This window comes from Podarcis pityusensis, assembly GCF_964106645.2.
Source record: "Podarcis pityusensis genome assembly, chromosome: W".
Lineage (NCBI taxonomy): Eukaryota > Metazoa > Chordata > Lepidosauria > Squamata > Lacertidae > Podarcis > Podarcis pityusensis.
Genome location: NC_138045.1, coordinates 8,069,566 through 8,141,474, shown reverse-complemented (window position 1 = coordinate 8,141,474; position 71,909 = coordinate 8,069,566). Strand labels below are relative to the sequence as shown.

The 71,909-nt window shown below is 45.4% G+C and overlaps 1 pseudogene across 1 annotated transcript; it reads left to right on the top strand.

Moving 5' to 3' along the window:
* The first annotated feature begins 28,699 nt into the window (after nucleotides 1-28,699).
* LOC308467622 (inositol polyphosphate 5-phosphatase OCRL-like) lies at nucleotides 28,700-67,025 on the top strand (annotated as a pseudogene). Its single transcript has 15 exons — nucleotides 28,700-28,707; nucleotides 35,154-35,272; nucleotides 35,946-36,032; nucleotides 36,148-36,398; nucleotides 37,838-37,891; nucleotides 46,487-46,596; nucleotides 50,750-50,885; nucleotides 51,381-51,491; nucleotides 51,954-52,119; nucleotides 61,309-61,517; nucleotides 64,346-64,476; nucleotides 65,000-65,084; nucleotides 65,786-65,913; nucleotides 66,715-66,826; nucleotides 66,910-67,025. The product of its transcript is annotated as an inositol polyphosphate 5-phosphatase OCRL-like (transcript).
* The last annotated feature ends 4,884 nt before the right edge of the window (nucleotides 67,026-71,909 follow it).

The window sequence follows — 71,909 nt, the reverse complement described above, 5'->3', positions numbered from 1 at the left end:
AGTCAGGGGTGAAGAGCTGGCAAGATCCCCTGTACTGAGCAGAAAAGCAAACTCTTTGGCCTCCGAGATCTCTCCCAACTCTCAGCAGCCCTCACTGTGAGCCGTACTAGAGGAATTTTGTCCTGCTTTTGCTGAGCTACAACACAGGAGCGCACCCCCAGCTGGCCATGATGTGGTAACCCTGGCGAAGCATTGCAGAGCAACTGAGAAAGCAGAATGATGTTTGCGTGGACAGTCCATTAGAAAGCTGCACTATTAAAAGGACTTAGAAATATGGTCAAATTTGAAGTTATCACTGTTAGGCTGAATTGCTGTGATAAAAATGAACGTATTGCCAAGGATGCTGTTTTTGTTCCAAACATTGCAAATCTTGGACAAAATGGATTGTTTCAAGAAATGGCAGAGAGATATCTCTAGATTCGTCTGGCAGGGCAAGAAGCCTCAAATAAAATTTAAGATATTAACTGATGCTAAAGAAAGAGGTGGATTTGCCCTGCCAGACCTTAAACTTTATTATGAATCAGCCGCTTTTTGCTGGCTGAGAGAGTGGCTGCTTCTTGAAAACACTGATATGCTGGACTTAGAAGGTTTTAACAATGTATTTGGTTGGCATGCATATTTGTGGTATGACAAGGTTAAAGCACATAAAGCGTTTAAAAACCATATTGTTAGAAAAGCATTGTTTAATGTCTGGATAAGATATAAGGACTTGTTAGAAAATAAAACCCCAAGATGGTTGTCACCAATGGAAGCGAAGGCTCAGAAAAAACTCAATATGGAGGCCAAATGGCCGAAATATTGGGAAATTTTGGAACAAGAGGGAGACAGAATAAAACTGCAGAGCTTTGAAAAATTAAAAAACAAAGTGCGAGACTGGCTCCATTATTACCAAATAATGGAGGCATATAATTTGGATAAAAAACTTGGCTTCCAGGTGGAAAAATCAAAATTGGAAACAGAATTGTTAGACCCCAAAATTAAGAATTTATCAAAAATGTATAACTTGCTGTTGAAATGGAACACTCAGGATGAAACGGTGAAATCATCTATGATTAAATGGGCACAAGATGTTGGACACAATATCATGATGGCTGACTGGGAACAGTTATGGACCACAGGTATGACGTTTACGGCATGTAATGCCTTAAGAGAGAATTTAATGAAAAAAATTGTAAAAATTAATGAATGTTAGAAGGATGCTGGAATGAAGTTTATATATATAACATTTAGCAGAAATGTTATAAAGAATTAAGTAAAAATAGACTGTTAATGGGCTAAAGGGGAAAAAAATAAGGTTAGATAGTGTTAAGATAAATTATGGGACAAAAACTGAGAAAGATGTTGGCACCTAAGGCTAGAAAAGTGGAAATCTGCCCAAAGACCTGCTCTGACCATAATGGAGTAAAGATGGACATGACACTGTTACCAACCGGCTCTTTTAGATGGAAGATGAATGACAACCTGTTTAGAGATCAGGAGATTACCAAGAAGGCCCAAAAAGCCCTGAAGGACTATTTTGAGATAAATATGAACACCACGGTGGAAAAAAGAATCGTCTGGGACGCAAGCAAAGCCGTTATGAGGGGATTCTTGATACAACAGAATGCAGTAAAGAAAAGGACACAAAAGGAGAGAAAAGACAAGATTTTGGACAAAATAAAAGAATTAGAGAAGAAATTAAGATTAAATCCGAAGTCACAGCCAACTCTGAGAGAAATTAAACTCTACCAAGCACAATATTCTAAATTGATAAACCAGGAAATAGAGTGGAAGGTTAAATTAATGAAACAAAAAACGTTTGAGTCGGCGAATAAATGTGGAAAACTGCTAGCATGGCAGTTGAAGAGAAGACAAAGATTAAACACAGTTACAAATTTAGAGATTGAAGGAAGAAATATTCAGAATCCTGTGGACATTAGAAAGTGTTTCCAGAGATATTTTAAAAAATTATACACTCAAGGGCCACAAGACGAGGCTGAGATTAAACAATTTTTGGGAAAAAATGGACTACCAAAATTGTCACAAGAAAATAGGACAATCCTGAATTGTAAAATAACACGACAAGAGATTGAACAGGCCATTCAGAACATGCAATTGGGCAAATCTCCAGGGCCAGATGGGCTGACCTCCAAGTACTATAAGACATTAAAAGATTATTTGATACAACCTTTGATGGAGGTCAGCAATGAAATTTTGGAAGGGAAGAGGGCGCCGGAGTCGTGGAAGGAAGCGTTTATCACATTGATACCAAAGTCGGAAGCTGAAAAGACACAACTCAAGAACTACCGTCCCATCTCTCTTCTAAATGTGGATTACAAAATATTTGCAGACATTTTGGCAAGTAGACTTAAAAAAGTTTTAAATGAAGTAATCCACAAGGACCAGGCAGGCTTTCTCCCAGGCAGACATTTGTTTGCCAACACAAGGAATATTATCGACATTTTGGAACTTTTGCAAACAGATATAAACACAAAAGCAGTTTTAATTTTTATAGATGCGGAGAAGGCCTTTGACAACATTTCCTGGAAATTTATGAAGGGAAATTTAAAAGAAATGGGAGTGGGACGGGGTTTTGAGAATGGGATTGAGGCGATATATTCAGAGCAGAAAGCTAAACTGATAGTTAATAATGTGGTTACAGAAGAGTTTAAAATTGAAAAAGGAACATGACAGGGCTGCCCTATTTCCCCTTTATTATTTATTTCGGTTCTGGAAGTGCTCCTGAATATGATCAGAGGGGACCGGTTGGTGGAAGGAATTCAGGTCGGAGAGAAACAATACAAGCTTAAAGCTTTTGCAGATGACTTGGTTTTGACCCTGCAGGAGCCAGAGTCTAGTACGAAAAGAGTATTACAACTGATTCATGACTTTGGTCGGGTGGCGGGATTTAAATTAAATAAACAGAAAACTAAGGTTTTGGGAAAAAACTTGACAGATACAGAGTCAGAACGGTTTCAGAGAGAGACAGAACTAAATGTGGTTAAAAAAGTAAAGTACCTAGGGGTAAACATAACAGCAAAAAATCTGAGTCTATTTAAGGATAACTATGAAAAATGTTGGTCAGAAATTAAGAGAGACTTAGACAGCTGGACAAAACTGAAACTTTCTTTGTTAGGCCGAATTGCCGCTATCAAGATGAATGTATTGCCAAAGATGTTGTTTTTGTTTCAAACACTTCAGGTTGTGGATAAGACGGAGTGTTTTCAGAAGTGGCAGAGAGATATCTCTAAGTTTGTCTGGCAGGGCAAAAAGCCCAGAATTAAGTTTAAGATATTAACTGATGCAAAAGAAAGAGGGGTCTTTGCCCTGCCAGACTTAAAGTTGTATTATGAGGCCGCAGCTTTCTGCTGGCTAAAAGACTGGCTACTTCTCGAAGACACTGACGTGTTGGACTTGGAAGGGTTTAATAATACTTTTGGATGGCATGCATACTTATGGTACGACAAGGTTAAAATCAATAAGGCCTTTAAGAACCATATTGTCAGAAAATCACTGTTTAATGTCTGGACAAAATATAAAGACTTGCTGGAAAATAAAACTCCAAGGTGGCTTTCACCTTTGGAAGCTAAGGCCCGAAAAAGACCCAATATGGAGGCCAAATGGCCAAAATACTGGGAAATACTAGAAAAAGATGGAGACAACTGAAAATTGCAGAGTTTGGAGAAAATGAAGGATAAAGTGCGAGACTGGTTACACTATGCTCAGATTAAAGAAGTTTTTAAAAATGACAAGAAACTAGGGTTCCAGGTGGAGAAATCGAAACTAGAAACAGAATTGTTAGAACCAAAGATTAAGGTACTTTCAAGAATGTATAACTTGCTGTTAAAATGGAATACACAAGATGAAATGGTTAAATCGGCTATGATAAGGTGGGCGCAGGACATTGGGCATAATATCATGTTTGAGGACTGGGAAAGGTTGTGGAGTACTGGGTTGAACTTTACTGCATGCAATGCTTTGAAAGAAAATGTAATGAAAATGATATATAGATGGTATATGACCCCAGTCAAACTTGCAAAAATATACCACCTGTCTGATAATAAGTGCTGGAAATGTAAAGAGAGTGAAGGAACATTCTTCCACCTCTGGTGGACCTGCCCTAAAGTGAAGGCGTTCTGGGAAATGATCTATAATGAACTGAAAAAGGTATTTAAGTATACCTTCACTAAGAAACCAGAGGCCTTTCTTTTGGGCATTGTCGGCCAAGGGGTGGTAAAGAAGGACCGGACATTTTTTATGTATGCAACAACAGCAGCAAGGATACTTCTTGCAAAGCATTGGAAAACTCAAGATTTACCCACACTGGAAGAATGGCAGATGCAACTGATGGACTATATGGAATTGGCTGAGATGACCGGCAGAATCCGAGACCTGGGAGAAGAGAGGATGGAGGAGGATTGGAAGAAATTCAAGATTTATCTACAAAAATATTGTAATTTGACTGAATGTTAAGCAGGATGCTAGATCATAAATAATTGAGCACCACTAAATTAGATGATTTAGGATGATAAGTGAGAATGAGAAAACATAAACTTTTTTGAGAATTATTAGACTATAAATAAAATAGATGGGATATAAATGCAAACAAGATGATAAACTGCTGAAAAAAATTTATTACGATGAAAGTGGGAGCGGGAGATGCGAGGGAGTCCAAAGAAGATGTGAAATTATGTTAAAACATATGTTATTTTGTTTATTATATCTATTTGTATTGTAAACCCTAATAAATATTTATAAAAAAAAAAAAAAAACTGAGAAAGATGGAAAGGATTTGCTGAAATAGCTAACTGAACTAGAATACAAAAAAGGGAAGTGTGAGGAGGTCGTCGAAACAAGTAAATGAAAGATAAGATATGGAAATATTGGATGCGTTTTTAATTGTTTTTGTTTTTGTTTTGTTAAGATAAGTAGTGTTTTCTGTTTTATATGTATTGTATTGTTTTGCTTTGTTTAACTTTTTTTCTTCTTTCTGTAATTTCTAAACTCTTAATAAACATTATTATTTTTTTTATAAAAAAAGAAAGCTGCACTATTATTGCATCGATAGCACAATGCAGAATACGGCCCCCCTCCAGGCAAAAACATCCGTCTGGAGGCACAGTAGCTTTCATTTCGGAGGTTGTGGCTTTACATCTTCGCATTTATTTATTTATTTGTTCAAAATTATTTATTTATTTCATAAAATTTATACACTACCAGATGCTAAGAAACATCAAAGCCGTTTACAAAAAGATAAAACCATAAAATCAGGAAAAACCTACAGTACATTAAACGCTGAAAAAGTGAATACCAGAACAGATCAGAACTCACTCCCAAGGTAAGGGGAAGAGACATGGCTAAGATGGCAGGACAGCTTACTCTATGGTGTTAACCCCTTCATGCACTAATTAGACTGAAGCATGTTGGTTATATGAGACTGGTTATCCCGCACAACATGCTCTCACGCAACCCATGCCCTCCAACTGAAAACCCATTTCCTGGACAATATCAACATTGTGTTTTGTGCCTGTGAACTGCACAGTGAATATTTTTATTAGAAAAGAAAACAGCCCGGTGTTTCAGCTTCTCAGAGTTGTTTTATTCAGTGCGCTGCTACAGCTTGTCACACCCAAATCCTCCAAAGGAATCTGCCAAAGTGCTTTTCCAGGCAAAAGGGGGCAGAGGGAGAGAAACCAAGAACCTCAAATTCACTAGACCAGGGATGGGGAATTCTGTGGCCCTCTAGATGTTGTTGGATTCCATCAACCCTGACCGTCGGCCATGCTGGCTGAGGCAGAAGGCCATTGGATCTGGCAATATCTGGGAGCCCACAAGATTCCCTGCCCCCGCCCTACACAAACAATCAGGCACTCAGCTGTGAGGCACGCCTCTTACCGGAGGGAGGGTCACTTTAGAGGCAGCTGTGGCATGAGGGTGCTGGATCATGCCTTTGTGGGCACACCTGAGGATTAAAGAGGACCCCCTAGGAAGCGTGCTTGGAGATCTTCCTTACCACGTGGCTCTCTGGCAAAAGCAGAACAGTACGAATGGCCATATGGAACCACACCTCAAAGCTGGATCAGACTTCCCAGATCCTGTAGCCTACATCAGGAGGAAGACTGGGGCAGAGGGGCCTAGAGTCGGAGTCAGAGCTGCTCTTAGGGCTGCATGTCTGAAGCATGGGCAGAAATCTTTGGGTGTGAGGTTGCATGGGGCTGTCTCTTTGTGTTTTGGTGGTGCCAAGCCACCAGCCAGCCAGAGGCAGGCAACCAACTGGCTTCAGAGGCAAGTTCCTTTGCAAAGCCAGTCTGACTTCACCAAATCCAATGACAGAGTGACCATTCGGCCCGTGTTCTGCTTCGCTGTGAAATGGCGTGTGTTCCTCAACCCAGAGAACCTCTTTTTCAACGTCAAGCTGGTCTAAGGAAGAAAAGCATAAGAGTTATTCTTGAATCCCCACACACATGTGCTGGGAGATGCCTGCACACCGCACATGGAAAGCACATCTCCTCCCACCCACACCCAAAAAGTCCTGGGAACAATGGTTTGTTAAGGGTGCTGGGAATCGTAGCACTCTGAAAGGAAAACTAAGGTTCTTAGGATGCTTTGGAGGGGGTGGAATGTTGAATACACAGTGGCCACATGGACGGACAGACACACCCACACCCACACATACCCCAGCATAGCTTCAACTTTTAGCACAAAAAGTCTTCAGCCAGATGTCATGCAACCCTTTGGCAGGGGCAACTTATCATTTTATTGGTTTTCCATAACAATTAAAAAGGCAGACAATCTTGCAAAGGAGTGTTGCCATTTAAACTGCTGGTGTGACGTAGGAACCTGAACAAAGAGAAGGAACCAACTACCCAGAGTCTGCTTCCAATTGCCCTTGTTCTCCACCTCCCTCTATGCTAATCAGCCGCAAACAAGAGTTCAGATTTGAAAGCCTTGTTATCACCTCATTCCCGTCAATTAGCCAGCTGCTCTGGCAGATGACATCAGTTCCTTCCCGCTCCCAATATTCCTGCTCCTAACCTGGTTAGCCATAGCCCGGAAGCTGAATCTCAGGGGAACGCCTTTGGGCTGGGAAGGGCTCATCTTTTCTGGGCCTCTTCTCCCCCTCAGGAAGGGGTGCTTGGCTCCTGGCCTGTGAAATGCGCTCAAAATGTCAAGATGCCTTCTTTCCAGGGAGCCAAGGAAGAAGGGTGGAATTTGTTATACTCCCAAACCTTCCCACGTCAGAGATGCAGGAGTTGCGTCACCTCCAACTTCCTCAGGGATGAAGCAGCTGCGAAAAATGAAACATCCCACCTGGGCATGGTTTCTGAGAGAGCAACAGCAGAAGACCCAGACTCTGGCAAGATGAGCATTTGCCCAGTGGATTCTGGCCGCTCCATGAGGGCAGACAGGGGATGGCTGTGGTGGCCGCCAGCCCCTTCCCACTCCATCTCAGATACAGAACGCATTTGCTCTGCCACTCCTTGGCTCTGGCGCCACCTACTGTTGGCCTCCTTGCCTTCCACCCTCCCAGTCCCAATGAGCACCATCCACCCCTGGTCCAGAGGCGCAGAGCAGTAGTTAGGTGATCTTGCGCCCCGGCAGAACTGTCTAGATTGCGCCCCCAGCCACGGACAAGTTAGCATTTCTTTCCTCCGCTCGTCCACCCCCCCCCACACCCATTCAATTCACTCTGGAAGTACAAGTATCAAAAAGTAAAATGTTAGAGGTTTCCCCCCACCCCATAGCAATATAATTGGATTCAGCTAGCTGGTCAGTCTGCTTCATTTCGATCTCTCTTGGAGATCAAAATGAAGCAGGGCAAAGGCTAATAGAGTTCTGTCAAGAGAACAAGCTGGTCATCACAAACACGCTTTTCCAACAACACAAGAGACGACACTACACATGGACATCACCAGATGGGCAACATCGAAATCAGATTGAATATATTCTCTGCAGCCAAAGATGGAGAAGCTCTATACAGTCAGCAAAAACAAGACCTGGAGCTGATTGTGGCTCAGATCATCAGCTTCTTATAGCAAAATTCAAGCTTAAACTGAAGAAAGTAGGTAAAACTACTGGGCCGGTAAGATACAATCTAAACCAAATCCCTTATGAATACACAGTGGAAGTGAGGAACAGCTTTAAGGATTTAGATTTGCTGGACAGAGTGCCTGAAGAACTATGGGTGGAGGCTCGCAACATTATACAGGAGGCAGCAACTAAAACCATCCCAATGAAAAAAAAAACGCAAGAAAGCAAAGTGGCTGTCCAACGAGGCCTTACAAATAGCAGGGGAGAGAAAGCAAGCAAAATGGGAGGGAGATAGTGAAAGATACAGGAAATTGATTGCAGATTTCCAAAGAATAGCAAGGAGAGACAAGAAGGCCTTCTTAAACGAGCAATGCAAAGAAATAGAGGAAAACAACAGAATGGGAAGAACCAGAGATCTGTTCAAGAAAATCGGAAATATGAAAGGAACATTTCGTACAAACATTACCATAATAAAGGACAAAAGTGGTAAGGACCTAACAGAAGCAGAAGACATCAAGAAGAGGTGGTAAGAATACACAGAGGAATTATGCCAGAAAGATATGGATGGCTCGTACACCCCAGGTAGTGTGGCTGCTGACCTTGAGCCAGACATCCTGGAGAGTGAAGTCAAATGGGCCTTAGAAAGCACTGCAAATAACAAGGCCAGTGGAAGTGATGGTATTCCAGCTGAACTATTTAAAATTTTAAAAGATGATGCTGTTAAGGTGCTACACTCAATATGCCAGCAAATTAGGAAAACTCAGCAGTGGCCAGAGGATTGGAGAAGATCAGTCTACATCCCAATTCCAAAGAAGGGCAGTGCCAAAGAATGCTCCAACTACCGCACAATTTCACTCATTTCACACGCTAGCAAGGTTATGCTTAAAATTCTACAAGGAAGGCTCAAGCAGTATGTGGACCGAGAACTCCCAGAAGTGCAAGCTGGATTTAGAAGAGGCAGAGGAGGACTTCCGGAGGTGGCGCCATCGGTTAATGGCGGATTTCCTCGGTCAGGAGGAAATCGCTCTGCGGAAAACAGGGTCGGATCCCGCTTCGGCGTAGCGGGGGACCCTAGAAATCACAGGCGGGGGAAGCCTGTGAACCTGGGACCCAGCGGGCACGTTTGGCGCCCCCTCCAACCCGTGAAAGAGCCCGGCAACGGGTTCGGAATCGGAGCGGGGGAAGGAGCGCTGTGCTGTGGGCTGTCTGCTTCTTCCGTGGAGTGAAGCCGCGAGCTGTGACCGGAGAGCGCTGCCTTTCTTTCTTGGAAATTTGGCTTGAAAATCTACGATCCGTGAGTAGGATTTTATGCAATTGGAACTGTACAAATTTAAAAGGAATTCGGCCGAAAGCGGAGAGGTATAAAAAGGAAGTCTGCCTCTCTCCGTTGTAGATAAAACAAAGCATTGAACTTGAAAGCGGAAGCTTAGAAAAAGACATTTAAACGGACTTTAATCCAATCATCTAACCAGGACTTTTCCTCCCTTAACTGGAGGGAAAAGGGGGGAAACTTGGAATGTTATTTCTTCAAGAAGAGGTGAGAAAAAGAAGATAAAAGCCATTGCTCAATCCCTCGGGAACGGATTCCCAGAGACAATTTAAAGTTGGAAAAAAGGTACTGTCTTTAAATATATTTTGACAGCTAGTCCTGCACTGGAAATACAATTTGGATACAATATTGTGGATAGATATCTCCTGGTCTTAAAGTAACTGTTTAAGATAGATTGTTATCTTCCTGATAAACTGGGGGGACTTAAAGAAGAAGTAAAGTATTTAAGAACTTTATGACTGTTACAGTGTCCCCCTAGTGGAACTTGGATTTGTTACAACTAGATACAATTGCAATTGCAGCTGGCCTGAGGATTTCCCCACACGGCCCTTTTGGAATTTTCCACTTCAAAACAATTTTGAACTTAACTGCGTGACTGACCTTGAGTTTTATCTAAAGGGGTATGGCAGATGGAAAAGAGAAATTAGAGTCGTTACAAGCAACAAGGTCAGGCAGAGTACTGCGAACAGAAGGTGGACTTCAAAGAAGAGCTTCGACCTCTGGTCCCTCTGGGGCTCCAATAGCAGCCTCATCGGCACAACCCAAAACTAAAGGTATGGCAAGTGATGAAACCTTTGCTCAAGTTTTGGCTAGAATTAATGAATCTTTGGATAGAATAAGTAGACAAGTAGCAGAGGCATCAGACAAGATTGATCAAAATACAACAAGTATTAATCAAAATACAACAAGTATTAATCAAAATACAGCAAGTTTAAATAATTTGGGCCAGAAAGTAAATACTAATACAGAGACTATTCAGAAATTATTAGAGGAATCGGCCTCAACACGTCAGATTGCCGAGGAGGCTAAAGAAATTGCTACAGCGTCTGTTACAGAGGTTAAAGAGGTTCAAGAGAAAATACCACCGTTACATAAACAATTGGAAGATCATAAGTTAACCCTGTCTATGATTGAGTTGAAAGAAAAACAAGTAAATCTAAGGGTCAGATCGGTACCTGAAGTGGAGAAGGACAATATGGCAGAATTTCTTATGCAGGAATTTTTAGACTTTTGGAATCCAGAATTGGTAAAGGACAGTTTTAAAATAGTGAACTCCTTTAGACTTGGAAAAAGAGGAGAAAAGAAGGTGAGAGACTGTTTGATCACTCTTCGAACAAAAGAAGAGAGGGATAAGATCCTGGGTTTGCATTTCCAGAAGACACTGGAAATACATCAGACAAGAGTGGAGATATTTAAGGACATTCCGAAACACCTTCTGGATCTCAGATCTAACTATAAAGACTTGGTTACTTTGCTGAAAAGTAATAGGATTAATTTCAGGTGGGAATTTCCTCAAGGCCTATCTTTTAGTTACAAAGGAAAGAAGAGGAAAATAAGATCGGAAGACGACCAAGACAAATTTTGGAGAGACCACGGAGAAGACCTACAAAAGAAAGTCACAGGAGAGTTAAGAACAACTGTAAGAGAAGCTTTAGAAACACCAGGACTATCTCTGGAACTAAAAGACCGCCTGAAAAACGTGATACCATCAACGGAACAGGAACAGGCACTAGGTGCCGTTGGAGGAGAACTAAAATAATTACATCATGGCCCTGCAACTACTAACCTGGAACTGTCATGGCCTGAATTCCCCTCAGAAAAGGAAATCAGTGTTTCATTTATTAAAAAAGGAACAATTGGATTTGATCTGTCTACAAGAAACACATATAACAAGATTACACAGGAAATTGTTGATAAATAAAAGACTTGGTCAGGAGTTTATTTCATCGGACAAAGTTAAAAAAAGAGGGGTTGTGATTTATGCAAAGGACAGATTATCACCGAAATTTGTTTTTAAAGATGACCAAGGAAGATTTGTGGCAATTGAAATTCAAACACAAGGAGAAAAAATTTTGATAGTAGGAATTTACGCACCAAATGATGGGAAATCTGAATTTTTTAAGAAGTTGCACGAGACCCTGATGGACCATATGGATTACAACATGATTCTGATGGGCGATATGAATGGAGTGGTATCTACATATATGGACAAGGCACAAAGACAGGTAGTCACTAAGGATGGTAGACTACCGAAAACCTTTTTTGACATGACAGACAACTTGGACTTAGTGGACATTTGGAGAATAAGAAACCCCATGGCCAAAGAGGGAACTTTCTTTTCTGAAGCCAAAATGACATGGACAAGAATTGACCAAATTTGGATAACTAGAGGAATGGCACCAAAGACAAGAAAGGTGGAAATCTGCCTGAAAATTTGCTCCGATCACAATGCTGTTAAGATGGAAATGAGACTAACACCAACTGGCTCCTTCAGATGGAAGATGAATGACACCTTATTTAGAGATGAAGAAGTATTAAAGAAGGCCCAAAAAACATTGAGAGACTATTTTGAGATAAATTTGAGCACTAATGTGGAGAAAAGAGTAATCTGGGACGCAAGTAAAGCGGTTATGAGAGGGTTCTTAATACAACAGAACGCAGTAAAGAAAAGAATTCAAAATGAGAAGAAGGACAAGATAATGGACAAAATAAAGGAAAGTGAAAAAAGATTGAGAGTAAATCCAAAATCTCAAGAGATTCTGAGAGAGTTAAAGTTACATCAAGTACAATATATGAAAATGATGAATCAGGAGATAGAATGGAAAATTAAACAAATGAGACAAAAGACATTTGAGTCGGCCAATAAATGTGGTAAACTGCTGGCATGGCAAATGAAAAAGAGACAAAAACTAAACACAATCACGAACTTAGAAGTGGAAGGAAGAAATATACAGAACCCTGCAGAGATTAGAAACTGTTTCCAGAGATACTTTAAACGATTATATACCCAAGGGCCATTGAAAGAAACAGACTTAGACCAATTTTTGAAAACAAATGGATTACAAAAAATATCTCAAGAAAATAAACTAATTTTGAATTATAAAATAACTGAACAGGAAATAGAAGGTGCCATTCAAAATATGCAATTGGGTAAATCTCCAGGACCAGATGGCTTGACTTCTAGATACTACAGATCTTTGAAAGACTGGTTAATTCAACCTTTGAAAGAGGTCTGCAATGAAATAATGGAGGGGAAAAGAGCACCAGAGTCATGGAAAGAAGCATATATTACACTTGTACCGAAAACAGAGACTGAAAAGACACAGCTTAAGAACTACCGCCCTATATCATTACTTAATGTGGATTACAAAATTTTTGCAGATATTTTGGCCAAGAGATTTAAAAAAGTGTTGATGGAAGAGATTCACAAAGACAAAGCGGGCTTTCTCCCAGGAAGACATTTGTCTGACAATTTGAGGAATATAATTGATATTTTGGAAAAACTAGAAGTGAACATAAACACTAAAGCAGTTTTGATATTTGTGGACGCGGAGAAAGCCTTTGACAACATTTCTTGGAACTTTATGAAGAAGAATCTACAGGGTATGGGGGTAGGCCAAGGTTTTGAGAATGGTATAAGTGCAATTTATTCAGAACAAAAGGCTAAGCTAATTGTAAATAATGTTGTGACGGAAGAACTTAAAATTGAAAAAGGGACACGACAAGGTTGCCCAATTTCCCCACTTCTTTTTATTTCGGTCCTGGAGGTTTTGCTGAATATGATTAGAAGGGACCAGTTGGTTAAAGGTATACAGGTCAGAACTAAACAGTACAAATTGAGAGCATTTGCAGATGACTTAGTATTGACGTTACAGGAGCCAGAATCTAGTACTAAAAGGGTTTTAGAACTGATTCAAGAATTTGGTCAAGTGGCAGGATTCAAATTGAACAAGTTAAAAACTAAGGTTTTAGAGAAAAATTTAACACCGATTGAAAGAGAGAGGTTTCAGAATGAGACAGGTTTAACTGTGGTTAAGAAAGTTAAATACCTGGGGATTAACATGACAGCAAAAAATGGGAATTTATTTACAGTGGTGCCCCGCAAGACGAATGCCTCGCAAGACGGAAAACCCGCTAGACGAAAGGGTTTTCCGTTTTGGAGGTGCTTCGCAAAACGAATTTCCTATGTGCTTGCTTCGCAAGACGAAAATGTCTTGCGAGCTCCTGCGGGTTTTTTTTCCTTCCCCCCCCCTTTTTCCCAAGCCGCTAAACCGCTTATCAGCTGATGGCTAAGCCGCTTAACAGCTGATGCTAAGCCGCTTATCAGCTGATCGTTAAGCCGCTTATCAGCTTATCGTTAAGCCGCTTATCAGCTGATCGTTAAGCCGCTTATCAGCTTATCGTTAAGCCGCTTATCAGCTGATCCACTAAGCCCGCTAAGCCGCTAATACTGTAGCACTAATCCGCTAATGGGCTTGCTTCGCAAGACGAAAAAACCCGCAAGACGAAGAGACTCGCGGAACGGATTCTTTTCGTCTTGCGAGGCACCACTGTAAAGACAATTATGAAAAATGTTGGGCTGAAGTCAAAAAAGATTTAGAAATTTGGTCAAATTTGAAGCTTTCACTGCTGGGCCGTATTGCTGCGATAAAAATGAATGTAATGCCTAGAATGTTGTTCTTGTTTCAAACTTTGCAAATTGTGGACAAAATGGACTGTTTCAAGAGGTGGCAGAAAGATATTTCTAGATTCATCTGGCAGGGCAAGAAGCCCAGAATAAAATTTAAAATACTAACAGATGCAAAGGAAGGAGGTGGATTTGCCCTGCCAGACCTCAAACTTTATTATGAATCAGCAGCTTTTTGCTGGTTGAAAAAATGGCTGCTTCTTGAAAACACTGACATTTTGGACCTAGAAGGTTTTAACAATGTATTTGGATGGCATGCTTATCTATGGTATGATAAGGTCAAAGCACATAAAGCATTTAAAAACCACATTGTCAGGAAAGCGTTGTTTAATGTATGGATAAGATACAAGGATTTATTAGAAAACAAAACCCCAAGGTGGCTGTCACCAATGGAAGCGAAAGCCTTGAAAAAGCTCAATATGGAGGTCAAATGGCCGAAATATTGGGAAATTTTGGAACAAGATGGAGATAGACTGAAATTGCAGAGTTTTGAAAAACTAAAAAACAAAGTGCGAGACTGGCTTCATTGTTTTCAGATAATGGAGGCATTTAAATTGGACAAGAAAATTGGCTTCCAGGTGGAAAAATCAAAATTAGAAACTGAACTCTTAGAACCCAAAACTAAGAATTTGTCAAGAATGTATAACTTGCTGCTGAAATGGAACACTCAGGATGAAACGGTAAAATCGGCTATGATTAAATGGGCACAAGACGTTGGACATAACATTATGTTCGCTGTCTGGGAACAGTTATGGACCACAGGTATGAAATTTACGGCATGTAATGCCTTAAGAGAGAATATTATGAAAATGATATACAGGTGGTACATAACTCCAGTCAAGCTTGCAAAAATCTATCATTTGCCCGATAATAAATGTTGGAAATGTAAAGAAACTGAAGGCACATTTTTTCACCTTTGGTGGACGTGCCCAAAGATTAAGGCTTTCTGGGAAATGATATATAATGAATTAAAAAAGGTATTCAAATATACCTTCCCCAAGAAACCAGAGGCCTTTCTCCTGGGCATAGTCGGCCAAATGGTGATAAAAAAGGATAGAACTTTCTTTATGTATGCAACAACAGCAGCAAGAATACTCATTGCAAAGTATTGGAAGACACAAGAGCTTCCCACACTGGAGGAATGGCAGATGAAACTGATGGACTATATGGAACTGGCGGAAATGACTGGTAGAATCCGTGACCAGGGAGAAGAGTCGGTGGAGGAAGATTGGAAGAAATTTAAAGACTATCTGCTGAAACATTGCAAAATTAAAGAATGTTAGAGTGATGTTGGATTGAAAATAAGTGGCTTCCAGCTGTACAGGATTTAAAGTTATGGATAGATTAAGATTAAGGATTAGGATTAAAAAAGTTTAAGGAAATGGAAATTTGGTCTTTAAAAGGTAAAATTTTAATGTTATATTATATTAAGAGTAAAGACTGGGATTAAAAAAGAGGGAAAGAAATTGCTGGACAAACAATTTGAACTGGAATACAAAAGAGGGAGGTACGAGGATGTCCAGAAAATAAGTAAATGTAAAAATGGAGATGAAAAGGTGATATTGTTTTTAATTGTTCTATTTTCTTTTTTGTCTTTTCTTTTTTTTTTGTTCCTTTTTTTCTTCTTTTGGATTATGTATTGTGTATTTTTGAATTGTGTATTTCTTTTTTATGTTTTATGTTTAATCTTTTATTGAAACTTTAATAAATATCATTTAAAAAAAAAAAAATAGAAGAGGCAGAGGAACCAGAGACCAAATTGCAAACATTCGCTGGATTATGGAGAAAGCTAGAGAGTTCCAGAAAGACATCTACTTCTGCTTCATTGACTATGCAAAAGCCTTTGACTGTGTCGACCACAGCAAACTATGGCAAGTTCTTAAAGAAATGGGAGTGCCTGATCACCTCATCTGTCTCCTGAGAAATCTCTATGTGGGACAAGAAGCTACAGTTAGAACTGGATATGGAACAACTGATTGGTTCAAAATTGGGAAAGGAGTACGACAAGGCTGTATATTGTCTCCCTGCTTATTTAACTTATATGCAGAATTCATCATGCGAAAGGCTGGGCTGGATGAATCCGAAGCCGGAATTAAGATTGCCGGAAGAAATATCAACAACCTCAGATATGCAGATGACACAACCTTGATGGCAGAAAGTGAGGAGGAATTAAAGAACCTTCCATTGAGGGTGAAAGAGGAGAGTGCAAAATATGGTCTGAAGCTCAACATTAAAAAAACGAAGATCATGGCCACTGGTCCCATCACCTTCTGGCAAATAGAAGGGGAAGAAATGGAGGCAGTAAGAGATTTTACTTTCTTGGGCTCCATGATCACTGCAGATGGTGACAGCAGAGACGAAATTAAAAGACGCCAGCTTCTTGGGAGAAAAGCAATGACAAACCTAGACAGCATCTTAAAAAGTAGAGACATCACCTTGCCAACAAAGGTCCGTATAGTAAAAGCTATGGTTTTCCCAGTAGTGATGTATGGAAGTGAGTGCTGGACCATAAAGAAGGCTGATCGCCGAAGAATTGATGCTTTTGAACTGTGGTGCTGGAGGAGACTCTTGAGAGTCCCATGGACTGCAAGAAGATCAAACCTATCCATTCTTAAGGAAATCAGCCCTGAGTGCTCACTGGAAGGACAGATTGTGAAGCTGAGGCTCAAAAACTTTGGCCACCTCATGAGAAGAGAAGACTTCCTGGAAAAGACCCTGATGTTGGGAAAGATGGAGGGCACAAGGAGAAGGGGACGACAGAGGATGAGATGGATGGATGGTGTTCTTGAAGCTACCAGCATGAGTTTGATCAAACTGCGGGAGGTAGTGGAGGACAGAAGTGCCTGGCGTGCTCCGGTCCATGGGGTCACGAAGAGTCGGACACGACTAAACGACTAAACAACAACAACAGCTGGTCAGTCTACTTTCGGTTTCACTCCTGTCTCCTTGTTAAATTAATACTGCATCAGAAAACTCCCAAGCAGATATCCAAAGTTCTTTGGCATTTCTCCAGTTGTTAATGAGATGTCTCTTCTAGTCCAGGGGAGTCTTTGGATCATCTTCCAGGAAACCAAGAGTCAAAAACCTTGATTTTCCTTTTTTCCCTTTTTCCAGTCATTTCCACACAGTCATTATCAGAGTTATTAAAACCTTATTATATCAACAAATGCATAATTTTTAGTCTCCCTTGCTTTCCTGCTGACCTTCAGCTTAAACACAAACTGCTCTGGAGTGAGAAAAATCCATCACACTCAAAAAGCCCAGCTGGAGGGACCTGGAAGTGTGCGGGGAAGAACAATTTTGTAGTGGCTTTGTTGCACACAGGAGCACCAAGTTCACTAACTGGCTGATTCAGAGTGAATCCCATTCAAAAAGAGTGCAATGGTGTGTGTTTCTGCCAGCCATCCGGCTGCTTGCAACTATTCCCTGGGTGCCACCACACTGTTCTGTCTGTGTGTTTGGAAGGGAATGGGAGCTATGCTCCCCGCCCCCCCCCCCGAGACACTCCACTCCTTCTTCCTTAGCCGTGTTGCTCAACAGTTGAGGCAACCTTCACAGTTCTGGGATGCCGAGGAAGCGAACCAATAGTCACGTTCATCTGTACTGGCTCAGTATGACCTATTCTGACAGGTGCTGCCTTTCATATTCACACCCAACGCCCAAGAGCCTTTCCGCTCCAGAGATCTGGGGCTGAACCCAGGATCTGCACGCCAAGGCTGGAGTAAGAAAGAGCCCTTGCCAGCTGGCCACGTTGGGCGCTTGCCTGGAGAGTGGAAGCCGGGGGTTGGAGGGACATCGTGCTGCTCCTGGCAACCCCCACCCAATCCGACGTCCTCCTCCGCCTGAATCCCGCTTCCCCCGGGACGCACTTCCCATCCTGGAGCGGCTGGGGTGGGAGGCTAAGCTGGCCCAAGGACTGGACCAAGGTAGCTCAGCCAAGTTGCCAAGGCCAGCATTTAAGACCGCGCATCCTTTCACCTCAGATGAGAAAGCCGGGATGAGTCATGCTAGCAGCCTGTGGCCTTGATGGGCTTTGAGGCAGCCCAGCCCAGCTGCTATAGTCCACCTCTGAACCGAGGAAGCGCAACTGGAGAGACAGAGCCCAGCACTTTTCTGACAGGACAGAAGCGCACAACTTCCCCCTCCCACTTGCCGCCCGCCCCAGTCTTTCTCCGGCGGCTCAGTTTAGTGCGCCAAGCGGCTCATCCCAGGTGGGAATTCGGGTGGCGCTGCTTGCAGAAGGAGAAGCGGCTGGCGCTAGCGGAAACTCCCATTGTTCTTCTCAGGTAGGACTTCCTGGATCCAGACGAGCGTTTTACCAAAAAGTATGGCTTGACTACTGATTTCCCATTTAAAGGATGGCAAAACGACCCAAGTTTGGCGGACAGGTGAAAAAAACCACGAATTACATTTAAAGTTCTGTGAGACGCAAAGGAAAGCTTGCTTTTTAAACTTGTATTTTACAGCTTGTTGCTTGGTGCGGTTAACGGAATGGGGATATTGAGAAAGAAGAGACTTGGAATCAGAAGGTTAGGATTTAAGGTAAGGTTACCAGATTTTTTTCAAAGAATCTGGGGACACTTTTTTTTTTTCCAAAAGAGAAAAAAATGTTATTATTTTTAAATCTTTTTTAAAAAAATAAGTAATACCTTCTCTTTTTTTAAAAAAAATGATATTTATTGAGAGGCGAAGGGGAGGCTCCTAGATGTTGCTGGCGAAGGACCCAGCAGCAGGGGGAGAAACAGCTCAGTAGAGGGGGAAGCAAATCAGCGCAACACCAGGGATAAAGGGGGGCAGATGGGGGAATCGGAGAGAGGGCTCCAGGACTCTTCACTGGACCTCAGTGAGGAGGGGACAGGTCCTCCGCTACCCACGCCCTCCCTGCGCAGAAGACTCCCGCGCAGTGAGAGGAGGAGGAGACTGGGTGTCAAACAACTTTTATGTTGGAAGAGGTTCAAGAAACGCCCACTGACGGATTCTGCCAGCGACTGAGGCAGTCACGATGAGAAAGGGCTGTGCAGTCAGAAAGGTTTAACAAGGCAAATTAGCCTAGAGAGGCACCAGTTTACGCACGAGTAACTCATACTCATTACAATTACCTTAATCTATTTTCATTTTATCTTATAAAAAACCTTAAAGCTTAAAACTTAAATCTTATTTTTATCAACTTCTCATAACCATAACATTCTTACCTAATTCTTTAAACATTTTTACTAGAGCCAAGTAATTTCATTTCAACATTTTTCTAACATTCATCAATTTATAAAACAATCCTAATGATAAAAAAAAGAAATAAGAACAATCCAATCTTCATCCAGCGTCCCTTCCTCCTGGTCCCGGGTTTTGTCAGTCCTTTTTATCCCATTGATCTAGCGCATTAACCTGGTAACCTTATATCTGAGGGCCTCAAGTCTCTTCCATGTCCCTTCCGCGGCTCTTCTTCATATTTTCCTTTCACTCGTGGGAACTCCAGCTTGGCAATGTTTTTGACCCTTTTCAACAAATCAGCCCCTTTTCCATAGTCCGGACTAAACTCCATGTCGTATTTAAAACCATGTTTCAGATTCCCTCCAAAATTGAGAGCCCCCACAGCTCCAAACATCTGACGGCCCATTGCCAGACTCGGAAAGTCCAAACATCCCTGCATGGGGGGGGGGGGTCAATCCAACCCCCCATTTCCAGACCAATCCAAACTTTATCTTTCCAAATCTGGTTTTTTCCAAGTTCATTTGTCAAATCCAAAGGCTCATATTCCTGCAGGGCCGCAGCTCCCTCCATCTCTGGTGCCCAAGATTCAGCAATGTCCTCTTCTCTCATCTGTTCTGTCATGGCACACTCCTGTTTTAGTTCCTGGGTGGGCTCCATATAGTTTCCCACTGCCTGTTCAAAAGTTCTGACCGCATTAGTCATCAAATCCGTCTTCTGATTTAACTGATCCAATAGGGCATTTGTTTTACAGAGAGCACACAACAGAGCTTCTGAAAACATTGTCCTGCAAGGTCACAAGTCCTTTCCCACGATTGTAATCTGTGACAGCTGCAAGCTCCCTGGAATTAGTTACAGTTTCACAGTCCCCCTCTAGGGGGAAAACTTCTGGTTGTTCTTTCTTTTAAGGACAATAGCAACAAAGTTTCTTTTTTGAGATATTTTGTCAATATTTGTTCCTTTAAAATGCGAAAGGAAACAGTGGAATCACTATGTTACTCTTCTTTTAGCTGTCTGTCAAAAACATTTGTCTCTGGTCAATGAGCTTCAAACGTCAGTCCTGACACCCCGCTCCAGGATCAGGACGGTGGAAAGTTACTTTACTTTAAACTCACTTCTGCAGGTTTAAACAGTCCAAAAAAGATCCCCCTTCTTCTCCTGCTACCGAAGAGGGGTTCAACAATTTTAAATGATGAAAGCCAATCCTTGGAAGTAATTTTCTAAGCTCTAGTTTATGTTGTCTTTGCTTTATTGTGTCTACAAAGAAACAGAAGGCTGACTTCCTGTTTAGGCCTTCCCGTTTCAGTACCAAATTGAAGTAAATTTTTAAGTCCAATTCCTTTCTGCTCGCCAGTCCTTCTTTAAAGTCCAATTGTTCAAAGTTTAAGTACTCACGGGTGATTATTTTAGATGCCAAATTGTCCCAGGAAAAAGGCAGCGCTCTCCGGCAACGGCTATGCGGCTTCGCTCCACGGAAATAGCAGTTGACTCACAGCACCGCGCCACTTCCCCCTCTTCGCTTCGGAGCCCGTTCCTTTGCGGGCTAATGGGTTCCTTTGCGGGTTGGGGGGGCGCTAAGGGTGCCCGCCGAGTCCCATGGTCACAGGCTTCATCCGCCTGTGATTTCTAAAAGGGTCCCCGCTTCGCCGTAGCAGAAAAGACCCCTTTCACGCGGAGCTGGTCCCTCCAGTTCAGAGGGAATCCGCCATTGCCGATGGCGCCACCCCGGAAGTCCCCCTTCTCTTCTGGGTCTCCTCTGTCGCGTGGCCTTCCTCTGGGCCCCAGCCTGATCTCTTGGAGTGCTATCTGCCGTGGAGTAGGCTTGGGTCGGGCCTGGGCTCGGCCCCGTGTCCTTGCCCTCCTGGTGCTCTCCTACCTCTCTTCCTCAGCGACCGCAAGATCGGGGCTCCCCTCTTTTTTCTCCTTCCTCCTTCCTTCTCCTTCTCCTTTCCTCCTTCTCCCTGGGTTGGCTCCGGGGTTTCTACTGGCCCTGGAGCGCCGCTGGGCAGTCGGCCATGTGGCCGGGCGCTCTCGCTCCTGCCTCGATTTGGGTCCTGGGGGTGTGTGTCAGCGGTTCCCCCAGTTGACGCGCCGGGCATCCCTGGTTTCCCCTCGGCAGTGGCAGCGGTAGCGGCAGTCTCAGCAGCCCGGAGCCAGCCTGGTAGTGCACTTGGCTCTGGCTAGCTTCAGGAGCTGCTCATTGCCGTGGCACCCGCCATTTTGCCTCGCCGGAAGTCCCCATATGATGTGTCTTGTGCCATTGAACCAATTGGCTTCAGTGGAGCTTTCAAGTGGAGCTTTTGCTGGTGGGGGAGCAGCTATGGGACGTAGTTCAGCCCCCACAGAATGCAGCTGGGAAAGCAGAGGCTAAGAGGGCTGCAGAGCAAAGTGAAGTTGAGAAGCGTGTGCTTGCTTTTTTGGCAGAAAATGTGGATGCTCAACTGGTGCCAGTTGTCCTGGGTGCAAGAAGGACAGAGGCTGCTTGGCTAGCACTCCAAGAGGCTTGTGGAGCTGGGGTGGGAAGCAAGGGCCGAGAAGTGGCTGCATCCGAAAGGGAGAGGCAAGATGGCGCCGGCCACATTCTTGAGAGCCGATACACAGCTGGGGGGAGCTGTGAGCCCCCACAGGGGGGTGAAGGGACTGTTGCTGTTGCTGTTGCTGGCAATGCTGCTGGTGCTTTTGCTGAGCCTGGGAGCTGTTTGGATGCTGCAACGTGTCTGTGAGAGGAACCTGGAGAGAGGCCAATGTTGGGAGCCCTTTACCCATCAGAGGGGGTGCAGGAAAACGTCCTGGAGACCCCGTGAGCAGTGGGGGGGCAGTGAGCAGTGAAAGCTCAGAGACGCCTCTTTCTCCAAAAGCTGCCAAGAGTTGTTTACGCCAAGAGCTGAAGCCTAGCCGTGCTGGAGGCTTCAAGGCTGGCCACCTGCAGCAAGTAGAGATAAGAGCTGTGGAGTTGTGTGAGAACGCCGAGACAAGTCCAGTCTCCATGGCAACTGAGAGAGTTGCATCTATGGAAGCTGTGAAGGTCGTGGGCAAGCCTTCCTGCCAGGGGGGAGTCTGTTGCCCTGACAACCAAAGAGGACATCTGCAGAAGCCCCAAGGAGGGGGGTAGTGAGGAGATTGTTGCCCTGGCGACCCAGGAATGTCAGCAACAAGACTTTCTCACTGTAATAATCGACAGTGGTGCCACAAACTCGTTGGTGCCATCTCCTGGTCTTTTAAGAAATTTTAGGACAGTAAAAACTGAGAAATTTGTGACGATTGCAGATGGAAGTAGAAAAAGACTAACAGAGACAGGCTTTTTCTTCTGTCCCTTTCTTAAGCATGAAGTCAAAGCTTATGCAGTGCCCGGTTTAACTAACTGTTTGTTAAGTGTGCATGATCTACTCGTTGATGGTTTTCATGTCTCTTTTGCAGGTGACAAATGTGAATTCTCCAAGGATGGGAAACACGTGTACACAGTGCAGTCTAAAGATAATTTGTTTGCTGTAAATGTGCCTTTTTCCACAGGAGAGGATGACACCGAAGATGCGAAGGGCCAATGTGTGAATGTAGCGCCCCACCATGGTTGTTCACATATTTGGCACCGACGCTTCGCCCATTTGAATGGGAGATATCTCCAGAAAGCACCAGAGCTGACGCAAGGGTCCAAATTTAATGTCTGTGACAAATTTTTAGATTGCAATGCATGTAAACAGGCAAAAATTGTGACATGCTCATATCCAAAGTCAGAGAGGCAGACCACACAACCCTTTGAATTAATTCATGCAGATCTGTGTGGCCCCATGTCAGTTGAGTCACTGGGAGGATCAAAGTATTCTCTGCTTCTGATTGATGATTTTTCGAGGTCTGCTTGGAGCTTCTCTCTGAAAACGAAAGGGGAGGCGGCTGAAATGATCAGGGATTGGATCACCGCAGTTGAGGTAACCTTTTCCACCAAAGTTCGTGGTTTTCAAAGTGACAGAGGTTCTGAATTCACTGGTTCTGCTTTACAGGATTTCTTTAGGGAGAAGGGGATTAGCCACCGTTTGACCGCTCCTTACTCTCCGCAACAGAATGGGCTGGCAGAGAGAAAGAACAGGACGGTGGAGGAAGCTGTGTCTGCGATCCTGTGGGACGCAGGGCTACCCGAAAAGTATTGGTCTGAGGCCTGGCACTACGTAGTTCATACGCAGAACAGAGTGTACAACTCTAGTGTAGGAAACACACCGTATTTCTTACTGCATGGAAGGAAGCCCAAGGTACACTACCTCCGTGTGTTTGGCTGTGAGGCTTGGGTGCTTATTCCAAAGGCTCTACGCAAGAAAGGTGAGCCAAGATCTAAAAGAATGATCTTTGTAGGGTATGAGCCTGGCTCAAAGGCCTGGCGGTTTGCGTACCCAAGTGGAGACCAGTCAAGGTTGGTTATCAGCAATAGCGCTGAGTTCTGTGAGCAAGCTGGTTGGAAGCATCTGCACGCTAATCCAGACGTGATTTCACAGCAGTTCTATAACTCAGATGTTGAGGAGGAAGAGGAACTTGTTGCTGGGGACCATGGTCCAGAGCAACAGGGTCCACCACAGGGACAGAGTCCAAGGCAGGGACAGCTCAGGATCCCTCAGAGGGGGGAACCTAGAACACCTCCTCAGGCAAGTGTCAAGTTTGAGCCAAAGAGTGAGCCTTCCTCACCTGCTGGACCAGCTGTAAAGCCCAAGAGGCGCAGCAGGTCAGAAGGGGAAGACACTGAAGTTGAGGATGATTTAGCTGGACCCAGTGAAGCAGCAGGGTCACCAGGATTCACACTGAGGAGATCAGCGAGGACAAGGAGGCCTCCTGATCGGTACGACGCTTCAGGCGTCTGGGTAGGTTCTGCAAGATGTGAACCTGAATCCTTCGAGGATATTCAGAGTTTACCTGAGGAAGAAGCAGGCAAGTGGCACAGGGCAATGGACAAAGAGATGAAGTCCATGAAAGATCTAGGGGTGTTCTCACTCACAGAGTTGCCACCGGGCAAGCAGGCTGTGAGTTGCAGGTGGGTTTACCGCTTGAAACCCACGGACGCCGGAGAGCCGCAGTATAAAGCCAGGTTAGTTGCTCGAGGATTTACTCAGAGGAAGGGAATACACTTCACGGAGGTGTATTCGCCAACGTCATGAGCGGAGACTCTGAGAACGCTTTTAGCTTGTGCAGCACAGAGAGGCTGGAAAGTAAACCACTTTGATGTGGATGTTGCCTACCTTAACTCAGATCTCCAGGAGGAGCTGTACATGATTCCTCCTCCGGGGTTTGAGAACTTAAGGCAGGATGTTGTGTGGAGATTGCACAAATCCATCTATGGATTACGTCAATCTGCTAGAAATCGGAACATGTGCCTGAATGAAGCCTTAGAAGAGCTAGGTTTCAGGAGAAGTGTTGCTGATAGTTGCTTTTATTTGAGAGGATCAGGGGCAACACAAGAGTATTTGCAGATTTGGGTTGATGACGTGTTATTCTTCTCAGAAACAGATGAACAGGCGGAGAAGTTTGCCAAAGAGCTAGGTAAACGATTCAAGCTTAAACAGCTTGGTGCTGTCAAAACCTATCTAGGTGTCAGTGTTGAGCGTGCACAGGATGGAAGCTTTTTGCTCAGCCAGAGAGGTAAAATCGAGCAATTGCTTCAGAAAATGAGGATGGGTGATTGTGCAGGACTGAGAAGTCCTATGAGAAGTCCTGCTCGAGTGTAGGCTGAACTCCTGACAGAAACTACGGAAGGGGAGGTTTTAGTTATGGGGATTTCACCATGCTCTGAAAAGGAAAACATTGATTTCAACAGCAGGCCTGCACAGCAGCAATCTACTCGCCTGCGAGTCTCATCATGATCAGTGGGACTTCTTCCCGAGCCGGCGGTGCATAAGATGGGCTGCACTCCTTGCACCCAACTTGTACCTAAAAGCTGCACAAGCCTGCACCAGAGAAGAGTGGAGTTGGAAGGGACCCCTGAGGGTCATCAAGCCTGGGGCAATGCAGGAATCTCAAGTAGACTATCCCTGACCGATGCCCCCCCGTCTTCTGTTTTTCCTCTCAGCCAGGACCCACAACAACGGAGACTGGAGGTGGGGGGAAAGATAAATTTTGACGAGGGAAAGGCAGTGGGGCAGATTTGTCAGGCGCACGCAGGCACAGCTTGAAGACTTTACGCAGAGAGGAACCCCACACGGGAGACACAGATACACAAGCACACAGAAGTCAATAACCCAAGAGTGGCTTCTAAGTGGGGGGTTGGCTGAGGACAGGGTTGGGCGGAAACGTGTGGAGCTTTGCAGAGGTGAGGCAGAAAGCGTTTGTCAGAGGGAAACTCACTTTCCCTTTTTAGAAACCGGCCAAGATCCCTTCTGCATTTGCAGCGCTGCCCCCAAAGTGACCCTTTCAATCCACTTGATATAGTCCAGCTGTAAGCACTGGTCTTCCAGGCAGAATGAAAGGCGGACCCACCAATCCCGCTTCCTTCCTGTCCCCTTCCTGCCCCCCTCCGTTCTTTGCTCACCTGCCTCCTTCCCGTCCTCTCCCCTGCCTGCCTCCTCCAGCCGGGAGCGCCCACCCACGACTCCCAGCTTCCCAAGCCTACAGTGAATGCCCCCCCCCCGCAGGATGACACCCAGTGCGGACCGCCCCCACCCTGCTCCGCCACTGCTCTGGAAGAAGCTGCTCTGCTGAGAGCAGGACATCTCTGAAGACTCGGCTGGGGCATCTTTGGCTAAGCAGATGTTGCTTCTTCGATGCATGTGGTGAAAGAGAGAAAGATGGCTGCCCTGCCCTGTGCTTTTGTCATTACCTGCACGGGTGAGGCCACACCCACCTTTAGTCACATGTAGAGGAAGTTTGTCCCAGTCCAGAAGAAAACAGGAAGTTTACCTGCTGGCTGGACAAACATTCCTCCCCATGTGTAAACATGTGCACTCTAGGAATGTTGTACTTGACTGCTCTTGTGTTTCACATCCCACAAGAGCATGTGGTGGGCCGGACTATATTTTGGAAAAAATAATGAACGGATTCCTATGCCCCACAAATAACCCAGAGATGCATTTTGAGTAAGAGGATACATTCTACTCATGTTAAAACACGTTGATTCCTGGACCATCCGCGGGCTGGATTGAGAAGGCGATTGAATCTGTACGCAATGTGGGAAGTTTTAAAAGTCAATGTCACCCCATGTTTGGGGTTCTTACTCCTGTGGGAACCTGTTGCGCAAGAAAAAAAGGAGCTTGGTCTACTGACCGCTGTTTTGCTCCAATTTGTGGCTGGAATCTCCTTCATTTCTGACCGCAAATACCCGCAGGCTCTGCCCGACGAGCTGGGCTGTTGAGTAGCCTCACACCCTGGAATTTTCCTCATAAATGCCAACTCACCCATAGAGGCAGAATAGGAAGCCAGCCCTCCAGGACTTGCTCCTCTGCTGTAAACATAGTTAAAGTTGAGCTGCAGCTAGTAAGACCAAGCACTGGGCGCCTCTCACAGAATCAAAGGCTAAAATTGGGTCGAGTGCTTCTCTCCAGAATCTCTTCCCAGGATTATGGCTTCACATGCCTCCTTCTAATAGCAAATTCATCTGGGGAGACCCGATAGACGGCGGCCAAACACATGGAAAGCACATTTGGTGGTGGGGAATAAGAGGGTGCTGCTCCACAAACCTTAAAAAGCACCCTCTCCAATGGCATGGCACTTGGATGACCCTGTGGTTCTACCCCTGGGGCTGAGGGTGAGGAAACAATTCCTGAGACAGCTAAAGTGCTGGTGGTGAAAAACCCACGTCAAATGAGACCAAACAAGGGTTAGAGCTCAACGTCGAGCCTACCAAGTGGCAATAGCGACGGTGAGGAGGACCATTGTTGCTGGATCTGTTGGTGAAAACAGTACCAGGAGACTCTTTCAGGTGGTTCATAGTCTAACAGAACCACCTTTGCCATCAGGGTCTGATACAGAGTCCAAGATCTCCTGTAATGACTCCTGTCATGAGTTTTTTTCCAGATAAAATTGCTCAGGTTTGGAAAGAGGTAGACTCCACCAAGGTAGGAGGGTGCCAGAGCTCTGCCTAGTCAGAGACATAATATGGCTTGCCAGTTCCCGGGGCCACGTGGAGGAGGGGGTAGGAGGGAGGGAAACAGACGGAGTATGCATGCGCATTCGACTGCCTAATGGCATCCACATCACCCAGGGGATCACAGCCACAGAGATAAGAAAAGAAGAGCCACCCCATTGTCTGGAGAGGTCACTTACCTGATCGCATGGACAAGCCGTTGTCATCGGACCCCAGTGATGGAAGCGTGCAGCTGTATTGAGGCAGCACTAACAATTTTGTGCCTGGGGCGACTGCCCCTGTGCCCCCACAGCCCACTATGCCACTGGGTCTAGTCAAGTTGGATGGGATCCATTACAACCTGTTGCCTCTGAGGATGTGGACAGACTTGAACAAGTGAAACCTACCACCTGAAGAAGCGATTGTTCAACTGCTTATTAAAAAGACATATTTGGACCTGGCCATTATGTCCAATTATTGTCCAGTCTCAAACTTTCCATTCCTCGGCAAGGTGATTGAGCGGGTGGTCACCAGGCATGTCTGGAGAATAATGCAAAATATAGATGTCTTGGCAAAATCTCAGGATATACTATAAATAGGTCCAAATCAGAGTTGATGTTATTAGGAAATATATATTTTTGTTCAACTGTATAAACAATACCAATTTCATACTTGTACTGAAAATGTTAATTATCTAGGCACATTACTACCATGAGATTTATCAGCAAAGTATTCCCCTCAGCTCTTACTCCTGACTAGGCTGCTTCTGTGGGAGAAGAGAGCTGTCACGTGCCTTGCCCGCTACCTTTCTAACAACCCAGCTGACCTCGGTGCATTTTGTCCTTTCCCTCAGGCAGCAAAATGTCTTAGGCTGGCCTTGGGCATAAGTACTCGCCAAGTTGCAACGTTCTGTTTCAGAACCCACTTGCATAAATTAAAGAAGGAAAAGAAGGGAATGCTTTTTTAAAAAAAATGATGTGCCCAGAACTCATTTCTCTGATCAGTGAGTAAGCCCAAGCAGCTCCCACACATCTGGCCTTAGGACTTCCGGAGCGGATGTGTGATCCCAAGCTATTGTTTGACATGCCATATTTTTCATTTCAGCATTGGAGCGCTCTTGCAGAGACTGTCCCTTTGTTCAGAATGTCACAGGCCCAGAGTGAAAAACTGACGCTCCTAATTTCAAGCTCAGGCCCTCCAGGTGTTTCTGGACTCCAGATCCTATAACCCCAGACCATTGGTCATGATGGTGATGGGCATTGGAGACCAGCAAAATCTGGAGGGACACAGATTCCCCACCTCAGCTGTAGAAAAATATGCTTTACTGTCTTAAGGCAGGCTTTGAAATGTGGATCCAGCAACTTCTGAGTTAAGGGGCAGACCAGCGATAGCTAATCCCATTTCAGGCTGAGGGCCACACTGATTCATGATCAACATGTCAAAGTAAGTGCCACTGAAGTGTAAAAGCGGGTGCAGGCATATATTTTTTTAAGGACCACATTGTTTGGGGCTTGGTGGAGTCACGAAAAGCTTTGGACCTCACAGAATAACAGCAAGGGATCCTCAGGAGAGGTCAGTTATAACAGTATTATTTCCCCCATATGTGGGGTGGAGTGGGGGGGGGGCAGGGCTTATACAGTGAAGTTGATCCTCCAGTGTGGGTTACTTTTGTTCAAAGCAAGATTCCTCTGGAGGGAGAGGATGTTGCAAAGTAAGTCAGAGGCAAAGCAGCCCAAAGCCAGATTCTGAGTTTGCACACATGATTTGCAGTGAGCCAAGGGCTGAATTGCTGCTGTTGTTTCATAGCCCAGAACAGCAGGTGTAGGCGAAAGGTCTAAAGTTAGACAACCAGGTCTTGGTGAAGGCATCCGCTGACCAGCAGGCCATAGAGAAGAGGAACGTCAGCATTTCAACTCTGAGCCAAAAGTTTGGCTTTTGCTATTTTTGGACACCCTTGGTCATGAGCCAAGTGTGATTCTCGAACTCTGAATGCTGACTTTGCCAAATCCATACAGGCCCTTTTCATCTCTCATGCTCAGCAAGTAGCAGCCACAGCTCAGGAGAGGATTTTTCATTTGCTCCTTTTCCATGGGATGGGGAAAACTCAACACTTTTAATCTTGTCTTATTTTTATGCAAATTGGGTGGTCTAAAACAAGGAGAGTTATATCTGCACCCTCTCTTTAGCACAGATGGCCTGCAGGAGAATTTCCTGTCCTTAAAAGTAAAACTGCACTTTTTTGGGAAGGCATTGTCTGCCACGTTTGCAGTTGAAGACAGAGCTTGGGAGGGGGGCAGGAATGTTCAGCAGAGGGCAACCAAAATTATCAAGGGGCTGAAGCAACTCCCAGATGAGAAGCTAAAACATTTGGGGCTTTCTAGTTTAGGGGGGAAATGAGTAAGGGAGGACACGGTCAGGGGTACACGCATAGTGTAGAGCAAGTGGAATGCGATCAGTTTTTCATCCCTCCATAATTCCAGAACCCAATGGGGCCATCCAATTGTGGGTTACTGGGTGGTGGTTGTTTTGATTTTGATTACAGTCGTACCTTGGAAGTTGAATGGAATCAGTTCCGGGAGCCAAAACGTTCAAGAACTAAGCTGTTTGAAAACAAAGGTACAAGAGCAAAAAAAGAGGACAGCCTGAGGCACTGCCAGCCCGAGCTGGAAAAAGAGGTGGGCGGGGTTGCCACTGCCATGCCCCTTTCCCCAGCTCGGGCTGGCAGGGGCCATGACGGGCAGAGCAGCCCAATCCCGAGCCACCTGAGCCCGAGACCCCAACAACTCACCCTCAACCTGGACATTTCCTTTAAAATGTAAAAAATCGCCAAGATAGGCATGTTGGTTCCCCAAAAGAGGACATGTCCAGGTTTCCCCAGACATATGGCAACCCTAAATTGTGGTGGAAGATGACCCTGAAAATACTGGCAAAGCCTTGTATGGTATGGCATGGAAAGGGGAACTAGAATAAAGGACTGAAAGGGCTGCATTAGTGAGGTTGTTAGTGCAAGTTTCCTTGGAATGAGGCTCAGCGGAGACTGTGGTGTCTTTATGATATATGGTTTATTCACACACATATACAACCTGAGCCGAAGATGGAGAGGCTCACAGCATTAACGCCCTAGAAGGTCTTGCTTCTTCCAGTTACAGCCTTTGAATCAAGAAGAAATCAGGCATGGCTCTCTCTCTGTGACTTCTGCCAACTTCCAGCCCAGCTCTCTCACACAACTCTGACCTTTTCCTTTTTCATTCCCAGCCAGGCGAGGGAGGAGGCCCACCCTCATTTGCCCTCTGGCACAGAGCAACCACAAGGTACATAGGTGGCAACTATGACCCTTGCTTGGTTAATTCAACAATGGAATCCTCCATTAGATTTTCACCCTTGCAGACTAGCTCCCAAACTCACAAGGCTGAGGGACTAGGCAAGACCAAGGCTATTTCAAAACCAGTTTTTAGGTGCATTTAGCTTTTAGCCCAATATTGATTGATGGGGAATGGAGGCTTATATTGGGATGGTTTGTGGTGCACAGCCCTGTCTTGTATTGTCCTCTTGTGTGTGTGTGTGTGTGTGTTTCATGGGCTTTTTGCTTGTTCACTGGGATCCTTCAGAAGGAAGAGACAAAAGAGTAGTGGCACAAAATATGTATGGTACAAAGTATGGTACAAAGAGTACCATAATAAAGGACAAGAGGAGATTATACCAGAAAGATATGGATGTCTCATACACCCCAGGTGGTGTGGTTGCTGACCTTGAGCCTGACATCCTGGAGAGCAAAGTCAAATGGGCCTTAGAAAGCACTGCTAATAACAAGGCCAGTGGAAGTGATGACATTCCAGCTGAACTATTAAATTTTGTTAAAGATGATGCTGTTAAGGTGCTACACTCAATATGCCAGCAAGTTTGGAAAACTCAGCAGTGGCCAGAGGATTGGAGAAGACCAGTCTACTTCCTTTAGAGGAAAAGGCCTTGAGGGGAGGACCTGTTGCCTCCACAATCCTTCCTAAACGTGCATAAGCTGAGAGGCAATTGTCCGGCAAATGTGGTGCTGTGGGGAGGCAGGAAGATTTTCCTGCAGTTAAGTATTTTCTAAGTTCCTTTCCCGAAACTTCCCCAAACGGTTCTGAAGCCTCTCTAACCTCAGAAGTCTTTTCCTCTCTCCGGAATTCTGGGATTCGAGGATAACTTCATGGAGAAGGAAAGAAACCTGCAGAATCAGCAAATGAGTGCCCACCGGGAGCCTCCACCCCCACCGCTGCCACCAAGCAGGCTGTAAGCAAGCCCACCACCTGTCCTCTTGACCCGTGCCCGTCTTGGCTGATTAGAGTGTGTCCAGACGAGGTGCGGGCCCCCCTGGGGGATATCATCAATTTGTCCCTTGGCACCGGGACATTCCCAGGGAACTGAAGGAGGCAGTGGTGTGCCCGCTCTTAAAGAAGACATCATTAGATCCCTTAGATCTATCCAATTACCACCCGGTTTCGAATCTTCCATTCCTGGGTAAGGTGATTGAGAGAGAGGTTGCTGAACAGCTTGGTAGGTTTCTGGATGAAACATCGGCTCTGGATCCATTCCAGTCCGGCTTCCGCGCTGCTCATGGGACCGAGACGGCTCTGGTCGCCCTAACAGATGATCTCTGCAGGCAGCTGGATCGAGGCGGGTCGAGGCTGCTGATTCTTCTAGACCTGTCAGCAGCCTTCGACATGGTCGATCACGAACTCCTGGACCACCGCCTTGCCGACGTGGGGATCCAGGGCACAGTCCTTCCATGGCTGTGCTCATTTCTCTCTGGTCGGGGACAGAGGGTGGCGCTTGGGGGGGAATTGTCATCGCGCCACTCCTTGGTGTGTGGAGTGCCTCAGGGTGCGATACTCTCCCCGATGCTTTTTAACATCTTTATGTGCCCCCTCGCCCAGCTTGTCCGGAGTTTTGGGCTGGGTTGCCATCAGTATGCCGATGACACCCAACTCTATCTGTTGATGGATGGCCATCCTGACTCGGCCCCAGACACACTGACCAGATGTTTGGAAGCTGTGGCTGGATGGTTACGTGGAAGCCGGTTGAAGTTAAATCCTTCGAAGACAGAGGTCCTCTGGCTGGGACGGGACGATATGGGATTGGGGGGGCAACTCCCATCTCTTGCGGGGGTGCAGTTAGTGCCAGCACCGTCCGTTAAGAGTTTGGGTGTAATCTTCGATACCTCCCTCTCTATGGAGGCGCAGATTACAGCTATAAGAAAGGCGGCATTTTTTCATCTCTGCCAAGCTAAGCAGTTGGCTCCTTACCTCTCTCGCCCTGACCTAGCCACTGTGATCCACGCGACGGTCACCTCCAGACTGGATTATTGTAACTCGCTCTACGTGGGGCTGCCCTTGAGACTGACCCAGAAACTCCAGCGGGTGCAGAATGCCGCGGCGAGACTCCTTATGGGGTCTTCGCTGCGAGATCACATTCATCCGGTACTATACCAGCTGCACTGGCTCCTGGTGGAGTACAGGATCAGGTTTAAGGTGCTGGTTTTAACCTTTAAAGCCCTTTACCCTCGTACCTACGAGACCGCCTCTCCTGGTATGCCCCACAGAGGAACCTACGGTCTGCAAATAAAAACATCCTGAAGGTCCCAGGCCTCAGAGAGGTTAGGCTGGCCTCAACTAGAGCCAGGGCTTTCTCGGCTGCAGCTCCAATCTGGTGGAACGCTCTGTCACAAGAGACTAGGGCCCTGCGGGACCTGACATCTTTCCGCAAGGCCTGCAAGACAGAGCTGTTCCACCAGGCCTTTGGTCAGGGCGCAGCCTGACTCCCTCCTCTGGCAACCTGCACAGAATTTTGCTTAACGGTTGCCATTAATTTGATTTTAATTAATTTTTATAATGAAATGTTTTTAGAATGTTGGATTATTTGATTGTTTGATTATTTGATTGTTGTTAGCCGCCCTGAGCCCGGCTTCGGCTGGGGAGGGCGGGATATAAATAAAATTTATTATTATTATTATTATTACTATTATTAGAGGTGTACTGTGCCCTCCCGCCTCCTTGCTTTTAAGGACCACTTGAGTTCTGTTCTCATCTCCCTGAGGCGTATCCGTGACAAGGAGAGCATGAGCAAGAAGCAACCCCAATGACCCACACTATGCGCCAGCTCTTTGTGCCTTCCACACATACGCAGTCCGGACAGAGAGAGGGACTCCTCCAGCACGTCCTCGCCAAGAGAGAGAAGGAATATGTCAACACCCAGAATTTCAGGTCAGATCATGCAAAAGTGCAAACACCATGCAAAGACCAGTGGAACCTGTATCAGATTTGGGGCTGGAGAAAGCGACATCTACATGAAAGCTTTATTGTTGGGTGCCAGGCAAAGTCTGTCCTGTTCACTCAGGCCACATGGGTGGGTAATGGAAAGTATTAGTTGTGGTGGGCAATTTTCCTTGGTGCCACATACTGAGCCGTGGCTTCATTTTATGAGCAGGACGGCAGCCTCTCCTCCAGGTTTGCACACCTCTCCCCCACCCCAAGCCTATTGGGAAGCTTCCACTTGGATTTTAAATTAACCACAGTTTGGTGTGTCCAGATCCTATGGTGGTTAATTTTACCAGCTTTGTAAACCCACGATTGGAAGTTGGCTTGTTTCAATGAGCCATGGTTCAAATGAAGCGGTTTGTGCAGCTTCAGACATTGTGACAAGATGCAGTTAATCCAAAACTGAAGCAAAACCTTTGGAACTCCTCCTAAAAGCTGTGCTGGAGGACAGGGAGGTGTGACACCCCCCCCTCCAACACTTGGTGTGGGTCATCCTTATAATGCTAAGCTTACTACTTCAAACAAAGTTTTTGCTTTGGTTATTTCCTCGTACTGTTAGTAGTAAGGTAAAGGTAAAGGGACCCCTGACCATTAGGTCCAGTCGTGGCCGACTCTGGGGTTGCGGCGCTCATCTCGCTTTATTGGCCGAGGGAGCTGGCGTACAGCTTCCGGGTCATGTGGCCAGCATGACTAAGCCGCTTCTGGCGAACCAGAGCAGCACACGGAAACACCGTTTAGCTTCCCACCAGAGCGGTACCTATTGATCTACTTGCACTTGGATGTGCTTTCAAACTGCTAGGTTGGCAGGAGCAGGGACCGAGCAACGGGAGCTCACCCCATCGTGGGGATTCGAACCGCCGACCTTCTGATCTGCAAGTCCTAGGCTCTGTGGTTTAATCCACAGCGCCACCCGTGTCCCACTGTTAGTAGTACCCAGTGGCCATTTGTTTTTCATGTCTGCTTTTATGATATGTTTATCAGTATGTGGTTAGCAGCTTCAGATGCTACTGTTTTACAGAGGCTGTTTAGCTTGCTCTTTTTACCCCTTTACTAGACAGGCTGTATTTCTGTGCTGTTTTCAGAGTCGGGAATGCCCATTCCTTCATGGCCAGCATGGAAACACAGAAGGCTAGCCATTTAGGAGGTTTGCAAAGAGGACAAGGGTGTTACGGGGTAATCTTCTAGCAAACCAGCTTGGCACAGCAGATCTGAGAGGTGGTTTTCTGCTCCCGGAAAGCCCGCCTGGAAACCAGGTTGCCAGGTGAATGAAGAATGGAGAGATCAACTAACTCACTTGCCTTCAAAGAATTTCTGGTTGCCTGTGGCTACTGGGATAGTGCTTAGATATCAGGCTGGCTGACACATCTTAAAAAATACAAGGAAAAGGCTTTTTTTCTTCCATTAGCAAAGCTCCTTTGGGGCCCAGAATAGCTAAGCTGAGGAAGAAGTGGCTGGTATTACTTGTTTGTTCTTGGTCCTGATCTTGCCTGCCCTTGCACACTCCTGTTGTCTTTGCATATTTAACCAGCCCGTCTGTTCCGATTGGAGTCCTATTCCTGCAGTTCCACATCCTTCTCTTTGGCACTTGGGCATTAGGTTCCAGGAGCTGGACCTGAGCACAGAGGCTTTCTTCTACTTGGACTCGACAAAGGAGCAAGAGTGGCTGACAGCTGTGGAAAAGGCTTTGCGTTCCAAGTCCAAGTACAAGAAAGTAAGTCCAACCCCACCCATTTCTTCAGCAGCCAGACAGCTGTCAGGAGCTGGAGTGAGGAGGAGGAGGAGGAGGAGGAGGTTAGCAAGAAAAAACACCTGGTGTCAGTGGTGTTTTATTCAAAAAAAGCCAACATTCTTTATTCAAAGAAACCCAAACCGTGCAGGCCTCGTGATCACAGAAACCTTTCCCAACAGGTCTTGCCCCAGTGAGGTAGTTGTGAAGGCTGAAGGTTGCTACCCTCCCACCACTCTCTGAAGTCTCCTCCTCCCCCTGGTCCTTCCCAAGCAACCTGAGACTCTGACACCTTGCCTGTCTTTGCTCCCTCCTCTTAATTTCTCTGTGTTCTGGGAGACCAGCAGGGAGGGGAGCTGATCGCAGCAGGATGGGGAGACCCCCTGGCTTCTTCAGCAGCCTTCCTGATCTCTGCCTCTTGACCCCCGCCTCCAGCCTCCACTTCTGCCTCGGATTCTGGGCTGCTGTTTGCCACAGAATCTTCCTGCCCTCCTGCCTCTTCAGTTTCCTCCTCTTGCTCACAGTCTGCTCCCTCTTCTCCCTCGGACGACTCAGCGTCGTCGTCCCCCCACCAGTTCCCTGGCTCTGAGCCTTCTTCCCTTGGGGGATCCCCAGTTGGTGCCACCTGCCACTCCTATCTGCATCCAGCCGGCCCAGGACAGCAAGCACTGTCAGGAAGGACCAGCTCAGCCGCATCAAGGAAGTGATGAGGGAGACAGTGGGCACAGGCATCATGGGGAAGATGGGGAGTAGACCCTGACAGCGGAATTCCCTACGTCAATCTTTCTTTCTGTCTGTCTATCTATCTGTTTTTCTAATCTCTGCCAACCAGTTCCCCCCTCTTTCCTGCTTGCTCTCTAACAGCCATCTTTGCTCCGCCCCTGCAGGGTAACAAGGGGTGTGTGGCCGTGAGGCTTGTCTGCAACAATACCAGCTTCTGCGTTGTCAATTCCCACCTTGCTGCCCACGTGGAAGACTTTGAGTGCCGAAACCAGGATTACAAGGATATCTGTGCCCAGATGAGCTTCCTGCCCCCTGACCAGGGTCTGCTGCAGCTGACAATCATGAAACACGAGTGCGTTTCGAGGGCTTGGAGGGAGAGAGCCTTGGCTGATGTAACTTGCTGGTCTCCGCTATCTGGAGAAGCAAATTGAGTCATGTTTCTGTAACTTTCCTGCCTGTGTGTAGCTCAGGGTAGGCAGCATTTGTTGTTGTTTAGTCGTTTAGTCGTGTCCGCCTCTTCGTGACCCCCTGGACCAGAGCACGCCAGGCCCTCCTGTGTTCCACTGCCTCCCGCAGTTTGGTCAAACTCATGCTGGTAGCTTCGAGAACACGGTCCCACCATCTCGTCCTCTGTCGTCCCCTTCTCCTTGTGCCCTCCATCTTTCCCAACACCAGAGTCTTTTCCAGGGAGTCTTCTCTTCTCATGAGGTGGCCAAAGTCTTGGAGCCTCAGCTTCACGATCTGTCCTTCCAGTGAGCACTCAGGGCTGATTTCCTTCAGAATGGAGAGGTTTGATCTTCTTGCAGTCTATGGGACTCTCAAGAGTCTCCTCCAGCACCAGAATTCAAAAGCATCCATTCTTCGGCGATCAGCCTTCTTTATGGCAGGCAGCATAGTGCTCTCCAAATGTTGATAGACCAAAATTCCCATAATTGCTAAGAACTGGCCTTGCTGACTGGGGCTCATGAGAGTTCCACTTCAGCAACACCAGGAGGGTGCAGTGTCGGCGATCCCTGCTGCTGCAGCTGCACCACTAAGGTTTCTACTAGAGCAGCCAGTAGAGAGCAACATAAACCGAGTGGCAGAGATGTACTAGATTAGATTATAGCAAATGTGGGCAACTTCTCCAGTGATCGGGATGGGAGTTGCAGTTTGTTAAGGGCAGTAATGCAAAAGCAGAGCGGCCATTTTGCATGGAGAAGGTTCCCGGCTCAGTCACCAGTGTGTGCAGATAGGGCTGGGCATGATCTCTGCCTGAAAGCTGCTGCCAGTCCATGTAGTCCGTCCTGAGCTTGATGGGTCAATGGTCTGCCTCAATATAAGGTAGCTTCCTATGTTCCTGTGTAGTACAGCAGGGTTTGGAGGGCCACAAGCGCCCTGCCCATGAATTCAAGAACCAGGGAAAATTCTAAAAGTCTTTGCTGAAAGGACATCAAAGCAGGGGCCAGGTGAACCTCTTTGGGAGATTATTCTGAAAGGTCGGGTGCCATGACTGAAAAGGCCCTGCCATACTTGAAAGAGCAGGAGTTCCCTGGGAAAGGGCTGCCCCTGCTAAAGATTCGAGTCAGTGGAGAGGCAGTGCAAAAATAAGTGGGCCTTCTTCTGGTACCCTTTTCCCAAACCTTGAAACACTTTAAAGGCCAAATGGGATACTCTGAATTGGGCCTGGAAGCAGTTCAAGAGCCAGTCTAGTTCACAGAGCACTAGCCTAATAGGATCATACTGCCCAATCCTAGTTATCAGTCTTACTACATATTGCAGGAAGTGGCAGCAGGCTGCCCCCCGCCCCCGTGAGCTAGCCTGTAGCTGTGGTTTCTTTGCTTTTTTCCAGCATTGTCATCTGATCACTAAAAATGAGCTTCAGAGACTTCTGACCTACGGCCAGGTGAGAGACATCTTTGTGTTATATGTGGTGGTTTAGGATATTGCCCTGTTTATTTCCTTTGTCTGGGATACCCCAGCCTAGGCTAGAGAAACCACTTTCAGACAGTTAGGAGCAAAGAACATAGGATGACTGCGACTTCTACAAATGCTTTTTAAGGTTGCAGGTTTGTGCAACCTGAATTAGAAGCAAGTCCCAATTAAGTTGGAGGGTTGCTTTGGAATAAGTAGGACTGCTCTGCAATTTCCCAGTTAGAGGGCTTTCCTAGCTCAGCACACGCTCCAGATGTTGTTGGACTCCCATCAGCCCCAGCATAGCTGATGTCCAGCAATATCTAAAGGTCTAAGGTTTCCTGCTCTAGGTTTTGCATCTGTCTGGAAAATCTGTGTTGCTCACATGTTCTTATCAGCAGAGACTTCCATTAAGTCCAATAAAATTGCTGATGCTTTTTGTTTTACATTTTTCTCTCCAAGGTTTGTGTGTTCATCATGTTGATGACCTTTCTCCCACTTGGCATAAGGATCATTGGTATTTTGTGTTGAAACAGAGGCCTGATTGCTGCACCTTATGGTGGATTTAAACTCTGTGAGCGTAGTCATGCCTTAGCCCTTTGAAAAGGATGCTGCAAGGAAGGCAAGGGGGGCAGCCTCAGACTTCCAACATATGCAAAACCATAATAAAACATTAAAAACTTCCCTAAAGGCTGTATAGTTACTTATCTCCTTGACATCTGATGGAAGGGTGTCCCACAGGGCAGGTGCCACTACTCAGAAGGCCCTCTGCCTGGTTCCCTGTAACTTCGCTTCTCACAGTGAGGAAACCGCCAGACAGCCCTCGGTGCTGGACCCTGATGCCTGGGCTGAACAATGGGGATGGAGACACTCTTTCAGGGCTGAGGCCAATTAGGGCTTTAAAGGTTGGCGCCAACACCGAGAATTGTGCTCAGAAACGTCCTGGGAGCCAACGTAGGATGCAAAATAATAATAATAATAATAATAATAATAATAATAATAATAATAATATCTTTATTGTCATTGCCCCCTTCGGGGACAACAAAATTACTTGACTGCTCCATAAAAACACTAATTAAACAATACAGTATAATACAGCAAGGGAGATTAGATGACTTTCAAAGTCCGGGCTTCCCATTCATGGCCGAGATCGCTCTGGAGAAGAAGCTGTTCTTAAGACGGCTCGTTCTTGTCTTCATCGTCCTGTATCTCCGTCCCGACGGCAAGAGCTCGAAGAGACAGTGACCAGGATGCGATGGATCTTTTACTATGTCCAGTGCCTTCCTATGGCACCTTGTGGCATAAATCTGCTCTAAGGTGGAGAGTGGGCAGCCAACAATGCTCTCTGCTGCCTTAACAACCCTGCACAACCCCATCCTGTCCTGGGTAGTACAGCTTCCGTACCACACACATAAGCCATAAGTAAGCACGCTCTCAATGGCACAGTGATAGAAGGCAAGCAGCAGTTTCTGCGGAAGATGGTTTTTCCTTAGTATTCTCAAAAAGTACAGTCTCTGCTGCGCCTTCTTCACAAGCCCCCTTGTGTTGACACTCCAGGACAGATCCTCTTGTAATTCAATGCCCCAAAATCTGAACATTGTTACCCTCTCCACACAGACCCCATCAATCAAGAGTGGCTGGACGTTGCTCTTCTGTCTCCTGAAGTCCACCACAAGCTCCTTTGTCTTCCTTGTATTTATGAGCAAGTTGTTAGCTCTGCACCACTCTGTCAGCCGCTCCACCTCATCTCTATAATCCGTTTCACCCTCCCTTTCAGGGATGAGCCCAATCACGGTTGTGTCATCTGCAAATTTAACAACCCTGTTATTAGGGTGAGTAGCGACACAATCGTACGTGTAGAGAATATAAAGGAGCGGACTGAGTACGCATCCCTGTGGTGTTCCTGTGTTAGTCTTAAGCATATTAGAGGTATAAGGGCCCAACCGAACCCTCTGGGGGCGGTCTGACAAAAAGTCCAATATCCACCCACAAAGTGATAACGGAAGCCGCAGATCTTCCAGTTTACACATCAGACGTTGTGGTAGAATGGTATTAAATGCCGAGCTGAAATCTTAAAAAAGCAGTCTGGCATACCCCCCCCCCCCCGCTGCTCCAAATGTGCAAGGACGGCATGGAGGGCAATCGCAACAGCGTCCTCTGTTGATCTTTTCATTTTATAAGCAAATTGGAATGTGTCCAGTCCCTCTGGTAGGCAGGCAATGACCAGCTTTTCAAAGCACTTCATGATTATAGGTGTGAGTGCTACTGGACGAAAATCATTCAGATCTTCCGGGTTAGATTTTTTTGCTATTGGAACGATAATAGAGGACTTTAGGCAGGATGGAACAATAGCCTGGGCTAGGGACCGATTTAAAATCCCAGTGAAAACTCCTGCTAGTTGATCTGCACAGTCTCTCAATACCCTTCCAGCTACCCCATCTGGCCCTGTGGCCTTCCTTGGGTTGATTCCCTTCAACACCTTCCTCATCTCTTCTTTTTCCACAGAGACTACTACATTCCTTTGTACTGATGATGGTAATGGTGGTGATGATGGCAAAGCCTTCACAGGGAGTGGTGGTGGTGTTGGCAACGCCTCAGCAGGTGTTGCTGCAGATGTTACTTCAAAACGGGCAAAAAAGGCATTCAAATCCTCTGTGAGGGATGCCCCTCCCTCGTCTGCCAGGGAGTCCTTGGATTTATACCCTGTTAATTCTTGTACACCTTGCCACACCTGCAAAAGGATGGTTTTGCAGTTGCTCATAGTGTCGGGGGTGTATTCTGGTGGCTGTTAACAGTTTGTATGGATTATTGGTACATATAACATTGTCTATTGGAGGTATAGCTAACCTGTGGTCTGCCAGATGTTACTGAGCTGCAGTTCCTGTTGGCTCCAGCCATCATGGCCAGTAATCAGGGATGATGGGAATTGTAGTTCTGCAGCATTGTGAGGGCCACGTGTCTGCTGCTCCTGAGTTAGAGGATTTTCCTGTCGTGTGATGCAGCAAAGTAATTTAAGATGACATGGGGCAAAAAAGCACAAGCATCCTGTACCTTTAATAATTGTGTATAAGATAGGATTTCAGCAGGTATACCCCTTTTTTTGCACTTGGCTAACCTACTAGTAGGGACGCGGGTGGCGCTGTGGGTTAAACCACAGAGCCTAGGGCTTGACGATCAGAAGGTCGGCGGTTTGAATCCCCGCGACGGGGTGAGCTCCCCTTGCTCTGTCCCTGCTCCTGCCAACCTAGCAGTTCGAAAGCACGTCAAAGTGCAAGTAGATAAATAGGTACCGCTCCGGCGGGAAGGTAAACACTGTTTCTGTGTGCTGTTCTTGTTCACCAGAAACGACTTAGTCATGCTGGCCACATGACCCGGAAGCTGTACGCCAGCTCCCTCAGCCAATAACGCGAGATGAGCGCTGCAACCCCAGAGTCGGTCACGACTGGACCTAATGGTCAGGGGTCCCTTTACCTTTACCTTTAACCTACTAGTACTTCACCTTGGTCTTCCAGCACAACAGTGGCTGTTAATAGACTCCATTGTCAGGCAACAGGGGGTCTTTTGCTTCTCTGTCACGGCTAAAATGGCCGCTGTTTCTTTAATGCGAATAAAGCTGGGTCAGCACGACTCAGCGGCTTGCAGCAGGTTGTATATATATAGTGAGAAATGTTAGTCTGAGACTTAGGCTGGTGTTTGGGTTGGTTGGTGCTGGTGTGTATAGTTATTCAGTCGTGTTTTGCACAAAGACTTTTAAGAATAAAACTCTGCAAGCATATTCTCGTGGACTCTCTTATGCAGACAAGGGTCCGAGGACCAGGCTGAAGAGACAAAGGGAGGTCAGAACCCTTTCCTTCTTTTTTTTGCTTTTTACAAACACTGACAGATTATGGGCCCAGTGTTTCTGAGCATGTGCAGAGTGCAAAACGACTGACAGCATCTCAGCAGGGAGCTGGTGAGTCCTGGTGGTGTACAAAGCCCGTGGCTGTGCGTTGGAGCAGTTGGTGGCAAGCTGTAACTGTCTGCAGCGACGCTGGAGCGGCTAGGATCTGAGGATCTGGAAAGCACTCAGCGTCAGCTACTGGAACAGTTTGAACTACTGGAGGACCACAGTAGGCGACTCACAGAGCGGCTACACCAGTTGCAGGGCCAGGCAGGACCTGAGGGTCAACAGAGGCAGCAGCTAGAAGCCGGTGAGTGCCAGCCAGGACCATCCAGTCGGACTCTAAAGAGAGAGTCAGGAGAGCTTGCTGGAGACCCCACAGAAGGGGCTCAGCAAGCACCAGCAGAGATGGCAGATTTCCAGTCTTCCCAAGAGATGGACTATGGGAATGTGTTGAAACTGAGGTTTTGAGGACTGACTCTGCTGAGAAAAAACGGCTAGATGAAAGGGCTCGTGCCCCAATTATGCTGTGTTTGAGCAACTCTCAGTTATTGCATGTAGCAAATGCCAGCATAGCGTTTGAGTGATGGAATTTATTAAGGGCAATGCATGTCAGAGAAACTGCTGGAACTATAATTTCTCTGACCAGAAGGCTGTTCAGGACTGTTATGAAAGAAGGTGAGAGTTTGGCAACTCATCTTCAAACGCTGAAATCTCTGTTTCTTCAACTACAGCAGAGAGGTAAGCATTATGATGAGACTGACCAAACCTACATTATCCTTTCAAGTTTGCCTGAAAGCTGGTTGCCTGTGATTAACAGCACGGAGAGTATGCCTCCCCGAGATCTGACCCTTGAGTAGGTGGTTGGAAGATTGACCGAAGAAGCAGAAAGAAGATCAGATAGACAGGCTGAACCCCAAGAACGGAGGAGTTACAGCCGAGGGGGCCAGCAGCAGAATCTGCCAATGGAGCAACGCCAAGGTTTGGACTTGGCCATGGCGGTGAGGAGGTGCTATAGATGCAACCAAGCCGGGCATCTCCAACGTCAATGCAGGGCAAGACTTCCAGGAGACGACGTGGAGCAGAGACAGCAATCGACGCAGAAACATAAGCAGAAGGGGTTCTCTTCAGGGAAGAAGAACACGCGTTCTGCTCAGTTTGTGTCTGCATTTTCTCGAGAGGAGAGAAAGATACCTCGAGGAACATGGTTGCTGGACTCTGGGAGTAGCAGGATTATCTGCAACAGTCGGGAGGACTTTAAGACCCTGGAGAAGCCAGCCGATGGAAAAGACTCAATCTATCTTGCTGATGGTCGTAGAAGCAAGATTGATGGCCAGGGAACATGTTTCCTGCAGTGCTTGAACACTACTCTACCAGAGACTCTGTTTGTCAGCAGTTTGGACTATAGTTTGCTGTCTGTAAGCTGTTTGATTAATGCAGGGTATAGTGTTAACTTCACACAGGATGGTTGTCTGATAAAGAATGGAACTCGGGTATGTGGCCATGCAAAGTTGGAAAATGGGTTATATGTAATGCAGGACAAGCCTGTTAAAGCAGCCCAGGTGGTTCAGGAAAATTTGCCAGTTCATAAGGGGTGTGTACATGAACTGCACAGAAAACTGGGTCACGCCAATTTCCATGTGCTTTCAGAGATGCAAAAGGTGTGCAAGAACCTAAAAGTAAATAGCTGTAACTGTTTCCTAGATTGCAATGTATGTAAAATGGCCAAATCTAAGAGGAAGCCTGTGGCTTCTAAAAGTGACAGAGTATCTAAAGAGGTTTTAGAACTTGTCCATTGTGACGTGATAGGCCCTTTTCCACAGAAGACTGAAGGGGGCGCCAGATATGCTTTTCTGGTAATAGATGATAAATCACGTTTTAGTTGGCTGTTTTTGTTAAAGCAGAAATCTGAGTGTTTCTCCACATTCAGAGAATGGGTTGCCCAAGCTGAAAAGCTCTTCGCTCGGCCTGTTGTGCAGCTGCAAACAGATAGGGGCGGAGAATTTCTGAACAAACAATTTGGGGCATGGTTGCGATGTAAGGGGATCACTCATCGTTTGACTAACCCTTATAGCCCTGCTGAAAATGGTCTGTGTGAAAGACGTGGGGCTGTAATACAGTCAGTAAAGGACTGCCTGCTAGTGGATGCAGGATTGGGTCACAACCATAGGCTGTGGGGTGAGGCTTTTCTGACAGCGAACTTTTTGATTAATAGAACCTGGTCTAGCTCTATAAAAGATATTCCTTATCGTGTGTTGTTTGGGAAAGAACCAGAGTGGACAATGCTCCATAACTGGGGTGCTTGGGCACATGTAAATATCCCCAAAGCTCAGCGCCAGAAAGGGGGCGCTAGAGCGCAGAAACTGCGGTTTGTGGGATATCAGTCCTATGGCAAAGGGTGGCGTTTCAATTTATGCCCAGGACGCTTGGTTCTGTCATGAAGCGCAGACTTTGCTGACCAGGACAGATGGACTGCGATCCATGCCAACCCAGATTGCCTACTGCCCCTGCAGGTAAGAGAAGAGGCTTCTTCTACGCCATTGGCAACACAGGAGCAGGATGAGGAGGAGGAGGCACAGATTTCCCCAAAGGATGTGGCAATAGATAATACTTCTCTAGAGGAAGAGGAAGAAGAGCCAGAGATAAGGGGCGGAGAAGAAGTACTTGTGCCTAGGCGCTCCCAGCGTTTAAACAAGGGTGTACCTCCTCAGCGTTTGACCCTAGGAGGAGTGAGAGTATGCAATGTGAGTTGTGTGGAACCACAAAGTTATAATGAAGTCTTAGACTTACCCCCTGGAGAACATGCTTTGTGGCAACAAGCCATGAAAGAAGAAATGGACTCTTTTAAACGTAACAAAGTGTTTGAGGTTATAATGCCGCCACCTGGTGGCAGAGTGGTGTCATGCAAGTGGGTTTACAAAAGAAAAACCCTTGCATCTGGGGAACCATGTTTTCGAGCCAGATTAGTAGCCAGAGGGTTCACTCAAATTAAAGGGGAGAGTTATGATGAAGTGTTTTCTCCCACTGTAAAGAGTGAAACTTTTCATTTAATGCTTTCCATTGCTGCTGTAAGACAACTAGCAGTGCACCATTTTGATGTTGATGCTGCATATCTGCATGCAAATTTAGACCATGAAGTGTTAATGAGACAACCCCCTCTGGGTTTGAAGAGGGGAATGGTGCAGTCTGGCGTTTGAAAAAAGCTGTTTATGGTCTCAAACAAAGTGGAAGGTGTTGGAACCAGTGTTTAAATGAAGCCCTTGTAAAAATTGGTTTTAAAAGGAGTGTGGCTGATCCATGCCTGTACACCAAGGGGACAGGCAACAAATATCTAATGCTCTTAGTCTTTGTTGATGATTTGCTTGTAGCAGGGAGTTCCACAGATGAGATCCAGAAGCTCACAAGTCAACTGGGAAAAAGGTTTAAGCTTAAAGCCTTAGGGCCTGTAAGTAGAAGTAAGGCAGGAAGCTGATGGAAGCTTCCTATTGAGCCAGAAAGAGAAAATTCTTCATTTGATAGAGCAGTTTGGCATGGAAAACTGTAAGCCAGTTCAGACTCCCATGACACCAGATTTCCCAAAGACAGTGTGTGATGATGAATTTGATCAGCCTGAGTTGTATCACTCAAAAATAGGATCACTGTTGTATTTAAGCCAGTGGTCAAGGCCAGACATTGCATGCGCTACAAATGTTCTGAGTCAACGTGTATCTAAACCCAGTACTGCTGATTGGTGTGCTTTGAAAAGGCTTATCAGATATCTAAAGGGGACATTAAATGTATGTTTGAAGATATCTAGTACACAAGACGAAAAACTAGAAGTATTTGTTGATGCGGACTGGGGAAGCTGTGTAGCTACCAGAAAATCTACAAGTGGAATGGTTATGATGTTTGCCAATTCCATAATTGGATGGAGGTCAAAGAAACAAGGATTTGTTGCGACCTCATCCTGTGAGGCAGAATATGGGAGCCTGTCGCTAGCATGCAATGAAATCATGTGGTTTATACAGATACTAAAAGATCTAGATTGTAAAGTAGATTTGCCTATCCAAGTGTATGAAGATAGCCAATCGTGCATTGCATTAGCGGGCTCAGAAATAATGAAATCCGCACCAAAACATATTGCTATCCGTCATGCGAATGTTAGAGATTGTGTACAGAATGGGGTAATCAAACTGGAGTATTGTCAGTCACAAGATAATATTGCTGATTTGTTTACCAAGCCTTTGCCAGCAACATGTCATAATGAATTGATGACAAAACTGGGTTTATGTATATAATGTATGTATGTATTGTTTCTGTTGGGGTTTTTCGCATTTAAGAAACAGAAGGGGTGTCACGGCTAAAATGGCCGCTGTTTCTTTAATGCGAATAAAGCTGGGTCAGCATGACTCAGCGGCCTGCAGCAGGTTGTATATATAAAGTGAGAAATGTTAGTTTGTGCTGAGGCTGGTGTTTGGGTTGGTTGGTTGGTTGGTGGGTTGGTTGGTTGGTTGGTTGGTTGGTGGGTTGGTGCTGGTGTGTATAGTTCTTCCGTCGTGTTTTGCACAAAGACTTTTAAGAATAAAACTCTGCAAGGATATTCTCGTGGACTCTTTTATGCAGACAAGGGTCCGAGGACCAGGCTGAAGAGACAAAGGGAGGTCAGAACCCTTTCCTTCTTTTTTTTGCTTTTTACAAACACTGACAGCGATTTCTTTTTGGCTTTAGCTGAACATTCAGCGTACCCAAAAGACAGCTTTTGCTGATTTCACAGAGGGAGAGATCAAGTTCATCCCGACGTACAAATTCGACTCTAAAACAGATCGCTGGGACTCCAGGTAAGCGCCTGCTTGGTAGTTGAAACTAATTTGAAACTAACTTTGGATTGTTTAAAAGAGGATACTATTGACTGTTACAAAGAGAAACTGTTTCCCCCTAGTGGAAGCCTTTGAAACTGGTTGATTTACAAGAGTTGGACTAGGGGAATTTCCAGCTGCAAGTTAAAAACCGTGAGACTCTGGGACTGACCTTGAATCTTTCAAATGTTATGGTAAATGGAAGAGGAAAAACAGACCAGTCAACTGTTGATAAAACATTAAGGTCTGGGAGGACTTGGTAACAACCCAGGAGAGGTCTAATATTAGGCCCTCCTGTTCTTTTTGTTGCTGTCTCTGTACTAGTACATTTGAAACTAAGAGGAATGTCGACAGAAGAGGCTTTGGTGGCTGCATTATATAAGATAAATGATTCATTGGATCAGCTTCACAGGAAAATGGACATGATAAATGCGAAAGTGGACGTTTCAATTGTTGAGGTTGACTTGAATGCAGGGAGTATGGACAATGCCAATACAGAAACCACCCAGAAATTGATACAAGAACCTATTTTGATATGGCAAGCTGTGGAGGAAGTCAAGGAAAAAGCTGTTGCTGTTGAAGGTACAGAAACACAACTGGAGAGAAAGAGAGCCCCAGCCCTACAGAGGCAATTTGATGAACATAAGTTGACGCTCGCTATGACTGAACTTAAGGAAAAACAGACGGATTTGAGGATTAGAGTTCATCTTTGGTGGACATGCCCAAGGATTAAGACACTCTGGGAGATGATTCATAACGAAATGAAAAAGGTATTTAAATATACCCTTTTGAAGAAACCAGAGGCCTTTCTTCTGGGCATGGTCGGTCAATTGGTGTTAAAGAAGGATAGAATTTGTCACATGTATGCAACAATAGCAGCAAGAATACTCATTGTGAAGTACTGGAAGACACAAGATTTAGCTATCCGGGAAGAATGGCAGATGAAGTTGATGGACTATATGGAATTGGCGGAAACGACTGGCAGAAATCTGAGACCAGGGAGAAGAGTCGGTGGAAGAAGACTGGAAAAAGTTTAAGACTATGTATAGAAATATTGCAAAAATAATGAATGTTAGAAAAATGTTGGAATGAAGTTATATGGTTTTAGTAGAAATGTTATAAGGAATTAAGTATAAATAGACTAATAGAGTATTAAAGGGAAAAATAAGATTAGAATATGTTAAGATAATTATAGGATAGAAAACAGAGGAAGATGGAAAGGAATTGCTGAAACAATTAATAGAAGTGGAATACAAAAAGGGAGGTGTGAGGAGGTCGTGGAAATATGGGAATGAAAGTGAAGACATTGAAATTGTTTTGTGCTTTAAATGGTTTGCGTCTTGTTTTGTTAATCTAATCTTTTTTCTCTTTTTCTTCTTTGCTTTTTCTTTTCCTTTTTTGTTTTTTTCTGTTTTATTGTGTGTAAATGGTTGGAAAATCAATTAATATTATTTTTTTTTAAAAAAGATAGTTGAGCCTTTGTAAGTAAGTCCTCTCAATCATTCTTCTGCAAGGCTTGTTTGTTTTTCCTAGTCTGCTGAGATGCTAGTAGTGTCCTGCCTTTCCATCCTCCTGAGCAGGCTAGTAAAACATATATTTTAAAAATGGTTTTCTGCTAAGCAAGCTGTTGGAAGAGGGCTAGAGTTGAGGGCTGGATGGACTTCCTTTCCTCTGCAGCCAGAATGGACACCAAGCCACGGAGGAAGAGAGAGATCCAGCTCTCCTGAGGCATCTGATCAAGGCTTGTCATGCCAGGCATAAAGCAGCTGGCTAAGTACTTTGGCAGATGTTTATCTCCTTGAACAGCCCCCCCCCCCCGATTTATAACAGGAGACACGTTTCTTATAGTTGTAAAAGGAAATTACAGGCTGGGAGCAAAAGGTCATATTGACCATACAAATTACAGAATACAATCAAGCTGCAAAAACACTAATTAAGAGTTGGTAAATAGTGAAATTTATTGTTTAACAGAAAATACCATGGGCCTCCCATCAGACTCGAGCCACATCTTCCTAAGGTTAAAGGGCAAGAGCTAATAGAAACAGCAGCTGGCTTGAAAGGGGGGTGTAAATTTAAGGGGTTGCTTTTGGAAACTGTTTTTACTAAGTTCCTTTTTACTTTGAAAAGGCCTTTTCTTCTAAAAATCTATATATGTTATGTATGAAATATATTGGCTTAAATGTAATTATGCAAAGGATTTAGAAAGTAAGAAATGTTAGATTCTTATGTTAGATTCTTATTTCATTGATGGTGTGTGAGAAGGTGAACCCAAGATCTCTGTTTAAGACAAAAATTAAAACCATGAGCCATCTGTTTTAGCCATCTGTTTTGGAGTGAAAGGGCAATAGGGCAATAGGGCAAAGATGATCTGGTAATTAAGGTGCCTGGTCGAGGCAAATGTAAGATATATGGCTACTTGTCTGCCATTTATGGATAGAAGGAAATATAGCTCTTTGTCTCCCATAAAAGGTAATAGGAAATGGGTCTATCTTTTATGATTGGTTCTAGCAAACAGCCAATAGGAATTTCAACCAGGCTGATTGGACAGAGGCAGCCAAAGGAGGAGCAAGGGGGCTTGGCTGAGGAAATATAAGTGCTGGCCATCAGGGCTGGAGTGGGCAGAGCTTTGGTATTCATATACCACTGTGTCTCTCATTTATTTGTCTGACAAATAAATTATTATTTTAATTTCTCTATTGCTGCGTTGAATATTTCATTCCAGCTAAGCGTTAACCACAAGCAGGGTGCTACACTCCTTCACCTGCTCACTTTGCTTGCATGGAATTCCTGGTTGCCAAAGGCTGCTAGGCGAGTTGTGAAATGCAAGGCTGTGATATGTTGTCTTCCTCAAGCCATCCCTGCTCAAAGTCTCTGGAAATGTTTTGGCTCCTTTTCCACAAGCAGCCTTTCCCCCACATTTGTCCTGATAACCAGCATCCTCTGTTTCATGGCGTGTATAAGCAGAGAATCCTGTTTGTGTCAAGGAAGTCTGGGAAGTAGACTTGGTGCTCTCTCAAGATGAGTCTGCCAGGGCATAAGAACATGAGAGCAGCCCTGCTGGATCAGGCCATTGGTCCATCTGGCCCAGCATCCTGTTCTCACATTGGCCAATGAGATGCCTCTTGGGGAGCCCACAAACAGGACCTGAGTGCAACAGCACGCTCCCCTCCTCCAAGCCATACTGCTTCTCTTGGTGGAGTATGTTCTGTGGCCATTATGGCTAGTAGCCATTGAGCCTCACCATCCAGGATTTGGCATATTCTTGTGGTTCTGGACAACTGTCAGAAGCCACCTAGGCCTGCTAGTTTAATTGCTCTTGCTGTGGTAATGGGGAAATCAAAAGGACAGGCGGAACATGTAGTGACGAAGCCGGAAAAGGGCAGGCTCCTTTGGGCAGCATTTCAGGTGCCAGAAAGGGTCTTTTGGATCACTGAAAAAATAGTTCCTGTTACAGATAGGTAGCCGTGTTGGTCTGCCATAGTCAAAATAAAAAAATCCTTCCAGCAGCACCTTTAAGACCAACTAAGTTAGTTCTTGGTATGAGCTTTCGTGTGCAAGCACACTTCTTCTTGCACACGAAAGCTCATACCAAGAACTAACTTAGTTGGTCTTAAAGGTGCTACTGGAAGGATTTTTTTATTTTGAAAAAATAGTGTCTGAACAAGAATAACGGGGCCCCTTGCTTTGGGGAAGGATCATCATTTGGTGGTGTGCCATATGCTTTGTATGCAGAGTCTCAAGTTGAAAGGCACCGCCACCTGAAAAAGGATTGGGCCACAGAGAGCTGCTGCCAGCCAGAGTAGACTTAATTAATTGTGGGGTTGGAAGGGATCACGAGGGTCATCTAGTCCAACCCCCTGCAATGTAGGAATCCAAACTGGGGGAGGTCAGAAATTCATTCTGACCTGGTAGAAGGCAGCTTTTGATTTCCTAACAACTCTCTCCATGAGGCAAAATGCCTGCACACCTGCAAGGTCCGCCCCTTCAGAAGTTGGACTCCCAAGCCCCATCATCTCCAGCTCTTGACCGGGTTCAAGATCACACGCCATGTGTGAAGCCAAAGTTTGACTGTGTGAGCCTTGTGTGTTGCCTCAGCCAGTCCAACAGTCCTGGTGTCTCTCCTGTCTCCTTGCAGTGGGAAGTGCCGTGTGCCAGCATGGTGTGAGCCAATCCTCTGGAGAGGAGGCAGCGTGAATCAGCTCAGCTACCGAAGCCACATGGAATTGAAAAGGAGCGACCACAAGCCCGTCAGCTCCCTCTTCCTCACAGGGGTAACACCTGCCCTGGCCAGGGCTATCGTCTATTCAGGGTTTTTAGTTGCCTGCTATGTGGCACCTCCTCGAATCTGGGCAAGCCCTGACCAACAACCAGGCCCCTTTCCACAGAGCTCCTCCTTGGCCAATGACTTCCGGTGCAAGGAGTGGGCAGGTTCTGGCTCTGTTAAATCCCTAGGCTTCCATTCTCCACTGTTCTGAGTACACGCTGCTCCTGCAGGCATGGCAGACCACATGGGCTGAACTGTATACCTTAACCGTTGGCTCCATTCATGCAATGGAGCTTCTGTGGTACTTGGCTTGGAGCATTTGGCTTCAGCCCATTGGGTCTGGAAGTCACAGCCGCTGCCATCCTGGGGAAGCTCTCAGAGTTACAGTACTTGCCTCTTTCAGGGCTGGGAACAGGGGGGTGCATCAGGCCTTTCTGCTCTTAACTCATGCCCCCCCCTTCAGTCCATAGCCCCAACAAATGTGCTCTGCCCCCCCCCATAGGTGAAGGTTGTGGCTGACCGACGGTACCAGAAAGTGTTTGAAGATATTGTTCAGTTGATGGACAGGATGGAGAACGAATTCCTTCCCTCCCTGGAGGGAGGTAAAGACGAATAGGATCCTCTCCAACCCCTTAAAGAGGGTTTGCTGCAAAAAGACCAGGGGGGAAAGAAGCCCTTGGCCCATCTAGCTCAGTCTTGAGCAGTTCCCCAGGATTTCCGGGGGATCTCTCCCAGCCCTACCTGGAGATGCTGGGGATAGAACCTGGGACCTTTGCATGCAAGGCAGATGCCCTTCCACTGAGCGGCAGCCTCTTCCTCTTCCTCGCAGGCAAAGACTCCAGGGGTAGCCAGCGTGGTGCCCTCCAGATGCTGGACTACAACTCCCATCATCCCCAGCCAACATGGCCAGTGGCAAGTGCAGCAAGATCTGGAGAGCCCCACGTGGACCTGTTGCATGTGCAGTCCCCTAAATGAGAGCCCGGGGCCAAGGACAAACTTCCCCCTGGAGCACGTTTCCTTGCCTCTGCTGAAGGCAAGCACTCTCTTTCCTCCCCCCCCCCTTTTTGCTCTGCAGTTTCCGTTTGAGAATGTGAAGTTCCGGTAGCTGCAGAAGGAGAAGTTCCAGATCACAAACAACGGGCAGGTCACCCTCCACTTCTCCTTTATCCCCAAGCTCAGTGACAACCAGTATTGTAAGCCATGGCTTCGCACTGAGCCCTGCGAGGGATACTTGGAGCCCAGCGCGTCTCTCTCTGGAATCAGAGAACTGTAGAGTTGGAAAGGGACCCCAAGGGTCATCTAGGGAAGTCCTTGGTTTCCTTTTCATCCCCCCTTTTCCCCTCCTCTTCCCAACCCTCCTCCCTCAAACCTTGGGAGTTTGGTAGAGCAGGGGAGGCTTAACATTTGTGGGCTGCAGAGACTTCCGGGTTGGTGCCATCGGTAATGGCGGATTCCCTCTGAGTTTCTGAGGGACCAGCTCGGTGGGATCGGGTCTGACCCCTGCGGCGAAGTGGGGACCCTTCAAAAATCACAGGCGGGTGAAGCCTGTGAACGTGGGGACTTGGCGGGCACCTTTTGCGCCCCCCCAAACTGCGAAGGGACCCTTTTATGGGCTCCGGAGCGAGACGGGGTGAGCGGCGCGGTGCTGAGAGTCGACTGCTTCTTCCGCGGAGTGAAGCCGCACAGCCGTTATCGGAGAGCGCTGACTTTTTCCTGGGACAATTTGACTTCGAAAGCAACTACCCGTGAGTAGGATAAAATTGGATTTAAAGGGAAAAATAACTTAATTCGGCACCGAAGCGGGAAGGTATAAACAGGAAGTCCGCCTTCCTTTCTTGTAAACAGATCAAAGCAAAGAGACTGTAAGTGGAAACTTTGAAAGAGACTGTAAACAGATCAAAGCAAAGAGACTGTAAGCGGAAACGTTTGAAAAAAGACTTAAATCCTAACATCAGAAAAGCGATCTCCCCTCCGGATTGCAGGAGAGGAGGGGGGAAAGGTTTGAACTGTATTTATCTGCAAAAAAAAAAAAAAGAGGGAAAGGAAGCTAAAATCCACCGCTTAGAACCTGGGAACGGACTGCCCTGAGACAAGGAATGCCGCTCTGTGAAAAGCACTATCGGTAAACAGAGTACTTTTGACAGCTAACTCTGCAAGAGAGATACAGTGTTTCTGGACTTCTCCTGGCTTTAAAGTAACTGATTAAGTGCAATTGAAACTGTTGTTTTCTTGTGAATTGGGGGATTTATAAGGACTACTTTTTTTTAAAAAAGTTGCAAGCTTTGACTGTTACTGTGTCCCCCTAGAGGAGGTTTGACATTGCTACAATAACAACTGGGCTAGGGGAATTTTCCATTTCAAAACAAATTCTAGCCGTGGGATTGACCTTGGACTTCTATGAGAGTGTTATGGCAGATGGAAGAGGAAAGTTAGAGTTGATTCAGGAAGAAACTACTAGGTCTGGCAGACCCTATCGGACAGATACTGCGTCGCAGCGAAGAGCTTCAACATCTGGTCCTTCTGGACCATCTGGATTATCAGGGGCTGCACCCCCAGAAGTTAAACCAAAAGTAATGTTGTCTGAAGACATTTTGGCCCTGGCACTAGGAAAAATTAATGAATCTTTGGAAAATTTAACTAAACAAGTAGCTGAAACAAATAAACAAGTAGCCGAAGCATCAGTTAAAATTGACCAAAATACTACAAGTATTAATAATTTGGGACAGAAGGTGAATACCAATACAGAGACTATTGAGAAATTGTTACAGGAATCTGCTTTGACCCGAAAGACAGCCGAAGAAGCAAAAGACATAGCAACTGCTACTCAAGAGAAGATACCACCGATATATAGGCAACTCGAGGACCACGGTTTGACGTTGTCTATGATTGAATTGAAGGAGAAACAAAGAAATTTGAGAATCAGGGCTGTACCAGAACTTGAGAAAGATAACTTGACTGACTTTCTTACGCAGGAATTTGCAGACTTCTGGCAACAGGATTTGGGGAAGGAAGAATTTAAGATAGTGAGCGCATTTAGACTTGGAAGAGGAGGAAGGAAGAACAAGGTGAGAGACTGTTTGATTACCCTTCGAACAAAAGAGGAGAGAGACAAAATCTTGAATCTGCATTACCAAAAGACTCTGGAAATATATGAGTCAAGTGTGGAGATATTTAAGGACATTCCAAAACATCTTTTGGACTTAAGGCTTAATTACGGAGATCTGGTTGCCCTGCTGAGAAGTAAGAGAATCATCTTTAGGTGGGAATTCCCTCAAGGCCTGTCCTTTAAATATAAAGGAAGAAAGATAAAAATAAGATCAGTCAATGACAAAGATAGATTCTTGAAAGACCACGGAGAAGACCTACAGAAAGAAGTGGAATCTGGAGAAGAGCCAAAAGCACTGGAAAGAGGAATACTAGATATAGCAAACTTATCTTTTGGATTGCATGGTTCAGAGAAAGTGACACCACCAACAGAACAAGAACAAACACTTGGCGCAGTTGGAGGTAAAGAGAAGTAACCCCATCATGGCTCTGCAACTATTAAGTTGGAATTGTAATGGCCTCAACTCTCCTCAGAAAAGGAAAAGTGTTTTTCATTTACTAAAAAAGGAACAATTGGACTTGATTTGCCTACAGGAAACACACGTGATAAGGCTACGTAGGAAAGTATTGATCAACAAGAGATTGGGACAGGAGTTTATTTCATCTGACAAAGTTAAAAAAAGAGGAGTAGTGATTTAAGCAAAGGAGAGACTATCACCGAAATTCATTTTTAAAGACAATCAAGGAAGATTTGTGGCAATTGAAATTCAAATTCAAGGAGAGAATTTTTTGATAGTAGGAATTTATGCACCGAATGAGGGGAAATCTGAATTCTTTAAAAAGTTGCATGAGACCTTAATGGACTATTTGGATTACAATCTGATCTTGATGGGGGATATGAATGGAGTAGTATCTACAAATATGGATAAGGCACAAAGACAGGTAGTCACCAAGGATGGTAGACTACCGAAAACATTTTTCGAGATGACAGACAACTTGGACTTAGTCGATACTTGGAGAACAAAGAATCCGTTGGGAAGAGAGGGAACCTTCTTTTCTGAAGCCAAGATGACATGGACTAGAATTGACCAAATATGGATAACTAGAGGAATGGCACCAAAGATAAAGAAAGTGGAAATTTGTCCAAAAACCTGCTCCGACCACAATGCTGTAAGGATGGAGATGAAACTAATATCAACTGGCTCCTTCAGATGGAGGATGAATGACACCTTATTCAGAGATGAAGAAGTGTATAAAAAGGCCCAAAAAACCTTGAGAGACTATTTTGAAATAAATATGAACACTAATGTTGAAAAAAGAGTAATCCGGGATGCAAGCAAAGCGGTCATGAGAGGGTTCTGATGCAACAGAATGCAATAAAGAAGAGAAGCCAAAATGAGAAGAAAGATAAAATTTTGGAGAAAATAAAAGAAAGTGAGAAGAAATTGAGAGCAAAACCAAAGTCGCAGGAGATTTTGAGAGAAATAAAGTTATATCAAGTACAATATATGGAAATGATGAATCAGGAAATAGAATGGAAAATTAAACAAATGAGACAAAAAACATTTGAATCAGCTAATAAATGTGGGAAATTGCTGGCTTGGCAAATGAAAAAAAGACAAAAAATAAATATTATTACAAATTTAGAAGTGGAAGGAAAGAATATACACAACCCAAATGAGATTAGAAACTGTTTCCAGAGGTACTTTAAACAATTATACATACAAGGGCCACAGAAAGAAATGGACATAGATCAATTTCTGAAGATAAATGGATTACAAAAAATCTCTCAAGAAAGTAAATTAATGTTGAATTATAAAATATCTGAACAGGAAGTAGAAGGTGCCATTCAAAATATGCAATTGGGCAAATCTCCAGGACCGGATGGGCTGACTTCTAGATACTATAGATCCTTGAAAGAGTGGTTAGTACAACCTTTAAAGGAAGTCTGCAATGAAATATTGGAAGGGAAAAGGGCACCAGAGTCGTGGAAAGAAGCGTATATTACACTTATACCGAAAACAGAGACTGAAAAGACTCAGCTTAAGAACTACCGCCCCATATCATTACTTAATGTGGATTACAAAATTTTTGCAGACATTTTGGCCAAGAGATTGAAAAAAGTGTTGATGGAAGAGATTCATAAAGACCAAGCGGGCTTTCTCCCGGGAAGACACTTGTCTGACAATTTGAGGAATATAATTGATATTTTGGAAAAACTAGAAGTGAACATAAATACTAAAGCAGTTTTGATATCTGTGGACACGGAGAAAGCTTTTGATAATATCTCTTGGAGTTTTATGAAGAAGAACCTACAGGGGATGGGGGTAGGCCAAGGCTTTGAAAACGGTACAAGTGCAATTTATTCAGAACAAAAGGCTAAACTAATTGTAAATAATGTGGTGACGGAAGAATTTAAGATAGAAAAAGGGACACGACAAGGTTGCCCAATTTCCCCATTGCTTTTTATTTCGGTCCTGGAGGTTTTGCTGAATATGATTAGAATGGACCAGTTAGTTAAAGGTATACAAGTCGGAGCCAAACAGTACAAATTGAGAGCATTTGCAGATGACTTAGTATTGACGTTACAGGAGCCAGAATCTAGTACCAAAAGGGTTTTAGAACTGATTCAAGAATTTGGTCAGGTTGCAGGATTTAAACTGGATAAGTTAAAAACCAAGGTTTTAGAGAAAAATTTAACACTGAGAGAGAGAGAGAGGTTTCAGAATGAGACAGGTTTAACAGTGGTTAAGAAAGTGAAATACCTGGGGATTAACATGACAGCTAAAAATGGGAATCTATTTAAAGACAACTATGAAAAATGCTGGGCTGAAGTGAAAAAAGATTTAGAAATTTGGTCAAATTTGAAGCTTTCACTGCTGGGTCGTATTGCTGCGATAAAAATGAATGTATTGCCTAGAATTTTGTTTTTGTTTCAAACATTGCAAATTGTGGACAAAATGGATTGCTTCAAGAAGTGGCAGAGAGACATTTCTAGATTTGTCTGGCAGGGCAAGAAGCCCAGAATAAAATTTAAGATATTAACTGATGCAAAGGAAAGGGGTGGATTTGCCCTGCCAGACTTTAAACTTTATTATGAATCAGCAACTTTCTGCTGGTTGAAAGAATGGCTGCTTCTTGAAAATACAGACATTTTGGATTTAGAAGGTTTTAACAACGTATTTGGATGGCATGCATATCTGTGGTATGATAAGGTCAAAGCACATAAAGCATTTAAGAATCATATTGTCAGGAAAGCCTTGTTTAATGTCTGGATAAGATATAATGATTTATTGGAAAACAAAACCCCAAGGTGGTTGTCACCGATGGAAGCAAAAGCACAGAAAAAGCTCAATATGGAGGCCAAGTGGCCGAAATATTGGGAAATTCTGGAACAAGAGGGAGATAGACTGAAATTGCAGAGTTTTGAGAAACTAAAAAACAAAGTGCGAGATTGGCTTCATTATTATCGGATAATGGAGGCATATAATTCGGACAAGAAAATTGGTTTCCAGGTGGAAAAATCAAAATTAGAAACAGAACTGTTAGAACCCAAAACTAAGATTTTGTCAAAGATGTATAACTTGCTGTTGAAATGGAATACTCAGGATGAAACAGTGAAATCTGCTATGATTAAATGGGCACAAGATGTTGGACATAACATAATGATGGCTGACTGGGAACAGTTATGGACCACAGGTATGAAGTTTACGGCATGCAATGCCTTAAGAGAGAATATTATGAAAATGATATGCAGGTGGTACATGACCCCAGTCAAGCTTGCAAAAATCTGTCATTTGCCCGATAATAAATGTTGGAAATGTAAAGAAACTGAAGGTACATTCTTTCACCTTTGGTGGACGTGCCCAAGGATTAAGGCTTTCTGGGAGATGATCTATAATAAATTGAAAAAGGTATTTAAATAAGGACTTCCGGGTCAGCGCCATCGGTGAATGGCGGAGTTCCTCCGACTGGAGGAACGGTCTCTGTGGAAACTGGGGCTTCCCGCCGCGGCAAAGGCGGGGGCCCACTAGAAATCCCAGGCGGGAGAAGCCTGGGAACGTGGGGTTCGGCAGAGCACCAAAGCGCCTCCCCTACTCACGAGGAAACCCATTTTCGGGGCTCCGGAGTGAAGCGGGTGGAGCAGCGCGGTGCTGCGAACTGATTGCTATTTCCATGGAGGGAAGCCGCGCAGCCATCGCCGGAGAGCGCTGACTTTTTCCTGATGACATTTGGACTCTAAATCAAGTACCCGTGAGTAAAAACGGAGAATTGGACTAAGGAACTTTTAAATTTATGAAATTAGGCACGAAGCGGGAAGGTGTAAACAGGAAGTCCGCCTCCCGTCCTTGTATACAGCTTGAAGCAAAGATCTTGCAACCTAATAGCCTGAAAAGTTCTTTTAAAGTTGGAAATTTCCGGCACCCATAACCAACAAAACCCCCTTGGAAGCAGGAGAAGGGGGGGGGGGAATTTGACAGCTTAATCCTGCAGGAAGTGAGAAAAGGAATCTAAATTTCCACTGTCCCAAACCTGGGGACGGGGTGTCGGGACAGAAATCGCTTGAGACGTCCATTGATTGAAAGTGGAGTACTTTTGACAGATAGTTAAAAATAAAAAAAAAAGAAGAAGAAACAAATTAACTTCAACGCTACCTTCTGCATTTTTGCTCTTTAAAGAAACAAAGTATTTGAAATTGAAAGGACCTGAAATTGAAAGTAACTTTCTTTGTTGGATACTTTCTTTTAAAAAAATAATAATAATAATGGATACAAACAGAAATTGTGTCCCCTAGAGGGAGCCTGTCAGTTTGCAGTCGCAGCTTGCATTTGTGAGATTTGGATCGTGGGAACAGCTGTTTGACCTTGTTTTCGAATAGAAATGTATTGGCAGGAAGGTTTGGTGTCTGCCCTTGGTAGGACTAATGTTTTGCTGGAGCAGCTGCACGAGAAAGTGAGTCTGATGAATGAAAAACTGGATTTTATGAGTGCTGTGGCCAGCCAATATGATTTAACAGGGAATAAGGATGAACCTGGCTTGATAAAGCAAGTCCAAGGGCAGATGGAGGAGGAAGAGGCAGTAGCTATCTATTACACAACACAAATGGAAAGACCCAAAGTTTTCCAGGAACAAAAGCTACTGCATTGGAAGATGGACTTTGGAGAGTGCTGGGAAGCATTTGAAGTTAAGGAAGCTTTTAACTCCAGTGTGACCGTGAATCAGGTGAATAACTATCTTCTGGATACATACTTTTTGGACTACAAAGACGAAGATTGGGAGTGGGACTGGGGGGAAGGGGACAATATAATGAAGGAAAATGGAAATTATCACTGGATGGAACCCTCCGGAGACCCACTCCCCCAGAAACCAACAATAGACAAAGAACTGCGTAAACACAAACAAGAACAAAAAAATTTGCAGAAGGGGCCTAGAAGTGATTTAAGGGCCTCGGACATCAGAACACCAGATTGATGGACTATGTAACGGACAGAAAGGACTGATATGACTGAAACCAGGAAGATGGGACGTTGGATGAAAATCATAGAAATTTTTATGATAATTTTGGAATTAGTCTAACATTAATGAAATTTGTCTAATATCAATGAAATTTGAGGGAATATGCTGGAAAGGAACCAAATTGGCTTTAGTAGAAATGATTTTAAGGAGAAATGTATGAATGTGATGAGATTTTTAAGATAAGATAAGGTTAAAGATTAAGGTAAATTGAATAACAGATTATATTAAAAGAGGGAAAGGTTATGTCGATTAACAAATAAGATAGATTGTGAAGATTAATTATAAATTAAAATTGAGAAATATGGGAAGAATTTGCTGAAATAACGAATTAAACTAGAATACGAAAAGGGAGGTGTGAGGAGGTTCAAGAATCAAGCAAATGAAAAGTCGAAATTTGAGATTTGTATTTTTTCTTCTCTTTTTTTCTTATTTTATTATTTTTTCTTTTTTCTTTTTTGGGTTAGGGTTGGGGATTTTTTATGTATTGATGAAACTTTAAATAAATATCATTTAAAAAAAAAAGAAAAAAGAAAAAGAAAAAGGTATTTAAATATACCTTCTTGGAGAAACCAGAGGCCTTTCTCCTGGGCATAGTCGGCCAATTGGTGCCAAAGAAGGATAGAACTTTTTTTATGTATGCCACAACAGCAGCAAGAATACTCATAGCAAAGTATTGGAAGACACAAGATCTACCCACTCTGGAAGAATGGCAGATGAAGGTGATGGACTATATGGAACTGGCGGAAATGACTGGCAGAATCCGAGACCAGGGAGAAGAGTCAGTGGAAGAAGGTTGGAAGAAATTCAAAGACTATCTACAGAAATATTGTAAAATTAATGAATGTTAGAATGATGTTGGATAGAAATTAAGTGGTTTTCAGCTGTAATAGTATAAGGGAGTATGAAAAATGGATTATTAATAGGTAAAAATTTAACGTTACAATATTTTAAGATTAAAGACTAGGATAAACAAAGAGGGTAAGGATTTGCTGAACCAACAAACCGAACTGGAATACAAAAAAGGGAGGCATGAGGAGGTCCGGGAAACAAGCTAATGAAAAATAAGTAATGGAAAGATTGAGTTGTTTTTAACCATTTTTATTTTGTATTTTCTTCTTTTTTTATTTTTATTTTGTAATATTTTGAAAATCTCAATAAATATCTTATTTTAAAAAAAACATTTGTGGGCTGCATTGCCCCATGCTCAAGCCTCCAAGGGCCACACGTCAAAGCAGCTGAGCCCAAAGTGTAAAAGTGTGTGTGACCAGCTTTAAACACACACACACACACAAATGAATTGAAGCAAAACAATGCTGGAGGGTCCCAAAAAACCTTTTGGCATCGCAGGGAACCAGTGAGAGCAGTGGGTCCAAAAATTACTTCTTTAAAAAAAAATGCGTATTTTTATGTTGTGGAGGCACAAAAATATCTTGGGGAACATATAGAACTAGCCAAACTTTTAAAAACTCAATGAAATGTAAACTAAAAAAGAAAGTTACATTGGGGCGCAAAAATCCTTTAGGAGACAAATAAATGCTTTCCCTTTTTATATTCTTTTGTTAGGGTCACTTTCTCTCACCCCCCAGTATCCTGTCACCATCTTCTGTGCAGCTGCTGCTTTGGAGGACTAGAGAGGAAAGTGGGGTGGGGGTGGGAACTGAGTCGCTTCTTTTCCTAATTCTTGAAGTTAAGGTTTTCCCCATACACCTGTGAGAACAGGAGGCTGTACTAGATGGGCCATTGGCCTGATCCAGCAGGCTCCTATTGTGTCCTTCTGTTCAATTATTCACCGTCTTAACTTTTAATTTACAGACAAGCCAACTTGGCTGTGCCAAAGAGTGTATCTACCTGACCTCCTCCCGTTTTAGGTGAGACGGTGGACATTTCCCTGGATGTGTACGTCAGCAAGGAAGAGAAGATTGAGGCTATCTTTGGCCTTCACCTTGACCGTGGCAAGGACTATTTCCTCACCATCAGGGGGAGCTACCTACCAAGCTGCTTCAGGACCTCCTTGGAAGCCTTGTGCTGGATGAGGCAGCCGATTGGCGAAGTTCCCGTCACCAGACTTATGGACCTGGTAGGGAAAGGGGTTGATTTACCTGGCAGGTTCATCTGCTGGATGTCTACCCTTCCCACTCTGCTTGCCTGCTTGAAAAACAGCTGCTCTTCCACTCAGCAATGTGGGGGCTGGGGGTCCTCCGCTGCATTCAGCTTCTGTAGCTGTGCACCCGCTTCCTGTGTGCTGTTCATGCCCTTTGTTTGCCTTGACTGAGTCATCCCAGGTTCTGGTCCTCCCACCTGCCCTTTCGCAGGGCCACTGAACCGTGTGCATTTCCCTGCCATCTGCCCAGATACTGTTCAGCCAACGGGCTGTTTCTTTCTCTTCTCAGGGCCTGTGCCATTAACACCCTTGGTTGTCTTTTGCTCTTGCCTTCCTCCTCTGATCTCGGGGAGAAGACAGCTTCCTAGAAAAGGTAACAGTTGGTTTGCTATCCTCTAGATGTTCTTCTGGCGGGCTCAAATCAGGTACAGGCAACGCCCCGTTTACACGGGGGTTGCGTTCCGAGGTACCGTGCGTTTAAATGAAATTGCGTATATTGGGGACAGCATTGGAAAAGCCTGCAAACACCCTCTAAACTTCCGGAAACCCTTTAGAAAGGCCTTTTGAAAACCAGCAGCACTTGCCAGCCTCCCTGCAAAACTCCTTGCTCCAACTCTCCACAGGCCTGAAAGGTCGGTGCCAAAGCTCCTGGGAGGGAGTCGAGATGCTGTTTCCATGCCGCTTTGCCGCTTTTGTGCTCTTGGGGGGGACATTTTTGCCCCTTCAAGTGCCCCTTCCAGTGTGCATGTGCCCCGAAGGCACGTAAATGGAGTTGCCCTTGTCAACGATCAGCAGCTGCTCCATGCAGTGGCAGCTGGTCCCTTAGGGCAAACCAGGCACTACCCCACCAACCTGACTTTCCTCTCAGGCAACCCGCACCTGCCTGCCTTCTGACTCAAATCCAGTCCAGGTGGTGGCTCTAGCTCTCTGCTTTGGTCTCTTCCCTAGTCTCAACGTGGCCCTTGTAGAACTCGGCAGAGGAGAATGGAGACGAAACCAGAATTTGCCATCACTGCTTGTCACTGATTTTGCGCTGCTTGACTCTGGGTCCGCTTGCGATTGGCAGCACGGGAGGCAGAAAGCCCAGTATCATGATGCAGGCGCCAGCCCCCTCTGGCCCCAAGAGCCAGTTTTCTCCTTGTCTCTGTGCTCAGCAACTGCTGCACAGGCTATACCACTCTGGCTTACTCTTACCACCTGAGCACTGGCATTTGGGAAGCAGTAGTGGCTGCTTTGGGGTGGCTCAGGGAAATGTCACTCCTCTCGAAATCAGATCTACTTGGGTGTATTATCCTAGCCACAAGGAGACAGTGGTGACTGTCAATTTGGACAGCTGTAGACATTTAGAACCATGGAGGATATGTTTATCAGTGGCTACCGGTCAAGGCTATTTCTTGCCACTATTATCAGAAACCACATGCTTTTGATTACCAGTTTCTGGGGAACATGATAGACAGAGTGCTATTGTCCCCGTGTCCCTATGGACTCCCAAGGGCATGTGGTTGGCCATTGTGGGAACAAAATGCTGATCTAACCCAGCAAGGCTCCTGTGTTCTTTAGCATGCACCAGCTACTCTTGCACTAAGACTCTGATACAGTATGTGTCATTCCCCACACCAATACACACACTCTCTCTCTCTCTCAAGACAGGAGCGGGGAGTATTGGGGGGGGGGATGAACTGGGTCCTAATCAACAGCTGCCCTGGGGATGAGGGGGTCAAATTCTCCATCCTTGCCAGCTCCTTTGAGTGATGGGCTGCTTGCCATTGCTGTGCTCCTAAAGCTCTCTTGCTCCCCCCTCCTCTCTTTCTCTTTCTCTTGAATGTGGTAGCTTGAGATAGAACTAACCACCCTGAACATTTCTGGAGAGGAAGATGGGAAGGAGGCCGGAGGCATGGTTCACCAGCTGCTGTGTGCTGCATTGCCCAGACAAAGTCGTGGGCTGGGGCTCCAGCTGTTGCTCAGTTTCTACCACTGCCTCTGCAACGTGCTCTAGACAAGGGGTGGTGAACATGTGACCCCATCATCTCATCATGCTGGCTGGGGCTGCAGCCCATCAACCTATGAAGGCCCATCCATGTTCTGTTGCTGTTTTTGTTACTTATTTCCTGCCCTTCACCCTAAGGTCCCAGGGCAGGTTCCAGCAATTTAAATAAAATGTTAGCCAAACCTCATGTCCACAGCTGCGTATTCAGTAAGCTTTGGGGTGAACTGCACATCCGGAGTGGGAGGATTACGAGCTGCATATTAATAGGGGGAGGGGGAGCTTGGATTTGGGGTGCGAGCAATTTGTTTTTTTGTTTTCCCACTTGAGATGCTTGCTGTGGCTAGGGCCGGGCAATATGTCAATATAGATATATTTTGAAATCAGCTTGAAGTCTAGATAGTGAGACTGGTTTCATAATTTCTGACCTGGCAATATATTGCGAATCATGATGTGTGTGTGTACTATGCAAAAAACACCATGTGGGGGGAAACTGTGAAGCCAGACAATGCTTCTCAAGATTCCTGCAGCCCCTGTGGACTCTGCCGGTTCAGCTTTCCCCTGCCCTCCTGCAGGGGGCAGCAAAAATCACAATGCGGGGGAAACCGTGAAGCCAGCCAATGCCTCTACATAGCTCCATCTTATTTCAGACATCGCGATATATTGGTGTATTGCAGTGTTTAGCTAGTGCTATATCACCGTGTTGAAAGCCAGCTATCGCCCAGCCCTAGTTGTGGCCTCAGAGGGCAAGACTTGTCCACCCAGCTGGAGCAAGGAAAGAATGCATACAGGCACACATTCTGTCAGGCTCTCATGCCAGTCCCGCTTGTCATTGGACCTCCAGGAGAAGCAGTTTCTGGATATCGTACCCCAGGATGGTGATGACTCCACTGAGCGGCCAGAGAGATCTGGCTTTTGGTGGTCCACCTCTTCAAGAATGCCTGCCACCAGGTGAGCTGAGGGGGACTGTACCATTGAAAGCATGGGTGTGGGCTGGAATCCAGTACCAGTTTTGGGGTGTGCAGGTTCCAAACGCCACAATTGATTTATATCTTAGCTACCGACTCGCTCTTACAAACTCCTGCTGTGAGTATAGCGGCACCTTGGTGGAGCGGCAGCGGGTGGGACATCCAGCATATGCTATTCCTTAGAGCGGCTCAGAAGAACCCAAGTGTTCCCAACCATTGTCTGTCTATCCCTAGCAAAGCGGCTCTCTGAGACTCATCACTAGAAGACGCGGGGAATGATTTCACTCTCCCATTGCCCCAAATCATGAGAAGGGTAGTAGGAATGCTACTGTGGAAAGCAGGCGGGATACAATTCTCAGCCCTTGTGCCAGCTCTCTTGGTGATGGGCTTCTCTCCATTGTGGCATTCCTCGACCTCACATTATGCACCCCAGGGCTGGATTGTTCTTCATGCTATCCAGGATTTACCTCATCCCTTCCTAACGCATGGGTGATACTCTGCTTCAGGAGGACCTCTTCCAGACCCCGGGCATGCAGGAAGAGCTGCAGGAGATAACTGAGTGCCTGGACACCAGCATTCCCGAGACGATCCGTATCCTCTTTGGGGGGCATTGTTGGGGAGCAGGGCTGCTTGGTGGTTTTCTTTCGCTCTTGGCTGGAGTGGACCTCACTTTTATATACCTGGTGGCTAAGGTTCCTAGGCCACTCCATCCTTAAGGCTCTGGGACACAGCACAATGAAATGCCCACAGTCAAGTGCAGTCATGCATCCAAACAGCTTCACAGCTTTAACCCCCATTTGAAAACATCAGCCTGGCTAGATAGAGCAGAGGTGGGGAACCTTGAGAGGCCCGCAGGCCCCACATCTAGCATCATACGTGGTGTCAGGTGTGGAGACAGGTAAAGACATGGCTGCAAAGGAGCTTCAAGGGCGCGTTCAATTGTTCTTTGGCAAGCAGGGTTTCTTGACCGCACTTTTGGAGTTGACCACTAGTATTTGTTGTTTGGATTGAAACCATGCCTGCAGAAGGACATTTCCTCAGCAGATCAGCTTTGCAGGCAGCTTCGTCAAGAGGGGAGGTGTGGGATAATTACAGTGGTATGGCTCAGCTGGTAGAGCGTGACACTCTTAATCTCAGGGCTGCGGGTTCAAGGTCCACCTTGCGCCAAAAGGGGGAACTTGCAAGGTGGGCCCAGATGTAAAAGGACCAAGCTTCTTGCTTTGGACCAGCCTGGGAAGGAGGCAGGCTGCAGGTAACAGGACAGAACACTTCCCTTGCCAGGCTGTCAATAGCTGGCAGTGACCACTCGGTGGCCGAAGCTCTGCTCATCTTCCTGGAGGCAGTGCCAGAACCAGTCCTTTGCTATGAACTGTATCAACACTGCCTTGAGTGCTCACATGACAGCCACCTCTGTCGCCAGGTCGGCCCCAGAGCCCCATCTCTTGCTGGCTGGTCTGTGGTGTGTACAGAAGCATAGAATCAGAAGGGATTTCCAAAGTCATCTAGTCCAAATGTTGCTGCGAGTAACAGGAAATCCACTAAAACATCCCTGAAAGCCAGTAAACCGGCACACTGGCAGGAGGGCTAGTCTGGTCTGGGAAGCCTTGTTAACTGCAGAGGTTGCTGATGTCTCCTTTGATAACCATCCCTCTCGGTTGTGGAGGGGGGTGGGGTGCGCACATGTTGCCTTTTTGCTTTCTGACCAGGACTTGTAACAATAGCCCACCTGTTTCAGTGAACCTCGCTTGAATTTCCAACCCAGGAAGCGGCCATATTCTGGGCCATCTAGCTCAGTATTGTCGAAATTGACAAGCAGTGGCTCTCCAGGATTTCAGACAAGGGATGTTCCCTACCCTCCTGGGAGATGCTGGGGGTGGAGCCTGAGACTTTCTGCATGAAAAGCAGAGCAATGGCCCTTCCCCCAAGATATTTCAGTTGGTAGAGCATAAGACTCTTCATCTCAGTGTCCTGAGTTCGAGCCCCACCTTAGGCATTGCAGGGGGTTCGATTAGTTAACCCTCGTGGTCCCTTCCGACTCTACAGGTGTATTATTCCCCAAAGTTCCCAGCAGGGTTCTAGTCCGGTTACCATTTTAAACATTCTTTTTTTAATGCCAGGTCTAAACCTGCAAACACAACAAGTACACCGTGCTAGTGATCCATGCCCCTCCTCTAGCAAAGCTCTACACTGAAACTCCAAACCGCCCCTCCCTGTCTTGCCGGTGATCTGCCAGTTGCCGCGGTCGCACCAGAACGTGTTCCGCTTCGTGGTGGCTTTCCTGCGGGAGCTGCTGAAATACTCTGAGAGCAACAACGTCAGTGGCAACATGCTAGGTAAGGCCTGCCTGTCCTGGCTGGGAGCTGGCCTTCCTCCTGCTCCCGCCTCCTCTCATGCAAATGTTTTCGCTTCCCTGCAGCCACCCTCTTCGCCAGCCTCCTGCTATGGCCTCTGCTCAACGTTCTGCCGAGTGCCATCGGCTTCCTCCTGGGCTTCCTGCTGGGGGCGGATGACTACGAAAGGTGCCAAGCGTGACTGGAGACGAAGTGGGGAGGGAAGAGGCAAGGCCCAGCCTCTGTTCTCTGGTGCCTGCCCTTCCCCTTGTGCCATCTTGCCATGTGCCAGCTCCCTTCCCTGTGCTTCGCCCTTTCCACCTTTTCCTCTTGACTCCTGACACGGTTGCACACTTGGCTTTCCACATGGTTCCAGGGCATTGGCAGCAGGTTCAGGGTGTTTGGGGAGGGACCCTGTTGGAGGACAGTCATTCCCCTGCCCATCCTACTACCACCACTGCTGCTCTCAGTCCCTGCGCAGTAGTCCACGCTCTCCCCTTCTGCTGCAGCTGAGCATGTGCTACTCTTGGTGGGTACCAGGCATAAGGATTCCTGGCCTGTCCTGGGATTGCAGGACCTCTTTCTCTGTCCCCCCAGCCTTGATGCTCATCAAGAAGGGGCAGGGCAGCCACTGTGGCCCACGTACGCCTTAGCCTGCTCTCTATAGTTCAGCTATCTCTCCCCATTCTGCCAAGTAGAGTTCTAGGGTGTTCATTCTTCATGAAACACTAAGCACTGCCTAAAGGGACCAGGGAGGAGGAGGGGGCGCAGGCTGGGCAGCAGGAGGGGAGCTGAGGCAGTGGGTACAGCTGGGTTGGGTTGGGCTCCCCACCCGACCCCAAGTTCTGCAACTTTGTCTTTCTGCTTTTCTGTCCTGGGTTCCTGTACTTGGTGCACACACACTCTTAATTTTTTGGGAAACGGTTGTTTCAAAATGAAAGATCCGTTGTGCAGAGATTGTTCTGGTGTTTGGAGGGGAGCTACACTTGCCTTTGCTGGTTTCTCCACTGCTCTGAAGCTCAGCCAGACTTTCCAAATGGAGCCGCCTTGGGCCCTCGCAGCACACATGAGGGAGAGGCTGTGGAGAGGGGGTGCTGCATGGGGCATCAGGTCGTGCAGATACCATGGAATCTGACTTCGCTCTTCACAACAAGGCTTGCAGGTGCAGAAAGAGGGCTACATTGCTTCCCCAAGGTGTTTCTCAATTGCTCTCCTTCCTCATACTGCTTGCAGCTTGCAAGTTTCAGCCCAGCAGCAGCTGGCTGCGAATTATTGCATAGACTCTTGAGGGGAGGTCTGCCCTCCCCTCTCCCCATTAAGCTTTGTCTCCAGGGCTCAGTGGTAGGAGGGAGAGCAGAGGAAGAAAAAGAACTGGGCTTGGCTTGAGGGGGTTATGAGATAGATAATACTTTATTCGGCTATAAGCCCACAAGGTAAAACAAATCAATAGATAAAAATCAATAGATAAAATCAATAGCATTTTACAATCTAAAATATCAACTAAAATATTTCAACGCATAATCTCTAAATGTACCGTGTTATGGCCTTGAAGATAAAGATGGTGCATAGAGTTTACTGAATTTTTAATAGTCATGCAGCATTCCATGAAGTCTTTTATATGACAGAACTGAGATCAGGAATCTAGCAACCTGTAAAGTTCTATAAGAGTCAATGTCCTGGAGTAGATAAGCTAGATGTAATTCAGGTGGTTTAGCAGCAATTTCCAGAATGATTGAACTCAGGATCCTTGATCGGGGAACATTGTATAAGGGGCAATTAAACAAGATATGATAAAGGGATTCTATCGATTTGTTGTCACATGCGCACAAAACAGAGATTTTACCGTTAGAAAATCTATTGCTCAGCACATTTGAGGGGAACACATTAAATCTGGCTCTAACAAATGCGAATCTATGCGACGCAGCCGATAAAGTAGACAGATATCGAGGTATCTGGGACATAGATGTAATGCCCTGATATATCGGGGAACATGTACCTCCACCTGTGGTAAGATTTTGTTGTAAATCTACCTCCTCCAGTCTTTGTTTGATGACCTTTTTAGCTGTAATTAGATCTAAATTAAGTATATCGGAAGGAGAGATTCCATAAGACAACAGTTTGGAATGGATTTTTGTTGCCCATGGGCTGGTGAATTCATCTCTCCAAAGGCACTGAATAAGATGGTAGTTTGGCAATTTATGCCAAAGGGACAGCCAATAATTAAAGGCATGTCTCCACATCAGAATCTCAAGGGAGGGGGTCTTAAGTTCTAAGCGAATGGCAGAGTTGCTTACACAGGAGGGTAGTTTCAAAAGGCGTCTTAGAAAAAGATTTTGCAATGTCACCAGAGGCAAGAGGTTTACAAAGGCGCCCCATAAAGGGACCGCATAGGCCATAGTTGCAACCACTTTTGCACTATAAACTTTTAAGGCGGATGGAACATGCATAGCCCCCTCAGTAAAGAAGAAGCGTAGTAGAGCGTAGATAAGGGCTTTCACCTTGTTTTGTAAATATGTGATATGCGCTTTCCATCCCATATTATACTGGAAGTAAATTCCTAGATATTGAAATTTGTAAACTTGTTCAATTGGCTTCCCCTCAAGTTCCCATCTATACAGTTTACGACTCCTGGAAAAAATTAGGACTTTAGATTTGGAATGGTTAATAGTAAGTAAATTTGTTTGGCAATATGATGCAAAAATCTTAAGGGCCCTCCTCAAACCGATTCGAGAATAAGAGAGGATCACCGCATCGTCAGCGTACAATAATAAGGGGCAGCGATAGTCTGCAAGCCTGGGTGCATGAATGGAGGTTTGGGCCTCAGCTAGGGGCGTCCTCATGTCACTAATATAAAGGTTAAAAAGATAGGGGGCAAGGATACACCCTTGTCGTACCCCCTTGTTTATTGGAACTGAGTTTGTGAGATCGCCCTCAGGTGTTAACCTCACCCTAGCGGCCGTCCCTTCATGTAATTTAATCAATAGCCACAACAGCCTTTTTTCTATGCCCCACTTTGCCAGTTTTTCCCATAACAGCTCTCTAGAGATACTGTCAAAAGCCGCCTTCAGGTCTATAAAAGCGGCACATAGAAGACCATGAGTAGGGGAAGAATACTTCCGCGCCAAATGATATAGAATTATAGCATGGTCAATAGAAGCGCGATTTGGTCTAAACCCGACCTGTTCATGGCCTATCAGATTGGAATCTTCGGCCCATTGGGTTAGTCTGGTTAGCAAGAAGCGAGTGTAGATTTTTCCGATGATTGATAATAAACTGATATTACGATAGTTTCCTGGGTCCTCTGGTGGTCCTTTTTTATATATAGGAATTATGATGGACTCCTTCCATGATGTAGGTATCTGGCCCGTGGCATTGATTGCATCAAAGATTTTTGCAAGAATTTTAGCCCACCATATTGGGTGTTGTTTAATAGCTTCCGCCGGGATCAGATCGGGCCCTGGGGCTTTATCAGTTTTCAGTTTAGCAATTAAATCTACTATTTCCTCCGGGTCAGTATCTGGCCATATGGGCAAGTGACTTGAGAGAGTATCAGATTGGATGTTAGAGATGTCTGTCTGGGAGAAATATTTTCTTAGAAATTGTTCCCATGTCGGGGCTGGGATAACCGTCAATGGGTATTTCCTCGATCTTTTGTTGATTAAATTCCAAAAACCGCGAGAGCTGCGAAGCCTAGAGGCAGCAATCAGCGCTTGCCAACGTCTTAGCTGCCACTCGTGCTTGGCTGACTTCTGTGCCTGTTTGTAAGCAATTTTGGCCTGCAAGTACTCTGGGGGGAGAGTTTCAGCTCCAGAGGCTTTATATCTGTTGTAGATACAACAGAGAGAGAGTCTAGCTTGCTTACATTTGGCATCAAACCAAGGTGCACCGAACCTGGGTTGATCTCGGTTAGCCAGGTGAGCCGGCATCGTAAAGAAGCTAGTTAAATCTGCAGAGAAGTGGAAGAACCACTCCAGTATCCTATTTGGTTCAGACAGCTCCGCCAATGAAACAATAAGGGATTCGGAGCTATTCCTCTGGAAGAATTCTGCATATTTTTGGGCCTGTTTCATGGACCATTTAATGCCTCTTACTTGAGCTGTGGCATTTAAACCTACATGAATTGGGTGTGTTCCGCTAACCGGGTGCCAGTCAAGCGTTAGCTTGGCCGCTAGAGGTAGGTGATCACTGGATTGTACATTATCTACTTTGAGATAACAGAAGTTTGAAAATAGGTCTTCTGAGACTAGAAGATAATCTAGGACACTATTTGATGTTGTGCCCAAATGAGTGAATTCACCTGGCACGTCCGGAGGGCAGTTGCCATTTAGAATGTTCAAATTCATACAAATGGCCAATTGATAAAGAAGGACTCCCGCCTCATTCACTCTGTTGTCCTTAGATCTTCTTGATGTGAAAGAGATTAAATCAGATTTTGGGTAGGGGGGAGATACCCACCACTTGGCCTTAATTATCCCATTCCAGTTGGCAGCTGTACGTGCATTGAAGTCACCACCCATTATCGATGGAATATTAGGGTACTTAACATAGCATGCCAATAAATGATCTTCCAGAGAATCCCATCTATAATGAAGGTCTGATATCAGACCACCTGGAGGAAGATAAACATTGGTGATTAATAGTGCGAATTTTTCACTTGAAATCAGACCAGTAAAAGCAAAAGGAGGAAAGGTATGAACTAGCAAGAGTTTAGCTCTCATTTTAAGCGATATGGCGATTGCAAGACCGCCTCTGGACCGGCCACCTTTCTGGGAGGGGATAGCTGGAAGTGATATCAGTTCAAAGCCATTTATATCTATTTTATCTTCTTCCCATGTTTCTTGCAAAAGGATTATCTGGAAAGAGTTTATATAGGACAGAAATTCGGGATCTAATCTTTTCCTTTTCCAGCCAGCAATGTTCCAACTTAGGACTGCTAGCTGGGGACTTCTATGTTGTTCTTTTAACAGTCAAAACGGAGGGGGGGCAGACTCTCTGTTAAAGACAGAAGATGTAACAAAAAAGTCAGTTATTTTACTTTGGGAAGATGGTAACTGTGAGGCGCCCTGCAAATTAAAGTTTTTAACAA